Below are 70749 nucleotides of genomic sequence, written 5' to 3' on the forward strand. Positions count from 1 at the left end.
GTGTGGTCACTGTCGGGTGCCAGAGACTGTCGAGCATGTGCTGATTTGCTGTGAGGCTTATGATAGGGAAAGGGCCGGGTTGGCCTTGTGGTTTCGGAATAATGGGCGGGAGTTCAATCTGCGGAACGTTCTGGCGATCCAGTCACAGGGTTTGTGTCAGGCTGTGGTTGCTTACTTATGTAGCACAGGGCTGGGTAAACGTTTATAGAGGTGGGGGGTGTTGGAGACTGAGCCGAGGATGAGGAGCAAGAGGATGTTCTAACGCGCTTGGACTTCATGGGCCTAGAAACGCCAAAGTGATGGAAGAAGGACTTCTAAAGGATAAAACGACAAAGACGTCCCATGACCTCATGGGCTTTGTAAAACAACAAAGACGTCCCATGATCTCATGGGCTTTGTACTTCCAAAGCACCGAACGTCAAAGAGGGCGAGGAAGGTGAAGAAGAGTCTCCCTGGAATAAAGCCGGTTGGTCTCTGACACAACAACTATTCTAGTCACAAAAACACATCATGACCTCATGGGCTTTGTAACGCCAAAGCGATGGGAGGAGTACTTTTACGGACTACGACAGTCTGAGGACTACACAACCAAAGCGGTGGAAGGAGTACTTTTACGGACTACGACAGAGTCTGAGGACTACGAAACGTCTGAGGAATAAAGTCTGGCGGTAATGCAACACTCGGATGCCAACCGCCATAAAACAACAACAACAACAACAACAACAACAGCTGGAATAAGGTCTGGGGAAAACAGGGTCTGGCGGTGGTGTGGCATTTGGATGCCAATCGCCATAAAACAGCAACAGCGGCGACGGTGACAACTACAAAAAACAACAACAACAACATCTAAAGAATAAAGTCTGAAGAATAAAGTCTGGTGGTAATGTAACACTTGGATACCATGAAACACCAAAGAAGAAGAAGAAGAAGAAAAATAGTCAAACTGGGGAAGTAAAATGTAAAATGATTGTGTTCACTGAGTTTTAGTGAATGAGTTTCAGTTGTGTGTTTATGTGTCATATTAGGTGTAAATAATAGGGACAAGGAACTCCTGTATTTTCTAGAAATTGTAAAAATGTATCTAAAGGTTCTTGACTGTCAGACGATAGTTATGTAGAACCTCAACCGATCCACAGAGGGCAGCACCGAGACAAATGGTGTCGGTCACAACATCACAGAGCATCGAAGAAGATTTTCGACGGCGACGCTCCGGTTCAAACACACTTCTCTTGGTAAACATCACCATTTATACAACACATTGCACTTTCTCTCTTTATCATACAGCCTATACTATCCATGTGTATGTGGACAAATGGAAAGTGTAACAACATAGTTGCGGAATAACCTGTAAAATGTGTGGGAAGCTAAATGCTAAGTAGTCAGCTAACGGTTCAAGCTAATGTTGTGGAGATAACGTTAGCTTCATAGCACAGAGTGTGTGGATGTTATTACATGAGTTTTAATAGAGGTTTTTAGTCTTCTGTCGTTGTATTCAGGGCCGTTCACTGAGAGAATACAGAGGCTCATCTTGTTATTAAAGTCCTGATATAGTATTATTAGTTCAATCTCTGTTTAGACCTGGTTCAGTCTGGTTATTGCATGGGTAAAGTCCTGTTTTTTTCCTGGACCCAGTTTGGTTCTGGTTAAGTCCTAGTTTAGACTTGATTCAGCCCCGATTTAGACATGGTTTAATACTGCTTTAGTCCTGGTGTAGTTCAGGTTCTGTCCAGTTTCAGCCCTGTTTCAGCTCTGTTTGTCCTGTTTCAGCCCTGTTTCAGCCCTGTTTCAGCCCTGTTTCAGCCCTGTTTCAGCCCTGTTTCAGCTCTGTTTCAGCTCTGTTTGTCCTGTTTCAGTCCCTTTTCAGCCCTGTTTCAGTCCTGTTTGTCATAGCTCTGTTTCAGCCCTGTTTCAGCCCCGTTTGTCATAGCTCTGTTTCAGCCCTGTTTCAGCCCCGTTTGTCATAGCTCTGTTTCAGCCCCGTTTCAGCCCTGTTTGTCATAGCTCTGTTTCAGCCCCGTTTCAGCCCTGTTTGTCATAGCTCTGTTTCAGCCCCGTTTCAGCCCTGTTTGTCATAGCTCTGTTTCAGCCCCGTTTCAGCCCTGTTTGTCATAGCTCTGTTTCAGCCCCGTTTCAGCCCTGTTTGTCATAGCTCTGTTTCAGCCCCGTTTCAGCCCTGTTTGTCATAGCTCTGTTTCAGCCCCGTTTCAGCCCTGTTTGTCATAGCTCTGTTTCAGTCCCGTTTTAGCCCCGTTTCAGCCCTGTTATGTTAAGTCCTCCCTGTAGATTAGTCCAGGTTTTGTCCAGTACGTTGTACATAATGATGTTTTTTTTCTTTTCTTTCAGTGGCTGATTTTTAGACAAGATTCTGAGAAAGAGAAGTTACGGCAAAATTAACCAGCCATGACATCACTCGTAAGTTCAGCCTGAAGTGTGCTGTAAAGGTCTAAAAAGTGAAACAGTCTAAATGTACACTTAGCCACAACGTGTAGAATTACTCGATTCATGCCCTAGCTTGAAAGAACACAGAATAATGATAATAATAATTTCAATGTTCCCGTGTAGACAGTGTTTGTCCTGCCTCTACATGTGATGCTTCTTTCTCACAGGGAAGCAGCAGTTCTTCTGGCACAGAGTACACAGTGCGAGTGCCCAAGTGAGTAGCACACTATTCAAACATTTTTATATCTGTATTGCCTCATTTTTTTTCTTGTTTAATCGTTTTAATGTGTCTTTTTATTTTCAGAAATACCACAAAAAAATACAATATTATGGCGTTCAATGTAGGAGACAAAGTGGCCTGTTCATCATGGACACAGGTAGGTTTCATCATTTGTTTGATATTAGCACAGTTTAATTTATTTAACTTAAAACGATGGGGCTCAGAGATTAGTATTAGTATTTTTTTGGCTCATAGGCTTTATTAGATGATATTTAACGCCAATATTTTTTTAATTTTTATTTCAGACCAATGAGTAGAAATGTAATGGAAGCAGTTAAGATTAGAAAACACATTATTTAAAATCCCAGATAAACAGGTTCTGTTAACATTTTTGTTGTTATTTATTTAGAAGTGAAAAGTTAATTTGTGAACTTTATTTCAGCTGAAAATAGATAAAATGGCACCAGCAACAAGCCAAATATCGGTAATCAGTATTGGCTTTAAAAAATCCATATCGGGCCCTCTCTAAACAAAATATTATGTTTTAAGACCTTTTGATGTCTTAACTCACATTTGAAAGCGTCTGACAATCTTTAAAATTGACATTCTGAATTAGAAAAGAAAAAAGAAATCGCTATATTTGCCCATAAAGTTGTAGTTGTATATTTTTCCAATCCACCTCTTCCCAGGCTCGTATGGAACGAGACACGAGTGCCCGGCGCATTTACGGAGAAGAGGAGGCGGCCGACGGCGCCGCCGGCAGCGAGTTTGGCAAAAAGCAGAGGGAGGAGGCGCGGAGGAAGAAGTTTGGCATCGTGACCAAAGAGTTTAAAGTAGACGACCAGCCCTGGATTCTCAAAGTCAATGGGAAAGCGGGCAAGAGGTGGGCTGAAGTAAAAAACTGCATGAGGTTATTTTTTTATTTAATAAGACCTTTAATGACTAAGTCTGATTTCCAGTTACAGTGTGTGGGTTTTCTGTGTTGAGTTTGCATGTTTCTCCCTCTGTCTGGGTGGGTTTCCTTCGGTTACTCCAGTTTCCCCTCATCACCCCAAAAACACAATAGGTTCATCTTCCAGCTAAGTAGCCCACAGGTGCTCCACTGTGGTCACTGTTCCTGTAGTTCATGGGTACTTGACATTTTGGGAGGTAACGCCCGTTTTCTGTCCTGCACTTTTATAGGAAAATACAAAAACATTACAAAAACGAAAAATCAGTTCTATAATAAGCGTAAAAAAGGTTTATCTAAAGTATCTCATTATTTTTTGTGTAACTCTTTAACATTTTTAGATATTTTAACATGTGCTGCGGATTGACATCTCTCACACTGCAGCACATTGATATTTTATATAGACACTTTCAGATTTGGTAAATTGATAAGATAAGATAAGATAAGATATTCCTTTATATCTTATGCGTTCCATTCCCCTAGTACTGTTACTGGAATTGGCTCCAATGTATTTTCAATGGTAGAGTTAGCGTTAGCATTAGCCTCCAAACATCACAAACTATGAGAAGCCTGGGCTGTTTTGGTGAACATCAAACTGGTGCGTGTTGTGTGAGTTGTCATGTCAGACGCCCTTTGGATTACAGCAATAAACTTTTTTTTTTTAGATTTAAAATGCCGATAAAAGTGTCAACACTATATACGTTTTGGCCCGGCCCAGATCTCTAAACTAAAATATTGGCCTAAAACAGCTTAGTAATAGAAATGGACAATTAACATGTCATTGAAACAAGCAGCAGACTTTTATTAAGCCGTTTTTATTGTTGAATAATGGATAGGTTACATTTTTAAACCTTAGGTCTCTTGAAGGTTTTCTTGAAGGATTTGACAGAATTTGCTGATTCTCCAGGTTCAAGGGAATAAAGAAGGGCGGCGTGACGGAGAACGCCTCGTACTACATCTTCACCCAGTGCCCAGACGGTGCGTTCGAGGCCTTCCCAGTGAATGGCTGGTACGACTTCATGCCCGTGGCCAAGCACCGCACCCTCACAGCGGAGGAGGCTGAGGAGGAGTGGGGCAGGTGAGAGACTGGTCCCTAGCACTCTTTAATCAGTCACTCAAATGCAACTGATTCATGTTTTTAGAATATCACTTGTATTGTGTTTATTGTGCTTTTTTGAGCAATAGCAAATTAAAAACAAGTTTGACTGCGTAAGTTCAGATCAGAATTTTGATAAAACATGACTTCACCGTTGAAACCTTTTCTCAGCGGTTGTAACATTTTCAATACTTTCTTGATATAATTCTATTGCCGTTGTCCATATTACAGGTTAATGCACTAATTTTAGAAAAAAAATAATATTTATTTATGTATCAAATTCTCTGCTGATTGAGAATTTTGATGTTTATCATTTTGTTTTACTTAGTGGTTGGACATTGTTAGCGGATATAAATAGTTGTCAGTACAATCAAAAATCAGAAACTAGTTTTAATATCCAAACTAGATACTCATTTGAAGTATCAGTTAAAAAAAAAAAACACTTTAAAAAGACAATTGGACTTTTCTACAACAGTTTTTAAATGATCTTGAGCTCTTTTAGAAATGTCATACAATCACATGGTGAAATAAATAAATTATTTTGAGTTAAAAATTACAGAAATCGGTATTGAGTATCGAGCCTAAGCATTGGTATCGAAATCGAGTTTTAAAAGGTTTGCATCGTGACAACACTTGATCTTAAACTGTTAAAATGTAAAACTGCCCAGTAAACATGGAGCAATGTTTCAAAACACGTCGAAACTGAATTTTCAACAAACACGTCCACTTGACTGATGTAAAACTATGATAAATGATAAACACAGGTACAATCCCAACACGCCACATGAACGTTAGCCCATTGTATGCGCAGTAAAACCCTGTGTTTAAGATCTTTTGAAGGAGATATTTTTGTCGTGGAAGGAGCTTAGCCTTTCTCATTTGCTGTGTTCAACTCCCACTTCCCCCCTTCGAATGACCTCGCAGCATAAATAACATCGACACGCACGTTCTTCTGTTTCATTTGAGGAGGAACAAGGTGGTGAACCACTTCACCATCATGTTCCAGAGGCGTCTGAGGGAGCAGGAGCGCGGCGGCAACGACGACGACGACGACGAGGGGGAGAAGTCGGGCAAGAAGAAGAAGAAAGGGGGCGGGCGAGGGGGCGATCTGCGCATTCACGACCTGGAGGAAGACCTGGAAATGAGCAGCGACGACAGCCAAAGCAGCGGAGGAGAAGGCAAGGACACAACGCACCTACACAACCACAGAGACCAGAGACCGTATCTGTTTTAGGTCATTGTGTGGTTTGTATGAGGTGAACTGCTTCGATGCTTATCATATTCCACGTGTGAGCTTCTTAAACACGAGTTCCTGCGTCTTTACAACAGTCTGCTGAAAGGTTTTTCCATTGGATTTGCTGGAAATGCACACCGTTTACCACCGTCTACTTTATGGGTGCAGGCGCTCTGTCCCGGGGCAGCTCTCCGTGCCTCTGTGTGTGTGTGTGTTTGGCTGTTTCTGGATTGGGGATTACCGTTCGAACCAGTTTTTTTTTGTCTAAAAGAGTTATTATTTTTATTTTATATCATTTCATCCAGCTGTAGTTGAAGCAGAACTAAACTCAAACAGCACTAAACTAGTAATGTAATAGAAAAGCTTACAGTAGTTTGAATTCAACACGTTCTTTACAGGGATTCTACTGTTATTATACTGTTTGGCAAAAACTGTACCACTGCCAAGACTTCCAACATGCAAAGTGCCAATCATATGCCTTTTTGTTATCCAAATCTTGAATCTCAGGTTGGTGTGGTTTGGCTTAAACCTTTGGTCATAACCATCTTAAGATTTGAATCTGATTTGATTAGCTTCTCTATCATACGGCTACTTTTGGGCTAGCGCTACGGCCACGAATTGTTCAAATATTGATACTGGCAACACAGCAGCCATGGACGGAGAAGTTGGTGAATATTTGAATTCTATCCCGATGTCAAATCAAGATCGTTTCTTTCCATTTGGCAAAATGACCCCACACAGAGGCCGGAGGTGTCGGATCCTGACATCTACAACTATCTAATTCAATCTCCACGTCATTTGTTTGACACTGTACACCTCCATCCCTCCGGATTGAATTAAGATTTGATTTTTTGTTTTTATTTATTTATTTGACAAGGACAATGCAATCATACATACATTCCCCCACAGATATAAAACACATTAAAACACATTTCAAGATATTCACCAGGTGATCTAAACATATATTTCAGTAGGATTTCACCGCAGCCCGACAGAGCAGTCAGGACTATGTGGGCATCCAAAAAACAGAAGAAAAGAAAGTGCAGATATATATTTAATGCATGTCAGAAATAAATGTCCAGAGTCTTTTGTGGCAGTTTAAGTTGCCTTAAGTCTTTGAAAACCACGGGTGTTTGGCCAACTCCTCCAGGCTCATTCTGTTGGCGGGATTATTTTCCAGACACACCTGGACGAAATGTTTCCCCTCTTCAGTCGCCGTACTTGTTTTCATGCTCAGCTTATTGAGGACCCACTCAGAGGTGTCAAAACAGCAGCCGTCTCCGTTGAGCAGGTTGAATGCCATTGCCCCGATCTGCCACACAGAAGTAGGACCGTCCCTGTATTGCCTTACCAGGAACATCTCCAGCGGGGCGCAGCTTAGACAGCCCAGGATGGAAGTGTGAGGCGCCGCGCTCGCAACACATCCATGTCCAAAGTCAATGATCCGAACTCGAATGCCGTCCTCGGTCTTCTGGATCAGGACGTTGTTGGGCTTCAAGTCTCTGTGGAACACCCCCTTTTTGTGGAGGTCGATCACCGCCAGGACCAGCTGTTTCATGATGTCCCTGACGGTGTCTTCTGGAAGAGGGTAGTGGAGGGTGCTGTAGGCCAGGAGGTCCATGGAAGGGAAGGGTCTCTCCATCACAATAATGAGCTCTGTGTCCAACATAAACCAGTCGAGTAGCGAGACAGCGGCGCTTTGGCCCAGTTTGTCAGGTCCACCAGCAGCTCTGGACATGAGGTGGACCTCCATTGGGACTTGGAGCAGCTCTTTTCTGTCCACAGAGTGGAAGTCCACATTATTCTTCGGGACGTGCTTGATGGCAACCTGCAAGTAAAATCATAAATGTCTTGGTGTTTATTATTACCTTGAGCAGATGTGAATGAATAATACTGAGATGGGGTAGTTAAAGCATTTACCCCTGAACTTAAGGAACAAAATTATGATTCATTATTTGTAGCGTTATTGTCTTTTAAATGTGCTCTAGTACCTCTGCTTTGGCATCTCATGTTTTAGAACTAAAAATAATGTCTTAAAAGCACAAACGACTCTTTCTTGATCAGGTGTATGCCCATGTTAGGAATTGAGTTAGAGCATCATCTACTGGACTAACAGGACTTATCTAAGTGTGAATGAAGCTAAATACAACCCCAGGTATGTTGTTGATAAGGAAACAATGTTACATGATTAAAGGCTCAAATGTCTTGAATAATACTTGACAATACTGTGTATATAATTCACAGTATGTTGTAGTAGTACCTTGAGACCGTCAGACTTGCGCACGCCATTGTAGACTGAGCCGAAGCCTCCGCTCCCCAGCTCATGACCTTGCTCGTATGTGGCATTAAAGACATCTAGAATCCCAGCAGCGGCCAGCTGGGTCAGGACGTGGCGCTGTTTTGACAGATTCGTCTTTACAGGCTTGGTTTTTTTCAGTGTGGGGCTCCAACCTGCAAAAGATCAACAAATGTCAAATAACTGACCCGTATTTTAGCATCATCCATCGTCATCGTCAAGGCAACTGCTCAGGATATAGCCGTGTCAGTCACTCGTAATGGCTTCTTGCAACTCATAAAACTAGAAAAGAATAAAGTCTAAAGTAGATGATGGTAAATGCACCTTTGCAGTTGGCTTCCAGTCGCCATTAAAAACAACAGCTTCTTGCATTGCACAGAATCTAGTTTTTCTTGTCATTTGTAGCACCTCTAAAGTCTGTTCATTTGCTTTGACTAATTTTACAATAAGACTGTTTAATAAACCGTTTCTGATGGTGACATGGTGGATTTAGTTAGATCCTCAACAGCTCCCTACATTTTTGGCCAACTTCAACATCTCGCCATCCTTAAAATATTGTCACATTTTTGTTGACAATTTTATAGAATAACAATTAGTTTTGGGTTAAACCTGCTCCACCAACCCAAACCGTTAAGGATGGGTCAAATGCAAAGGACACATTTCCCTACTGGGACAACACCAGTTAATCTAATCTGAAAGCTGTATTGATGAACTTCGTGTGTGTGTGTCTCCACTTTGTGTCCAGTGTGTGTGTGTCCAGTGTGTGTGTGTGTCCAGTGTGTGTGTGTGTCCAGTGTGTGTGTGTGTCCAGTGTGTGTGTGTCCAGTGTGTGTGTCTCCAGTTTGTGTCCAGTGTGTGTGTGTCCAGTGTGTGTGTCTCCAGTTTGTGTCCAGTGTGTGTGTGTCCAGTGTGTGTGTCCAGTGTGTGTGTGTGTGTCCAGTGTGTGTGTCCAGTGTGTGTGTGTGTGTCCAGTGTGTGTGTCCAGTGTGTGTGTGTGTGTGTCCAGTGTGTGTCCAGTGTGTGTGTGTGTCCAGTGTGTGTCCAGTGTGTGTGTGTGTCCAGTGTGTGTGTGTGTCCAGTGTGTGTGTGTGTCCAGTGTGTGTGTGTCCAGTGTGTGTGTCTCCAGTTTGTGTCCAGTGTGTGTGTGTCCAGTGTGTGTGTCTCCAGTTTGTGTCCAGTGTGTGTGTGTCCAGTGTGTGTGTCCAGTGTGTGTGTGTGTGTCCAGTGTGTGTGTCCAGTGTGTGTGTGTGTGTCCAGTGTGTGTGTCCAGTGTGTGTGTGTGTCTCTCCAGTTTGTGTCCAATGTGTGTGTGTGTCCAGTGTGTGTGTGTGTCCAGTGTGTGTGTGTGTCCAGTGTGTGTGTGTGTCCAGTGTGTGTGTGTCCAGTGTGTGTGTCCAGTGTGTGTGTGTGTGTGTCCAGCGTGTGTGTCCAGTGTGTGTGTGTGTCCAGCGTGTGTGTCCAGCGTGTGTGTGTGTCCAGCGTGTGTGTCCAGCGTGTGTGTCCAGCGTGTGTGTGTGTCCAGCGTGTGTGTGTGTCCAGCGTGTGTGTGTGTCCAGCGTGTGTGTCCAGTGTGTGTGTGTGTCCAGTGTGTGTGTGTGTCCAGTGTGTGTGTGTCTCCAGTTTGTGTCCAGCGTGTGTGTGTCCAGTGTGTGTGTGTGTCCAGTGTGTCCAGTGTGTGTGTGTGTCCAGTGTGTCCAGTGTGTGTGTGTGTCCAGTGTGTGTGTGTGTGTCCAGTGTGTGTGTGTGTCCAGTGTGTCTCCAGTGTGTCCAGTGTGTGTGTGTGTCCAGTGTGTGTCCAGTGTGTCTCCAGTGTGTCCAGTGTGTGTGTGTGTGTCCAGTGTGTCCAGTGTGTGTGTGTGTCCAGTGTGTCCAGTGTGTGTGTGTGTCCAGTGTGTCCAGTGTGTGTGTGTGTCCAGTGTGTGTGTGTGTCCAGTGTGTCCAGTGTGTCTCCAGTGTGTCCAGTGTGTGTGTGTCTCCAGTGTGTCCAGTGTGTGTGTGTGTCCAGTGTGTCCAGTGTGTCTCCAGTGTGTCCAGTGTGTCTCCAGTGTGTCCAGTGTGTCTCCAGTGTGTCCAGTGTGTGTGTGTCTCCAGTGTGTCCAGTGTGTCTCCAGTGTGTGTGTGTGTCCAGTGTGTCCAGTGTGTGTGTGTGTCCAGTGTGTCCAGTGTGTGTGTGTGTCCAGTGTGTGTGTGTGTCCAGTGTGTGTGTGTGTCCAGTGTGTCCAGTGTGTCTCCAGTGTGTCCAGTGTGTGTGTGTCTCCAGTGTGTCCAGTGTGTGTGTGTGTCCAGTGTGTCCAGTGTGTCTCCAGTGTGTCCAGTGTGTGTGTGTGTCCAGTGTGTGTCCAGTGTGTCCAGTGTGTCCAGTGTGTCTCCAGTGTGTCCAGTGTGTCCAGTGTGTCTCCAGTGTGTCCAGTGTGTGTGTGTCTCCAGTGTGTCCAGTGTGTGTGTGTGTCCAGTGTGTCCAGTGTGTGTGTGTGTCCAGTGTGTCCAGTGTGTGTGTGTGTCCAGTGTGTCCAGTGTGTCCAGTGTGTGTGTGTGTCCAGTGTGTGTGTGTGTCCAGTGTGTCCAGTGTGTCTCCAGTGTGTCCAGTGTGTGTGTGTCTCCAGTGTGTCCAGTGTGTGTGTGTCTCCAGTGTGTCCAGTGTGTCTCCAGTGTGTCCAGTGTGTGTGTGTGTCCAGTGTGTCTCCAGTGTGTCCAGTGTGTGTGTGTGTCCAGTGTGTCTCCAGTGTGTGTCCAGTGTGTCCAGTGTGTCTCCAGTGTGTCCAGTGTGTGTGTGTGTCCAGTGTGTCTCCAGTGTGTCCAGTGTGTGTGTGTGTCCAGTGTGTCTCCAGTGTGTGTCCAGTGTGTCCAGTGTGTCTCCAGTGTGTCCAGTGTGTGTGTGTGTCCAGTGTGTCCAGTGTGTGGTCCCACTGCTGCTGAGGTGACTGTACTCACCTGCCTTACAGTTGACTCTCTGGCGGATGCAGCTGCGTCTGCCGTTAGACATGTTTGAGACAATGTTAAACTCACAAAGACAGTAGTTTGGACTGAACTCTGATAAAACGTGTGGCTCTTTTGGAGACAGAAGACACTGAGCTGCTCGCGACAGAAGTGTAACGACAGTTTACAACTCGCAGCTGATTGGTCACCGCGCAGCGACGATCACATCATAAAGAAACATTTCTGTTTAAGTTTGATTGGGCCAATCACGGCCGAATCACGTGATCGTCTCCTGTAAAATCTGATGCTCCGATCACACTGTACATTCACACATTAGCAGCAGACGAGTTTCAGCACACATTAGCAGCAGAAGAGTTTCAGCACACATTAGCAGCAGAAGAGTTTCAGCACACATTAGCAGCAGAAGAGTTTCAGCACACATTAGCAGCAGAAGAGTTTCAGCACACATTAGCAGCAGAAGAGTTTCAGCACACATTAGCAGCAGAAGAGTTTCAGCACACATTAGCGACAGAGTCTGAGGAATAAAGTCTGGCGGTAATGCAACACTTGGATGCCAACCGCCATAAAACAACAACAACAACAACAACAACAACAACAACACTGTACATTTGGCGCGTCCCCCGCCGGCTCCCGGAGCCTCGCGCGTCCGTAAACACGCACTGAACCACGAGCCCGCCCGCTGCTGGTCTTTAGTTCAAAACACAATGTGCCGTGTTTCGGGAGTGAAGCTTGACTGCTGATTTACTCATGAAAAAGCGATTATTTATTGCGTGCCTTAAATGTATAAAGAGCCACGAGCCTGTGTTTTATTTTGCGGATAAAATGTGCTCTTTGAAGCTGTTCTGTTCCAAATGTGCGCGTATGGAACGGCGAAGTGCAAAGCACGTCTTTGTTTTGTCTAAGTTTAAATCACCTTTTGAAAGTGGCACAACACATACATCTTTCTGCACGTTTGCATTCCCTCTGCGTGTCCACTGCACCGTGACAAGTGTTCACGAGCTGAAGCTCAGCAGGGCCTAAAACGACCAGGGAAAGAAACTGCGTTGATCCTATAAACTAGAAGGGTTTGGTCGAACTTCATATTATCAAAAGCCTTTGAATAATAATGTATGTATATTTGAAATATATACATTAGTATTAGAAAAAAATAATGTTTTTGACACAAAGTCAATGTGATCATCCTCAAATAGTATAAGACCACATGGTGACCTTAAGGAAGTACTATTTGTGTTGAAAATGACTATTGTCTAAAAAAAGAGCTGTTTGTCATAATTGTAATAAAATCAGGAGTGCGTATCGTGCCTTGTTTGAGAATCAATCAAAATACAACAGTGATCAAATGCTCTTGGGTCAAATCAAAGAGCTTCTGTACCTGCACGTGTATTTACAGGACTTGTTCTGAAGCTAAACAGCCGCTCGTGTCTCGTTTCATAGATGGCGAGGGCAAATCGAAGGCTAAAAAAGCCACCGGGAAAAGCAAAGGGAAGAAAAAGAAGAGAAAGGGCAGCGAGCACGAGGCTCTGGAGGACAGCGATGACGGCGACTATGAAGGACTGGAAGTAGACTACATGTCCGACGAAAGCAGGTATGACTCTGATGAACACGCCCTTTAAATGTTTGTTTCCAGGGCAACTGGAGGGTAAAGTCAAGTGGAACATAATGTGACCGCAATGGAGAAACTGGGATTAGCTGGAGAATACGTAAAGGTCTACTAGTCTTAGTCTGCGAGGTCCTAGTCTGCGAGGTCCTAGTCTGCGAGGTCCTAGTCTGCGAGGTCTTAGTCTGCGAGGTCTTAGTCTGCGAGGTCTTAGTCTGCGAGGTCTTAGTCTGCAAAGTCTTAGTCTGCGAGGTCCTAGTCTGCGAGGTCCTAGTCTGCGAGGTCCTAGTCTGCGAGGTCCTAGTCTGCGAGGTCCTAGTCTGCGAGGTCCTAGTCTGCGAGGTCTTAGTCTGCGAGGTCCTAGTCTGCGAGGTCCTAGTCTGCGAGGTCCTAGTCTGCGAGGTCCTAGTCTGCGAGGTCTTAGTCTGCGAGGTCCTAGTCTGCGAGGTCCTAGTCTGCGAGGTCCTAGTCTGCGAGGTCCTAGTCTGCGAGGTCCTAGTCTGCGAGGTCCTAGTCTGCGAGGTCCTAGTCTGCGAGGTCCTAGTCTGCGAGGTCTTAGTCTGCGAGGTCTTAGTCTGCGAGGTCTTAGTCTGCAAAGTCTTAGTCTGCAAAGTCTTAGTCTGCGAAGTCTTAGTCTGCGAGGTCCTAGTCTGCGAGGTCCTAGTCTGCGAGGTCCTAGTCTGCGAGGTCCTAGTCTGCGAGGTCCTAGTCTGCGAGGTCTTAGTCTGCAAAGTCTTAGTCTGCGAGGTCCTAGTCTGCGAGGTCCTAGTCTGCGAGGTCCTAGTCTGCGAGGTCCTAGTCTGCGAGGTCCTAGTCTGCGAGGTCTTAGTCTGCGAGGTCCTAGTCTGCGAGGTCCTAGTCTGCGAGGTCCTAGTCTGCGAGGTCCTAGTCTGCGAGGTCCTAGTCTGCGAGGTCTTAGTCTGCGAGGTCTTAGTCTGCGAGGTCCTAGTCTGCGAGGTCTTAGTCTGCGAGGTCTTAGTCTGCGAGGTCTTAGTCTGCGAGGTCTTAGTCTGCGAGGTCCTAGTCTGCGAGGTCTTAGTCTGCAAAGTCTTAGTCTGCGAGGTCCTAGTCTGCGAGGTCCTAGTCTGCGAGGTCCTAGTCTGCGAGGTCCTAGTCTGCGAGGTCCTAGTCTCCTCCTCTCACCCTCCACAGGGCAGAGGAGGGTGAGAGGAGAAGGAGGAGGAGGTGCAGTAAGTAAGACTCCACAGGGCAGAGGAGGCTCCAAACATTGCATTTTAAAGGGTCCATGTATCTTTCAAACCTGTTTTTCTTGGGATTGAATGTGTTTGTTTGAATTGCAGTTCGGAGGAGGAGCCAGAGAAGGCGAAGCAGAGCAAACCCGAGGAGCACCCCAAAGGTCGGCCCTGTTCTACACAGATCTGAGACTGAAATAACCTGTTCGGAGTAGTCTAAAGTACAGTTAGCAGGGTTTTGTCATAGATTAAGACCTCACACGACTCCATAGAGACCTCACACGACTACAATCATCCAAACCGTTCGTCATGTCCAATTTCGTTTCTGGTTCAAAGGTATCGATGAGGCGTCTGAAAGTGAAGAAGAGAGCGAAGAGGAGAAACCGAACGAAGAAGAAACCAAAGAAGAGGAGGAAGAGGACGACGGGAAGAAGACCCCGGTCCAACCAGAGAAAAAGAAGAAGAAAGGTTCAGATCTGACTCACTGTAGAGCATGTGATGGAGGAAAAGTGTGTTCATCATGTGTGTTTCCTCCATCAGCAGACAGCAGCGGTGAGTCCGAAAGCTCAGAAGACAGCGACATCGAAGGAGAGACGGCCTCGGCTTTGTTCATGGTAAGACTGAAAGTGTGAAATGAGAAGTGTATTGTCTATAATCAAGACAAAATGAGGACAAAAAGAGACAGAAACGTGTAGTAGAATCTTCAAAACTGTAAACACTTCCAAAAGAGTGACATTTTTTGCACGTTGGTGGTTCATTTTATGGTTATTCCTAATATGCAGCAATATCTCGTCATAACCGTTACTGAAATTGTAAATGCTGTGAATGTTGTGTAAAAAGGCACCATGTGATTTTTGTGGCTATTATTTCTGACGCTTGGCTAGAAATACTCTGTAATCTTCCGTCTCCATTTGTGGCGGTAGAAAAAGCGCACTCCCCCAAAGCGAGGAGGCCGTGGCTCCGCCGGCAGCTCCAGGACGGGGAGTCGTCCCGGGACTCCGTCTATCGACTCTGGCTCCACGTCGAGCACACTGAGGGCCGCAGCCAGCAAACTGGAGCAAGGTGAGTGTTTTGAGTCGTGCAGAATGTTTGAACACGGTTTCAGAACTGAAGTGTACGGTGCTGCCCACAGGAAAGAGACAGACGAGCCCCGCCACAGACACTCCGGCTGCCAAGAGGCTCAAGATGGAGCCCAACAGTCAGAGCCCGGCTCCATCTGGGAAGAGCACCCCGCAGCCTGCGTCCGGCAAATCTACCCCGAGCTCAAGGTACTCTACAGTTCAACGCAGCTCTGCTACTTTTATACTCATGGCTCTGGTGCGACTACAGATTTAGGCTGAAGTGTGCAAGTTAAAACAATCACAATCGCACAATCAAAGGGTTTTCAAATACCGGTACTTAGTTTCTTGACTTTATATAAACACTGTCATTTATCCCTGAAACTTTCAATGACTGAACTATGATATCAAAGAACCTGGACTGTGACTTGCAGCTTGGGGATGGAAGTAAAAAGCATTGGCTGATGCTATATAACTGATGTAAATAGAGTTTGTTTTACCACTATTATTAGTATTATTTTGTCTTACACTAGCTGTTTTTATTTTATTTTATTTTATCTTTATTTTTCCCCTCCATTCCTTATTAGGAAATGAGAGGGTTCGTCTATAGGAGTTTTTCTTCTAAGAGTGTTTTTAAACTTCCTATAAGTTATCTGTCCTTTTCCTCTGTATCTACCTGCAATTAAATGAAATTTCCCCATGTGTGGACAATAAAGGAATATCTTATCTTATCTTATCGTACCGTCTTCATCAAACTTGTGATGGACTCTAAAAGTAGCTTGTGTTGCTCCGGTCTGCAGGAGCCATCAGTGTTCAGCTTTTCCTCTGACACACACCTTTTCACTCAGACTCAACTGACTGAAAATCAATTTCTTGTCATACCGTAGTGCCCTGTTCAACTACAACAATTATGTAGGAGTATGAGTGAGAACAAGAACTTCTTCCCTTTTTGACATTCCGCGTGTGCTTTCCTCCAGTGACGTTCAGCTGACAGAAGAGGCCGTGCGGCGGTACCTGATCCGAAAGCCCATGACGACCAAAGACCTGCTGAAGAAGTTCCAGACCAAACGCACCGGCCTGAGCAACGAGCAGACGGTCAACGTGCTGGCTCAGATCCTCAAGAGGCTCAACCCAGAACGCAAAAATGTCAACGACAAGATGCATTTTTACCTCACAGAGTAACGATGGACCGAAGGAGCGGTCACAAGCGTCACACGTGAATATAGTTTTGTGTCAGACTTTGTAGAAGAGATGGACAATTGCACAAATAGTTTTGAGTTTAAGTAAAAGCTTTTCAAATAAAATAATAAAGAATATGTTTCTGTGAGAATTTATGTTCAGAGTCACATAAGCCACAATATAAGAGGGAAATGTGTGTCCAACCTCTTCATAATATTACATTTTATCTTCAAATCAGAACAGGAAAATGAACATAATGCAACATAACATTTTATTCATTCAAGAACAGTTCAAAACATCTGTAAAATATGAAGGGGAAAAAGATGGACCACAACCATTTAGTAGAACACAGGACTCTTAACATATTAATATATATATTTTTAATGGAATAATATATCTTAAGTGTTAATCGATTACAACATGGGAGTAAATGAGAAAGCGCCACCTCTGCTCCAGCGTGAGGGTCACTGGACCTTTAACCTTTATTATTTATCACTATCCAGGTCCTCAGTGTTGCGAACCCCGTCCTAAACAATAAAAAGTTACTGAGTGTTGACAATTATATCTTATACATACTTTTCTCTACTTACCGTTTTGTCTTTTTTCCTGCTGCGTCCACACGAGAGGTATTTAAGACACTCTTCTCGGATCTGCACAGAATAAATCCGTTATGCTTATGTGCACATAATGCCCCGTGTCTCCCTGTGGTCATGTGGTCTTACCTCCTGGTTGAGCCAGACGTGGACGATGAAGAGCAAAGTGCCCTGCTGCGAGTTCAGGATGATGAAGAGCACTTGGAAGAAAAGGTTTGACTGGAACAAGCCCAGGATCCAGGTACAGCCCAGAATGACAAACTGGGCCACGATCTTGAACAGCACGAGCCTGGAATGTGTTCACAGGAATATTATAAAAAAGAAATGTAAATAATGTACTGTGCAGTGTTTTGATGAATGTAACATGGACACAGACCTGGCGTCTTTGGAATTGGAGGCTCCCGTCCTCATGTTGGCCAGGGTGGTTCTCAGGATCCATAAAGTGGCACAGAACAAAATCAAGTTCAGCTGAAAAACATTTTTAAAAAAACACTGAAAAAGGTATTGTGAAGTGATCATATTCAACTTTCAAAAAAGATTCTTATTTTTTTAATTATGTTTTTATTGAAAGAATAAACACAGACCAATCCAAACTTGTGTGTAAATAAAGATACAGTCCAGTAACATTGTCAAAAGAGAAAAGAAGAGAAAGAAGAAGAGAACAAATAAATAAAAAGTGCGGAGTGGGCGGAACCAGAGAAAATACAAAGTGTGTATCGTTTGAGATGACCGTTTTTAGACTAATGCATCCAAATGAAAATAAAAGACAAGGTTAGGACACCTGATCCCTAATGTGAGTCCCATTTAGTCCAGTTTATGTCGAATTTGTCCATTTCCAAGTTCAGTCTATATGTGATTTTTTTCCATTTTCCGTATGTCCAGTATGATGTTGGTCCAGTCCTTTATTGTTGGTGCAGTTTGTATAATAAATGTTTTTTTGTGATGGCCTTAAGCATTTTCTTACACAAAAATAATTGTAAAACATTTTCCCCATCCCAAAATATATGTGAGATTTGTTGTTACGATCAAACTCAGAAAGAGCTTTTACAATAGCACAAATCATGCATTTTATAATCATAATATTGCAAATAAGAAAAAAAATGTTTTATTTCAATAACTAAACCCTTTTAAACTTACTGCGAGAACTGTGACCACTGGTCCTGTTAAAGCCCAGTTGAAGTTGCGTGTTGTAGACAACCAGCAGCTGAAATGAAATGAAGAGTCATATTTAATGTAGATTCTGATTCTGAATAAAAGCTCTACATGTGGCACTTACACCTTTGCATCAATGGCTCCATATCCAGGGTTATAGACCAGTGCAGAAACACCTACGACCACCAAAGGGACCCCGTAACCGATGAAGAACAGAGCGAGCTTTGGGAGGCCGTCTCTCTGGATCACCTGCACCTTATTGAGCCGGTAGACCAGGATGTAGAGCTGCCCCGCCTCCAGCAGCATCCACACGAAGCTGGACACCACCAGGAAGTGGAGGACCCCAGCGATCGCCTTACAAGCCAGCTGTGAAGACAACCGCCGTGTCTTTCATGTTTTTGTTTCCCTTGCCCAAGCGTACAAGTGCACACCATCAGAACATGACAACAAGTCGTCTGGACAATGTTTATAATACAATACAAGCCATATTCAATGCTAAAAGTACAGATTTGAGGAGCAATTTTCTTAGTCTTTGCAGTTTTGGGTCGTTTTGGTTTTGCTCTATTGATCTCTGCCAGCCTTCAAAGTGTTGTTTTGACTAGGGTTTGAGGAGGACGTTGTAAGCTGAAGGCAGATTGTAACATAACCCACCATTTCTGTTTAAGGGAGGATTTTCTTTTTTTCTTTTCTTTCTTTTTCAAGCAGCTTCCTCAACACAACTCGCTCTGATTGAAATCACGAACTTGCTTGTGTCAAATGAATGATCAGTGTCTTTAAGCTGAAGGTAAAGCACAGATTGTGGGTCAGAGCTGGTTTGGCAGTGGTGAACAATAGAGTATAGCGACACCAGAGTTACTATTTTTGATGACTTGAAATTAAGACTCAGGACTTGACTTTGACTTGAAGGCCAATAACTCGGGACATGACTTGAACCCTCTGACTTTTTACAATGGCTTGAAAGGACTTGAAAAGACCCAGGACATGACTTGGACTTGTGGGCCACTGACTTTAGACTTGACTTGGCTTGATCTTGGTCCCACCTCTGTTGTACTCTACTGCAAACTCTAGAGCAACACTGTAAAGGCTAAGGCACATTTGTCCCCTTATAGTCAGATAACTGCTCCTCAGACCAGTACTTTTAGAGAAGAGAATGGAACGGGTTGATGCCAGAACATCTTTGATACCAATGACCACTGGATCGACAAGTGTTAATATTAAGGGATTACAGTACCTTGTCAGCATAGAAATTCTCATTAAACAACAGAAGCAGATGGGATAAGCCCAGATTGAGACACAGGTGGAGGCGGGCAGTGTTGTTGATTTTGGGGTTCCAGCTGCACAAGAGGAAGGTCAGAACGGCCAGAGCGAAGAAGAAGAGCCCGACTATGACACAGATCCTGTTGAGCCAGTCCAGGAAGTCACTTTGTGGCGGAGGCTGAAAGGAATATGGGGTTAGTGCCCATTCTAGCAAAACGTCTATAAATGACTTTCAGGTTGAGTTTCATACGTCTCCTATTTGCATGATCAAGGCGAACGTGGACAGATGAGAGCAGCTGCACACGGTGTAGTTTTCACTGGTAAATGAGACCCAGCAGCCCTCCTCTGACCAAAAACCTGAGGCACTGAGCCCTTTATCGTCCTCACTTTCCTCCCATACCGCTTTATTCATCGCCCAATAAATGCATGACATCTGACCATCATCAGGCAGCATCTACAAAAGACATAAAGCGAGTTTTTATAAGTTTAAAGTGTAAATATCATACAGAATCGACCAGTGTGATCATTTCGAGCATGGCATTTGTTGACCGACCTCTTCGTGTAGAATGGTGAAGTTGACCGGCTCCGTCAGGTTGGTGTTGTTCATCGTGGGGAGAAATGCACTGAAAACATCCGCAGCGAATTGTGTGGCGTTTTCCGTTTTGAAGTACTGATGGCTGAGGAGACTCTGCAAGCCACTGAGCTTCATTAAAGAGACGGCTGCGAAATCTGTTGGTGGACATGTGGTCACAGAGGCGATCAGTATTTATGAGCTTCAGAACATTATACAGGTTACGCAGGTGGAATTGCAGCATTGTGAATATTAGCAGTGAAAATATGGGTAATAATGATATTTTCTACTGCAGAACACGACTAAAATGTGAAAGAGCTGCTAGAATGAATCTAAAAACACATGAAGAGGTCTGTGCCTGACAGGTAAAAGAAGAAAACCAAGTAAAAAGATAAGAATATCAGAATTTCATGAATGGCATTTAAGACCGAAATAATCATTTTTATGCTGCTTTGCCCTGGAAATGAAATCTCTTTGGCTGTAAATGTTACCGTTGTTGTTGTTAGCCACATCTTCTACGTTGATCTCCATGCTGATTCCACCGACTGTGAGAGAGAAGTTCTTTGGTTTGTAGTCTTCAGGGCTGAACATCGCCGCCTCGAAATCTAGAGCAAAACCATTTTTTTTTACCAAAAATCATTTTACTTCTACTTGAACAGGATTAATGGGAGTGCCCAGAATCAATCAAATCAATCAAATCAATCAATCAATCAATCAATCAACCTTTATTTATAGAGCCCTTTACAACACTCAAAGTGACCAAAGTGTTTCACAATAAAAATCAAGGCAATACAAAATACAGAACTAAATAAAAACAAACCGTACAAAATAAAGTGTCATTAAATTACATAGTGTTAAAAGCCAGTCTGAATAAATATGTTTTTAGCCTAGATTTAAAAAGGTTAAAATCTGTGATGGTGCGCATGTCAGGGGGAGGGGCATGTCAGGGGGAGGGGCATGTCAGGGGGAGGGGCATGTCAGGGGGAGGGGCATGTCAGGGGGAGGGGCATGTCAGGGGAGGGGCATGTCAGGGGGAGGGGCATGTCAGGGGGAGGGGCATGTCAAGGGGCAGTTTGTCTGGGACCAGCGACAGAAAGCTCGATCCCTCCAGTGCTTGAGTCTGGCTTGAATAGTTGTCGAGACAGATTTATGAGTTAGAGTTTACTTTCTGGAGTTTTGGTTAATCTTTTTGAAGGAGAATTAATCACATAAAATACTCTAACTCTCTTTTTGGGTTCCAGGGGTAACCAGGTAATAGCTATATAATGCTAAAGTGAATTTAAACAACTACAAGTACAAAAAAACAAGGATGGCCAATGTTTTTTTTATTACTATTGATTTTATCTGTATTTTCTCAATAGTTTTTAGTAATTACTAGGTTTTTAAATGTGTTTTTATGCCTTCAAATACATGTTTCCAGTACAAGTAGTCAATATATTACACATGACACTGAATATGCCATGATCAGAGTGTTTTCCATGATCTAGTTTCTCCCTCAGACCAGTGGGTGATACGGCACTATAACAGTAGTATATGTAATAGTACATATACTAGTACAGGTACTAAAGAACCTGTTGCTGCGGAGACTTACCGAGAGTGGAACTTTTCATCTTCACTTTCGATGACCCTTTGTTGTTCTGCAGAAGTCCTCCAATCAAACGTTCTGAAAGGTCCAGGATGATACTTCCCGTCTCTCCATCTCCTGCACTGCTGACCTTTGGTGGATCGACAAAAGGCCCGACACCTGCCACTTCCTGTTTAGGTGAGCATTTGTTATTATGTGAAGGCGTTTTAGTCAGTTGCTAGATGGACAAATAGTTAGAGAATAAACCGTACCATAGAAGCAGAGAAGCAGTTTGTAACAATCTGCAAGAAAACACGGAAAAAAAACATTTAAAACATACAATAATTCTATATTTTCACCAAACTATAGTTGAAGTATTTACACTGACCGCCTCCTGTAAGGACTCTCCCTCAGTCTCCTTCAACTGTTTGTCCATCTTTGCAAAGAAAGCTTTCTCTTTAGTCTTTTCCTGCAAAATGCAATATCCGTGTTACAGATATGAAAAGATAAGCCTTTATTTGTCCCACGATGGGGAAATTCCAGTGTTGCAACACAGGGTAGGTACAGAAGTAGATAATAAAAAGCAGATAACTTATGAAAAACAATCTTGTAGAAAATCTCTAAAATAATAACAATAGTAACACTTTTATTTACAGCTGTTATATGGACAGAGAATATTGAGAGGGAGCATTGTTCTAGTACAATGTTCTAGTGTAGATTATTTTTATTATCAGCTTTACACAGCTTGAGCGTGTATTTATTAGGGCGCTCAAACTGTGTGAAGGGGAGACGTGTTGGGGAAACCCAGGCTGACCTTTAACCTTTTACTGAGTCCGACCGGGACACAGCAGATTACAGCCGAGTGGAGGCAGAATTTGAAGCAAGATAACAGAAAAGTGACCGAAATAAAAACGAGGCATTATTTTAACTATTGTACATTTGGGACCCTTTCACATGAGGCTAAATCACTCATGATGCATCAATAGTTCTAGAAACTGAGACTGTCTAAGTTAAAGGCCGATAGTGACGTCACAGCCATGGTATTTGCATTGGGACAACCTAGAATCATTTTGGTGTGGAAAGAATATCTCTGTACACTTCCCATGATGATTCACTGGGGTATTTTGAGCAAAGGAATGGTCCGAACTACTTGGATAATGATCCCTGGACTGTAAAATGACAAGCATGACAAAGAGTTTGTGTTGCTGAGTGGTGGCAGAATTTGAAGCAACAAACAAAGACAAACAAAAACAAAGCATTATTTTAACTTTCACTTCAGGCTATACCCCTTATGCACCATAAGAGCTACAAACTGAGGCTGTCTATGAGGCTTTTCCTACACTTTTAGTACCTCCTAAGCATTTAGCAAACGAACAAATACTAAATATACTTGGCCCACAATTGAAACTGATTCAGTGAAAGAAAAAAATACCATAGAAGAGAGAAGGGACTGTGCCTGAAGGATTAAAGGAAAGAGTAACCCCCAATTTACCCAGTATGTGAGAGAGAGAGGGGGGGTGAGAGAGAGAGAGAGAGAGAGAGGGAGAGAGAGAGAGAGAGAGAGAGAGAGAATGGGGTGAGAGGTGCATGGAGGAGGGGCGGGGCCTGGATGTATACAGAACAGAATGAGTGCATATTGACCTAGTTTGCAATTAAATAAACTTAAATGACAAGGAACTGTAAACATCCATCCATCTTCTGCCGCTTTATACGGGGCCGGGTCGCGGGGGCAGCAGTCTGAGCAGGGACTCCCAGACTTCCTTCTCCCCAGACACTTCCTCTAACTCCTCCGGGGGGATCCCGAGGCGTTCCCAGGCCAGCCGAGAGACATAGTCTCTCCAGCGTGTCCTGGGTCTTCCCCGGGGCCTCTTCCCGGTGGGACATGCCTGAAACACCTCCCGAGGGAGGCGCCCAGGAGGCTTCCGGAACAGATGCCCGAGCCACCTCAGCTGGCTCCTCTCGACGTGGAGGAGCAGCGGCTCTACTCCGAGCTCCCCCCGTGTGGCCGAGCTCCTCACCTTATCTCTAAGGGAGCGTCCAGCCACACGGCGGAGGAAACTCATTTCGACCGCTTGTATCCGCGATCTTGTTCTTTCGGTCACTACCCAAAGCTCATGACCATAGGTGAGGGTAGGAACGTAGACCGACCGGTAAATAGAGAGCTTTGCCTTTCGGCTCAGCTCCCTCTTCACCACAACGGTCCGATGCAGCGACTGCATCACTGCAGCCGCTGCACCGATCCGCCTGTCGATCTCACGCTCCATCCTTCCCTCACTCGTGAACAAGACCCCGAGATACTTGAACTCGTCCACTTGGGGCAAGGACACCCCACCCACCTGGAGAGGGCAAGCCACCTTTTTCCGGTCGAGAACCATGGCCTCGGATTTGGAGGTGCTGATTCTCATCCCAGCCGCTTCACACTCGGCTGTAAACCGTCCCAGTGCAGCTGCAGGTCCGGGTTTGATGGAGCCATCAGGACAACATCGTCTGCAAACAGCAGAGATGAGATCCTGTGGTCCCCAAACCGGACACCCTCCGACCCCTGACTGCGCCTAGAAATTCTGTCCATAAAAACAATGAACAGAACCGGTGACAAAGGGCAGCCCTGGCGGAGTCCAACATGCACTGAGAGCAGGTCTGACTTACTGCCGGCAATGCGAACACAGCTCCTGCTCCGGTCATACAGGGACCGGACAGCCCTGAGCAAAGGGCCCCGGACCCCGTACTCCCGGAGCACCCCCCAAAGGACACCCCGAGGGACACGGTCGAAAGCCTTCTCCAGATCCACAAAGCACATGTGGACTGGTTGGGCAAACTCCCATGAACCCTCGAGCACCCGATGGAGGGTATAGAGCTGGTCCAGTGTTCCACGACCGGGACGAAAACCACTCTGCTCCTCCTGAATCCGAGGTTCGACTATCGGTCGGATTCTCCTCTCCAGTACCTTGGAATAGACCTTACCGAACTGTAAACAACGCTATTAAAACTCCATGTAGTGGTTGCAAAAAAGTAGAATGAATGTTCATTTATACACGTACGTAAACGGCTCTGTGCGTTTGAAGCGTGGTCACAGTAGCTTCATTAAGAAAGTTAGAGAATTGACCGAAACGGAAAAAAAAATGCTACAAACTGAGGCTTCCACGCCAGTTTTTAGATCACATTTGCAGCGAAAACAAAGTGAGAAAAGAACCTATTTGTTTCTCAGCTTGTTCTAGTGAAAACTGTTGCTCTGCCTTCACTTCTGCCCCCGGAGGTCAGCAGATGTTCAGTTCCAGTGTTACAAAACAACGTCGAGGATGGACAGAAGCCTCTATGCATATCCATAGTAGCACATAAAGTGATCTAAAATAATATGTATTGTTGGTGTGCATGCAATACATGCGTTCGCGGTGACGTCATACAGCCGGGACTTCCACATAGCGGCCATTTTAAAAGGGGCACGCGATATATATAAAAAACAACACGACTGCATACTTTTCTACGGCATAATGAGCTACGAATACTTTGATTCTTTAGACGATAACGGCAAACAAAGGTACACGATTTCGTATGTAGTAGATGTGCTGTTGTGCCCCTTTCAAAATGGCGGACTCGGTGGCCACTGCACAAGTTCCCGGATGTGCGAACGCATGTATTAATCAAGCCAAAAAATTTAAACAACAGCTACAATGTCAGTGGTTACCTTAGAGTTTTCGTTCTTCTTCAAGATATCCGGAATGCCTGTTGAAAGGAAGTATAAATACAAGTAAGCACACACATACTGTACTCTGAAAGTAATAAATGATATCTTGCAAATTTAAAGAAATGTTGTACTTTCACAAACAGTCTCTGCGGTCCATTCGATTCCGGTTGAAGAGTAAAATCTATCAGAGCACGCACACGTAAAAGTCCCGGGTTTATTGACACAAAAAGACTTAGGGCCACATATATCTGGTGTTTCACTGCACTCATCAATGTCTGAAAAGAACAAATATAATACAGTACATCCACATTTCGAACGTGTAATAAATGATTTGTCAAATGAGATATTGACCTAAGCACGGGGCGGAGCTGCCAATCAGATTAGTATTCATGCGATATCCAGAGATACATGTGCAGAAGAAAGAGCCGTCAGTGTTGGTGCAGTCTTGGTTGGATCCACAGATTGTGATGTTCTCCACACACTCATTGATATCTATGAAAAAATAACAATGTAAATGGATTTATATTATGTATATTACCATCCAACTTAAAAGAATATATGTGTGACGAATAGTAACGGACTAATACACAGGTGTCAAACTCTGGCCCGCGGGCCAAATACGGCCCGTCAGACGTTTTAATCCGGCCCACTGAACATTTCAAATTTATATTTAAAAAAAATATATATATATATATATATTTTTTAATCGATTCATAGAACCGTAATTACATCCGTACCGTTTTTATTGCTAAAACTACATGTCCCACAATGCCGCCGGTGGCCACCCCTCCCCCACGGGGCTCTGCTGCACTGCTGTGTGAGCTGCAGAGGGAGAAGTGCACTTTAAGGACTTTTGAGCAGAAGTTTAGTGGTGTGTCAGTTCAGGTACTACAACTACACAGACGTGGAAATGTTAGTTAGTACATTTAAAAGTTTTTTTAGATCTTGAGAAGTTTATTTTGTTATAAAGTCAAATGTTTATCTCTGTGTAGAACTGTAGATCAACTCTGAAGTTGTAATGCACATTTCGGCCCGCGGCCCAAATAAGTCAGGAAAAAAGAAAGTATTAACCGTTATTACTGTTACAAGTGGATTAAAATAGATAACTTGAATCAGTCTGGCAGAAGAAGAACTAGAGGAACGTTTTCTCCTAATCTTGGGCTGGATTTATACCACTGTGCAACAAAATCCACCAATTCAAGTAAATGACATTCTTCTTGTTGTGGATGCCATTTTGTTTGTTTATTGCTATGGAAAAATGACATACACTGAGGGAAATAGGGAAGATTTTGCGATCATATTTGGCCTGTTCATCTTTCCACTTTGACTGGATTTTTCGGACACGGCTCTTCCATTGTTTTGACGTTGTTGGGTTAAGCAGGAATTCCGTTTATTTAAATATGATATGAAGTAGGTTAATTTGTGTCAAATGTTTAATGGTCCGGTGCACCCACAAGTCAACACTGCATTGTTTCTCTCGGTGGCTTGAAAACAGCTTCGTGTCTGTGTAGAGCTTATTTTCCGTGGAGAGCAGCAGCTTTACGCAAAACCGCATGAGCAAAAAGGAAGCAGAAGAAATAATTGCACCGCTTGTGGCAACTTCTGGAAGGTGAATAGCCTGTTACTAGACAGATACAAACACAATCTAAATGTAAATAAAGTGAGCAATCCTGTATTATTTAAGTCATAAATAATGTTATCTCACTAAATCTTAAGCCGAACTGTTTTGTACACTTAGTTTAAAGGGCTATAGTCGTTTTTTTAGCCTCTGTGTTTGCTTTGGTACAAGCTTGAATCATTTTCTCTAGCTACGACAGCTATTTTGAGCAAAGAAATAGTCCGAACAAGTTTGGTCAAAATCTCATGGAATATAGAGCTCTCTGCATGTACCAATAAACTCCACACTGGCAGGGAAATTGCTTTTTAAAATAACCACGTTGGCCGCAATTATTAGAGAGAGAAACTGTTTGAATAATTGACTGTTGAATAAAATAACAACGTAAAGTTAAAGAAATGATTTGTGGGTGTGTACATTGACGTAATTATAATCAAATGAAAATGCAAACAGGGGTCCAATCACGTGATACTAATAATGTGTTGTACTTTACCAATGCAGATGTTGGTCGGGCTGGGCTGGTGGGCGGGGTCAGTCCCTCTGTAGCCCCCCTCACATGCACAGGTGTACAGACCAATGGTGTTGCTGCAAGTAGCATCAGGACCACACACCGCCTCATCTAAACACTCATCAATGTCTGAAAAGCACAATGGGTCACAAATGACTCATGATCAATATCGACAATTTCATAAACTAAACAGACATTAAGAGCCGACCTTTGCATGCTGGATGGTCGGCGTAAAAGCCTGGGTTGCACACACAGGTAAAACTCCCCTCAGTGTTGACACAGGCGCTGTTTTCATCACAAGCTGTCGCGTTCAAGCACTCGTCAATGTCTTTACAGAGAAAAAGAGCATAATCAAAAATCGTTGCGTAAAAGGTTTTGAAATAGTACTTTTTGTATAGTAAGTGGAGGCGTCTTTAATCAACATGTTCACTCAAAAAATAATAAGTCTAAAATCTTTATGACATTTTAGACAAAGTAGTTAATCAGGTTTGAATGTGCTGTTGAGTGGCTGGGAGGAGCTAACATTTGAAAACAGAAAAAAGGCTAAATCATTGTTTTCAGGCGTGGGAAAGAAAAGTCAGCAGTTATATAAAGGCTTTTTAAACTTCTCCTGGTGCTTTGCTGGTGGTGCGGTGGTTGAGAGCGTTGCACATGTGTTATTGCTGCCACTGCTGCATCGTGAGTTTGAGTCCAGCCCTCGACATTTGCTGACTGTCCAACCTCCTCTCTCCGCTACCATGCTACGACAAATAAAGCCTTCAGGCCAAAAAATATTAAAAAAAAATTAAATAAAACTTTCATTTAAAAAAATATATAAAACCAACACTTTTCCTTGAACCGACACTTAACGTGGTGAAGAGGTTTGAGGGCCCAAATAATCCCAGGAGCTATGTTGTCGGGGGCTTTAAGCCCCCGGTAGGGTCTCCCAAGGCAAACGGGTCCTAGGTGACGGGCCAGACAAGGAGCGGTTCAGCAGCGCCTTATGAATAGAGAAAAATCAAGGCTAGGTACCCCGCCTGGATTGGCGTCACCGGGGCCTCATCCTGGAGCCAGGCCTGGGGTGGGTGCTCGATGACGAGCGTCTGGTGGCCGGGCACAGCCGAACGAGTGACGTGGGACCGTCCTCCCGTGGACCCACCACCTGCAGGAGGATCCGTAAGGAGCTGGTGCAGAGCGATTTGGGCGGTGGTCGATGGCAGGGGCCTTGACGACCAGATCTCTGGACACAGAAACTAACTCTGGGGACATGGAACGTCACCATTGACAAGGGCAATAAACCCTTTCTGATTCGGATTCTGACCTCGCTGGAGGGGAAAGAGCCTGAGCCTCCCTCACCTCCACGCACAGTTTGGGGCTCTGGAACCCATCTCCTCGAGAGGGGCTGGACGCTCCACTTCTCTGGTGTTGCCCGCGGGGAGAGGCGACGGGCTGGTGTGGGCTTATAGCTCAGCCGCCACGTGTTGGAGTTCACCCCGGTGGACGAGAGGGTTGCGTCCCTTCGCCTTCGAGTGGGGGACAGGTCTCTCACTGTTGTGGCGGCCTACGGGCCGAACAGCAGTGCAGAGTACCCGGCCTTCTTGCAGTCCTTGGGAGGGGTACTGGACAGTGCACCGACCGGGGACTCCGTTGTTCTACTGGGGGACTTCAACGCCCACAAGGGCAATGACAGTGACACCTGGAGAGGGGTGATCGGGAAGAACGGCTTCCCCGATCTGAACCTGAGTGGTGTTCAGTTATTGGACTTCTGTGCTAGCCACGGATTGTCCATAACGAACACCATGTTCAGGCACAAGGGTCAATCGATCCCTAAGCCTAACTCTCACTAAATGGACTGTAATTGAGCCATCCCCACAGTAATGAAGCTGTCTGCATTGACCCTTTAAATCACATGTAAAAAAAAACAGGGGTCCAATCACGTGATACTAATAATGTGTTGTACTTTACCAATGCAGATGTTGGTCGGGCTGGGCTGGTGGGCGGGGTCAGTCCCTCTGTAGCCCCCCTCACATGCACAGGTGTACAGACCAATGGTGTTGCTGCAAGTAGCATCAGGACCACACACCGCCTCATCTAAACACTCATCAATGTCTGAAAAGCACAATGGGTTACAAATGACTAATGATCAATTTCGACAATTTCATAAACTAAACCAACATTAGGAGCCGACCTTTGCATGCTGGATGGTCGGCGTAAAAGCCTGGGTTGCACACACAGGTAAAACTCCCCTCAGTGTTGACACAGGCGCTGTTTTCATCACAAGGTGGTTCAAGGTTCAAGCACTCGTCAATGTCTTTACATAGAAAAAGAGCATAATCAAAATCATACATAAAAGGGTTTGAAATCCTACTTCTTTAATCCCGAGTCCTCGATAAGCACTGATTTCGATTGGATCTGATGTCTTGTTTTTTCTTTTTTCAAAGATCATGCGTTGGCTGTAGCGCTCACACTGGTACATTTACAGTGGGACCCATCTCCAGATCTTTGTGGTAGGCCAGGTCAGGACGCTGGAGGATTTCTCATGCTTAATAGGGGAAATTTGTGATGCAAAAGTGCTAGCCACTTTATTTGTCAAATCAGGTTTTCTGCTAAGGTTTTACTGGGATTTTACTCATTCTGATGCCCTTCAACACACTTCAGAGCCTCTGTTTTGGTCATAAAGGCTCTGTTCATTTGATTCAGGCTAATCAAGGTGCAGTTATTACAAAGTGGTACCAACAGTGTGGATTAAGAAAACATATTGATATCATTTTCGAAACGTTTTTGTTCTACCAATAAGTTCACTTCATTCGTGGAGAAGGGGTTCATAGTATTCAACACTGATGATTACCAGTGCATTGGTTACTTGCAGACCAGGGTCGAGTCGGATATTTGGGTTCAAATCCAGTTAAACAGCTGCAGTTGAATCCTCCGTCAGTATTTGTACAGTTCCCATTTTTGCACAGGTTTTTGTTCTCGCATTCATCAACATCTGGAAAAGAGAAAAGTTCAGAGGTTTCTATTGACTTTTGCAACACTCCTATGTTAACGAGTTTGTGCTGGATTACCTATGCATAGAACATCGTCTGGGGGGCGGAGTTTGCTTTCCATAGCATATCCAGGCAGACACTTGCAAAAGCCAACTTCAAAAAGTCTAAAACACTCTGCATGTGGCCCACAGGAATCCGCCCGACAGACGGAATGACCTGGGGGCAAAAGGTGACGCTTGAAGATTAATTTTACACTGATTAAAAGTAAATCAACTACAAAAATGGGTGGGAACATGACATCTCTTTGTAACTTTTCATTAAGTAAGAACGCTATAGAATCTATAATCTATAAAAAAAAGTTTTTGTTTTTTTCTTTTCTGCCCTCAGGCATCTGTCTGCCCTTGTATCCTTAATAAATATGACGTGAAATGAATTAAATAATAGATTCAATAGCCTATATTTGACAGAAAAGTGATATTTTATTTGATATTTTATTGTATTTATTTATTTTTTCACACCAATGATCACGGGCCGGCCCTCCGCTACTTGCCTGGATTCGAATATGGCCCTCGGAGGAAAATAATTGCCCACCCCTGTTATAGATTATACTTTTTGAAAGAACGTAGGGCGATAAGACAAGGTCCCTATGAAGTGTAAAGGAATAACCACACATAGAATCATTTAAAATACTACTAAAACAGGTTATATAAATATATTTCATACTCACATGTAGAGTAACCTGAAGATGCAGGATGAGAAAGTGGTTTATAGATGTAAAAATCTCCAGGACACAGCACGACGTCCACAGAAAAGCTAGTGGGAACACACATGCTTCCTTTGTATGTGTTTGCTGTCACTGTGGTTGTAACTGATTGGCTCGAGGGCATTTGATTTGGATCTATGCCAATGCTGTACAAGTCCCCCGTACTCACTGTCTTACACACCGGTATCACCATGTCTCCACCCACCCCCACAAAGCGCCACCACTTTGAAACCATAAAGGAATCATCATGTGGGGTTTCCAGAAAATAGTGAGAACTGGAAAGGCCGTGTCTCCATGCTTGACTCAGGTTGGCGTATACGTCACAGGGAGCTGTAAAACCAGAGGAAAGAGACGTGATTGGCTTGAAATCTTCAATCTTTACATCATTTGTCGAATTGAATTTTTTCAAACTTCCACTATTGTCTATATAGCATCACTATCATGTTATGTTGATATTTTTATTTGTGGATTTACGTCAATTATTTTGTGAATCAAGAAAAAATATCACAAAACCTTCATAATATCTTTGGTTGGATTTGAGAATATCAATAGGGCCTTATATATGTTTCAAAATAGATTCATACCTGCAGACAATGAATTACTATCTTGAGCATGTACCACAACAAGTATACCTAATAAAAAAGACAAATACAGTAGTTAAATCAGTGCAGTATTAAAATGTTCTAACAAGCAATAATAATAATCAAGAAGAGAGAAATGAAGGTTCTTTATATGCAATGACAGACACATTGTATATTAACTGCGGGTGGAAAGACAATAGACTACATGCTGATTCAAATGACCAAAGCATCAATATATCTACGTTTGAAAAAAAACTATATAATGACAAAATATGTATGTAACTTACCCCACAAGAGCAAAACGAGGCAGCGCTTCATCCTGACACCTTCTGTGGACTAAAACCTGAGGGTCGCACTTGAGGCTCTGAATTGATTTTCATTTGCATTATTGTTTATCCTGAATGAGATGCAAAAGCCTGATTCAAACTAGAGAACAACCTTAAGGGTTTAAAGAAAACAAGGAATTAGGACTGTTCTCTTTGTGATTTAATTTATGCATTTCTTAACCAAAACATGTGCCCCTAGTTCCCAGGACTGGTCACGCGTGTGTTCACATGCACTGGCTTATTTGCATCTGCAAAGGTTTGTTCCACATTTTGTGCTAGTTTGTTTACTAAATGATATAACTTTCACCTGGAAAAAGGTAGACAATATAAGTATTATTATCTAATCTTATTTCATCTAAAACAAACATACATACATAATAAACAGAAGGGACATTTGGAACTGTATTCCAATTGTGCAGCGTCTTTATTGAATTCTTTATTGAATTCTTAGTGTCAGTATTCACATGAGGCTCATGTGAATACTGCCGTTGTGTCCTTGGGCAAGACACTTAACCCAACTCGCCCCCCAGTGTCTGCGAACATCTGGGGTGTGAATGTGTGAGTGAATGGGTGACTGGTTCCTTGACGTAAAAGCGCTTTGAGTACCTTGACGGTAGAAAAGCGCTATATAAATGTGACCATTTACCATTTATATTAGTAAATATATATAAATATAACTTAGTGAAAATTAAATAATGCAACAATGTGTGCTGCGAAGTGAACATTGTGAACACACCAGCTCCTCATTTGTCTTGAAAGTACATGTTTTCTTAGGACTTAAGCTGGTGCATTTACATGACCATAATAAGGAGTTGGATGTTTTGTTTACTAGTCTGTCACATGATGTTTTACTTCGGAAGGATTACATCTTATTTTAATACAAAAGTGATTATTGTCAAATGTTTTCTAGTGGGTAGTTCTACTTTATGATCAGCTTATTCAGTCATTCAATCAGAAAATTGTAAAATGCAGCAATTACAAGAACACAGTAACAATGTAAGGATTTTATATATTATAAATACACATTCAATTCATTCAAAAAATATCTAACTTATAGTTTAAGGTTTTGACAGAACTTTTGAATGTGTTTGATTTGTCCGTTTAATCCCTCAGTCAAACAGTTTGGCGTTATCCTTCCAAATATGTCGTTGCCAATGTAAAATATGCTTTATCTTGTCATTTCAGTTCTCATCAGCTGGGCAGGTTGCGACATATGATTGAGATCCTCCGTTGCCGTGGCACCCTCTGTCCATTAAAAAACGACTCTTCATCCTTCAAAATCTCGTGGGTGAACTTGTATCTCGCTTCATCTCTGGAAAAGGAAAGAAAAGGAAAAGGTTCTGCAAACGATTCCCTTGCTTTAGTGAATCCTGAATCAGATCGTACCTCATGATATAAATTGAATATCGAGGTAAGAGAAGGTCTAGGCGTTCAGCGGGAGAATCCTGCTCCACTAAACGCATGACACTGGCCGACAGCAGGTTCAGACCGGCGATGGTGCTGCCACAGAACTATGAGGGACATTTAAATATGAATGTAGACAAAGAGTAATGCAAATATAAGTAAAAATATGCATCAAATAATCAAAAACGTGTGGTAATTATTCCTGTAACTTATTCCCATGTGGAACAAATACAATTAAATCTACCTCTGTTTTAATTATTAACTTTTCAGACACAGTAAGAAAGCTTCCTGTAATTCACAAATAAGCATTTTTATCTTTTAGTTTTTAAGATACTGTCTCGGTGGTACAGTGGTACATACAGTGCTATTTCATCTTCCAAGTCGTTAAACAAATCCAGGTTCATGCTGAAATCCAAGGCTGAAGCGTCAGTCAAATAGTGTTGTTGTCTGTGTGAAAGCAGCAGAACGGCTCCATGCTTTTACCCCTCACACCAGTGGACACAGCAGAAAGTAAACTGTAGGCTTATGTGCATCGTGTATTAATTAGTGTTTTAACATTTGAATTGAATCGCAGAGCAGTAGAATGTTTTATTTGAAAAAGGTGGGCCTATATGGGAAAAATGTAAGTGTACACGCAAGATCACTTTAATACAGGCTAAAGGATTGTATAGCTTATTATACTTGATGTGTGTCTGTGAGTGCTTGGGACTGCACTGAAACTTCTGATTAAAGTTATGTTCTTTCACACTGTTTGCGGCAAAAACTACTAAAATCTTGACTGACCTGAGAGCTAGCTCCTAAAACAACTCTGGTTAGCCACATTGGTGAAATGGACTGAGGATTTGATGAGTCTGGAGACCAAATAATACAAGTTTTTGCTTATTAATGTGTTTGGAAACTCTTCTTTCCCCTACCACTAAAAACATGTTGAATTGGGTTCATTATGAGGCCAGAACTTGCCTGAAAAAGCACCTCACTGGAACTTTCCTGGTTCAATACAGTTGAGTACTTGATTTTCAATGTGTGAAAGGAAGAAGTAGCGATATACATTAAATATGTCTGATTAATTCAAGTCAAAATGAAGCAGTGAAGGACTGCCAATGCAATCTGCTCTCGTTCAAAAGCATTGTAAGTCTTTCTTCTGCGCTTTTATCGATAAAGAGCTTTATAATTAGATGCAGACAGTGCACAGAGGTCTGATTTTGTCTCAAAGTGCTTATTCCACAATATAAACTAAAATGTACTCAGAGAAAATTCAGGTATTGAAAGTGCTGACAAGTCCTGAGAATATATTGGAAATTCTTGGTTGCATTAAAGTTCAATCAAATGTAGGTGTTGTTTCCGGATCCTTCTTTAAGCTGAGACTCTAAACGTAACATTTCCCTGAAGTACCTTGACGCTGTCTATGTGCGGCTTGATGTATCCTTTCTGGTCCAGATCCAGGACATGGACAGGTCCCAGGAGCGGACTGCCCGGAGGGAAGGCCACAGACCGGACCCTGTTCAGGACCTCGGCACACGACGGCCCCCACGTGGCACGCTCAGTCTCTTTGTAACCGTGGATAGCCTGTGGGCAAAGCTCATTTAGTCAACAGGTTTAATGTTGAACTTTTCAGAGCTTTTAACCATGTTTGATTGAACATATTTCCATCATCAAAACCATTTCCTGGAGTTGTATTTAGCTTCATTCACACTTGTTTTCTGTTACAAGTCACTGTTTTTTGTTTTTTACTCCATAGATCATCACCAGGTTCGTTCTATGCTTAAAAACTATCTCACATATTTAAAAGTGAGCCCAGAATGTCATTTAAGCCCAAAAAGAGACATTTAAGCTCAATACAGAAATAATTAAACAGAAAATGCAGCATGCAAAACTTACATAAACCTTACAATATTTAAATACAGATTGTAAATAAAACATCCACAAAAACCTTTTGACTGTTGTGACAATTCCACGTATTGAATTGTAATATTGGTTGTTTTCAAATTCTAGAATGTAATTAAAGAAAGAGTGTAGGAGCCAGTAATTCTGTATTGAAATCTGGGAATTGAAAAGTGCTACTGGCAGTATACATATACTGTATACATGTTTCAGCATCAGAAAAATCAGAAAAACTAGGTACAGGAAACGGTTATATTATTGTAAAATCATATACAATACAGTTTATGTACTGTAACGAATCAAATCAAATAACAAAAACACAGTTAAGTGCTCAATCAGCCAAAAAAGACAATATAGAGAAAGCCCTACAAATACTTTAACTGTTGGATCAGACTTGAGCATTTAGCGTAGGTTTTCCCGAGATGTGAGGCTGTACCACTGTAATTTACGTGTCGCAACTCGGAAAAAACTGATCTCCAAAGACGGAGGTGATGAATAGACTCTTTCTGAACCCTTACGTTGTCCCAGTGATCAAACTCGTAGCGTTTCCTCTTCAGTCCTGGCTCGAGCTCCTTCAGCAGAGCGGCCTCCTCTTCCTCCGTGATGAAGCCGGCTCTCACCTCCACCTGTGGAAAGTAGATATTTAACACTGTCTTCTGACCAGAACACAAACGTCAAGATCTAGACAACATTAGTCTTCATGCTCGTCTCCATGGGCACAAATGTTACAAATTACCTTTATTTACCACAAACTGTAGGGTGGACGCAGAGGGACATATGCTCTAGTTACTATTTCATTTTAATTTTGTATCAACAGTAAAACAAAGATAGAGACTGGAATAACAAAAGATGCCAAAAAATGACAGCCCTGAAAGCCAGTACACACAAAAATGTAGGATTTATTTGCATGTTTTGTATGTTTTGAATGTAAATCTGACTTTACATTGAGACAATGGGACGAGGGACAGGGGCCTTGGACAGGTGGTCACTCTACCTGAGAGGCGAGCCGCTGCAGCAGTCCCGGGTTCGAGCCCACCACCAGCACAGGCTCGTCTCCGAGAGCTAGCTGGCTGTTAGCAATGCACAGCTTCCGACAAGAATAACCCGACGACCTTTTGACTAAACATCTCGAAACAGCGGATAAATGCTGCATTCTCGTCGTGCAAACCTCAGAAACCAATGTCGCCGTGTACATTTGTTTACTCCAGGTAATTGTTGACAAGTTTACCTGCTGACAGTATTTATGCTGCTACGCGAGACGCCATAGTGGAGCGCGCTGCATTGTGGGGGGTGTAGTTCGATAGCGCGTGAGCGTCGGAAGCGAGAAGAAATTAAGCAAAAATTAAAAAGTATTTTTTTTAAACTCATTTTATCAGTATTTAAATGATTAAATACGCGTTTGACGTTTTTAATCACTGTCCCGTCAATGGCCGTGACTTTTGGGGCACACGTTTAGCTGAGCCTGTTGTAGTGCTCCAAACTGTCCACCAAGGAGGAGCAAACATTTACTTTATGTCGACGCCACGCGGGTCGCAGAATGTAAACGTATGTTCTGGAAAGGTAAATTGTTTCACTTTTTAAAATGTAAAATAGACAATGTAAGAATTAGCCTGCTTCTAGTCTTACAATGCTTCAACTAAATAGCCTAGCATCAACTTTTTTCTTCATTTACAGCCCTATTTATTGAACATTTTCAGACTAACTCGATTAACTTCTAACTTATACTACATTTAAATGTTCACAAAAGTCATGAAATAGGTTATAGAAAAGTTTTTTGATTGTTGTTGTTTTTTAAGTTAAGATAGACCTACCTCGAGTGGTTAATTCTAATAAGGAAGTTTATGCAAATGAGCTAATATGTGCATATTTTAGCCTAAACGTAAATTTGACATTATTCATGCAGTATTTAACTTTCTAGGTCTGCCATGTAATGTTTTCACCTGAAATGTTCAACAGCATGGCATTAAACCGATAACATAATAGATCCATGATTAAACCGTCATAATTTAACTCACAAGATTTTATAAACATTGTTATTGTACACTTTATCTTTCATTGTAGCACTACTTTTTGCACCTTAAACTTCTTCTTACGGGCATGAGATGTTGTCCCATATACATGCGTTTTCTGCCATACTGTGGAACATTCCTGACAAAACCATAAACACATCTAAACGGTGAAAGTTTTGTGCTTCTTTTCTTAGTACATTGTTTTTCAGTGGCCTTCGACAGACAACTCGGACCTGATACTTCCACTGCTACCGCCATCATCATCATCATCATCATCATCATCATCAGGTATTTCAGACTCAATTAGTTTAATTATACTAGCTCCTAAAACACAAAATACTGCAAACAAACTGCAGTCACCAGAGTACTACAACTACACTGGGATTCATGCAAAAAACAATATAGAAAATGATGTAATTATATGTAAAAGGCACATTAAAGGAGACGTGTGTGTGTTTCCCCCCCAGTTACTAAATATTGAACTATAACATAAATAGATCATCATTTTACATTTTGTTCATTGTAAATCGTAATATTGATCTAAAACAGCTTGATTATAGAAACGGGTCCATTAACTTCCTGTTCAAAACTGCAGAACTGATAAGCCCCGCCTCCTCCCAGTGACGTTTCACCGTAACAAGCAGCAGATTGTCATTTATATGTTTTTATTTTTGAAAAGTGGCTATATTTTAGAGTTTACAACATGTATCTTGAGTCTTAATTCATCCAATAATAGCAACTAAGTACGGAGCAGTGGGCGGGGATAGGGGGCAGGTGAAAACAGGAAGTTATTTTTAGCACTGGAGCTTCAGTTGCAGAACAATACAGGATTAACTCAAACACACATGAATCAATCATAATACAACTTTGAGTAAACTAATGATGAGGAAATAAAAAATGTTGTAACAAGTTTATAAGTTCATTAAATAAAAAACATTAGACAAAACTGACATTTGGACTTTATTTGGAAATGGACTGTGGACCAACTGGGACTTTTATTTTAATTCATATCTTTCATGATTATTTTGTTAGTAGATGTAGATCTTCGTTTAGTATAAATCTATAATTTGTTATTCTTAATTTTGCTCTCTGTTCTGTCTGTTATGTGTTTTATGTTTTAAAGTTTTAAAAATAGAAACAAAATGCACAATATGTCCCTTTAAAACGCCAAAATCCTCAAAGATAACTTTACGCTTTTGTCCCATAAAAATTTTGTTAATCTAAAAAAATATATATATATGATTGGTCAACTTATACAAATGATTGATGGGCCGATGAATGAAATGGACGACTTACAAAGCTGCAGTTATTGACGAGCGCTGATGCCGATGACCTCAAGTGTCCACAAAGCATTAGCACAGTGTCCATAACATGCAGAGGACTGTTAGTGCTCCTTCTGTGAGTCCTGCTGCGGTCACTGAGCAGCCACAAAGCAGCCGGACTCACTCTCTCTCTCTCTCTCTCTCTCTGTCTCTCTCTCTCTCTCTCCTGCGTTCTGTCTCCCTCTCAGTATTTATCCCTCTCATTTTCTCCCTCTCTCTCTTTCTATCTCTTTATTTCCTTCGCTCCCTCTATTTGTCTCCTTCTCCCGTTCTTTTCCCACCTCTCTCTGTTCACTCTCTCTCCCTGTTTCTCTGCCCTCTCTTTTTCTCTCTCTTTCTTTCTCTCCCTCTGCCCTGTTCTCTCTCTCTCCCTGTCCCTTCTCTCTTCCTCTCCCTCTCTCATGCCTCCCTCTCCCCCAGCCTCTTTCTCTCTTTCTCCCCCCCTCTCTCTATTTATTTTTCTTTCTGCCTCTCTCACCCCATCTGTCTCTCTCTCTCTCTCTCTCTCTCTCTCTCTCTCTCTCTCACTCTATTTATTTTTCTCTTTACCTCCCTCACCCCCCATTTCTCTCTCTCTCTCTATTTATTTTTCTCTCTGTCTCTCTCGCCCCCCGTCTTTCTCTTTATATATCGCTCTCTCCCTCTATTGATCTTTCTCTCTGCCTCTCTCACCCCCGTCATTCTCTCTCTCCCTCTCTCTTTCTATTTATTTTTCTCTCTCCCTCTCTCGCCCACGTATCTCTCTCTCTCTCTCTCTCTCTCTCTCTCTCTTCCTCTCACACACAAACAAACCCGTCGCCCCGGGCCCTGTCGACAGTCGCACAAGTATATTTCAGGGCCTTTAGTCCCCCTATAGTCCTCCTGTAGTCCCCCTGTAGTCCCCCTGTAGTCCTCCTGTAGTCCTCCTGTAGTCCCCCTGTAGTCCTCCTGTCGTCCCCCTGTAGTCCCCCTATAGTCCTCCTGTAGTCCCCCTGTAGTCCCCCTGTAGTCCTCCTGTAGTCCTCCTGTAGTCCCCCTGTAGTCCTCCTGTCGTCCCCCTGTAGTCCTCCTGTAGTCCCCCTGTAGTCCCCCTGTAGTCCTCCTGTAGTCCCCCTGTAGTCCCCCTGTAGTCCTCCTGTCGTCCCCCTGTAGTCCTCCTGTAGTCCCCCTGTAGTCCCCCTGTAGTCCTCCTGTCGTCCCCCTGTCGTCCCCCTGTCGTCCTCCGGGCTCGGCGCACTGGTTCCAGGCGTTCCCTATTGGCTGTCGGATCACGAGCCCCTGCGTCCTGCGATCACCGTGTCTTCTGCTAAATCGAGCGGCACATGTGCTCCTCAGTCTGCAGAGGGAAGGTGGGAATCTGACGTCAACATGAACGTCAGTGAGGAATCATCTTAAACCGTTACAGAATACTTTAGTCTCTTTACCCACTGCCCTGCCTTGGCCCCTCCTCAAGCTTTACATCTCGTCCTTAGCTCCGCTCTGCTCCTATAAATACTGGGCCGGCTCACCTGTTGCCCCGGTGATCCTGGGGCTGGGCATGACTGTTTGTCTTGATTTATTGTCCATTTTAGTATATTATTTTTTTCATCTATAGATTAAACCAAATTTGACATAATTTCACTGCCATTCACCCTAATTCTTTTCTTCTTTGAGTGCGTCCCAGACAAACTACTGCTTTACTACTGCGACATGACTTCAATCCATCAGTAAAATGTTTAAACTGGACTTGGTTTTTGTTGCTTCATCATTATTCATTGCGTTGAAATGTAGATCATTATTTTTGATCTAAAACAGTTTAAATAATAGAAACAGGTCCAGTGACTTTCAGTTACTCTCCATAGTGGCAATCCCCCGGAGAATGCAGCAATTATTTACTTGTTTTTATTGATGAAAAATGTGTTTGACACTTTTAAACCTCTAATCTGTATAAATACTGACTGATAAGTACAGAGCCGTGGGTCCTACACTCTCTGAGCATTCACACATTAACAGCAGAAAAACACAGGATTACTCAAACATACTCTGCAGGAACACAGTCATAAAATGCGTAAAAGCTTGTTAAAAGTCTCATTTAATGCAACATATTCCTGTAAAATAACAGTGTTTTCAGTCATTTATTGTTGTAAATTCTGAAGTCCATCAATTTGATTAAGCAGCCCTTGTTAAAGCATTGTTTATTCCAGATTTTGACTCTTATTTAGACTTCCTAGCTTGGTCCTGGTCCTGGTTTAACCTGTTTAATACTGGACAGAAAGGCAATGAAACTCAAATCGTTTTTTATTTTTTCTTGACACCACCATCCCACTCAATTTGAATTAAGTACTTGGGCCTCAAAACACTCACCATGGACACAAAGGATGGATATCTTTGGAATATGTATAACTTAAACCCCTCCGACGATATAGAACTGGACTAATATCATAACAGACATGCGCACAATGGAACAAATCACCTCAGGACTCAACTTAAAAATAGACACATTTTAAAAATTGACAAAATGGGACAATTATTCAGAATCCCCCCTTATTTCCTACCTTTACTCCATTACTTACCTTATGTTCTCCCTGGTATTGCTCGTTCTTTGTGTGTTTTTTTGTGTTCTCTATGTGTGTTTTGCGTTTCTTTTGTTGTTGTGCTGTTGCTTTGCTTTTGTTGTTCTATGTTCTAACAAAAACCTAATTAAATAACAGATTTTGTCCCAATTGTTTTCCTGAATCCGACAAAAACTGACTCCAGATCCTCTACCTCTACCTGTGCGCAGTATCTTTTATGACCGCATTGCCGCTCCTGTCCAGCAGAGGGCGTGTGCAGGAGGCTGGAGGCCGCGGTTCAGCAGGGGCACGACGCTCCACATGCATCAGGCCAGTGAATTATGAATGTCTTATGAATCATTGACTCCAAACACTCCTTTTTAGGTGCTTGCCTCCAACTCCCAGCCACACACACACTCTCACAGCCATTTCAACACTGCATGAAACAAACAGACACAGTACACTAACTCCGGATATCCATCTTGATTTAAGTTGTCCTGGTCTAATTTTATACTGTCAAAGATCATTATTAATTGTCTTATTTGTTATACTTGCTGATTGATTTATTGCGCTCATGTGATATCTGAACATTCTTTATTCTTTCTTTTTTTGGCGAATGTTCATGGTTTATGAAAAAAAAACTGGCACAATGTTCAACCGCTTTCCTGTCAGCAGACAATAAGTGGTGTCTAGGGATGTCAAAATGATTTGGTTAATCAATAATCATGATTATTCAGGTCACAATATAATTGTAAGAAGCAGAAAATAATAATTGCGACAGTTTTAGGAGCAAAATTCAACTTTTACCTCTCAAACTGAGATATATTTGAGAAAAACTGAAGCCAGAGTATAATGTGTCCTAGGAAGCTTCAACTTTGAGTAAAACTTTGATATTTTTAGTTCGTATAGCATTGGATTACAATCGGCTTCCCACTGATTATACTGTTATAAACACTGCAGCAATTACCTTTATTTCCAATCCCTCTGTAACTATGGAAATGCAATCACATTTTAAGGTACATTTTGTATCATTTCTGAGAAAACAAGTTAAATTTGTCACTTTTAGTATTCATCACTGAATTCACCCATTGTCCCTGTATACAGTGCACTTTTCCCACATTTTGTAGTGTTACAGTCTCATTCCAAAATACATTTAATTCATTATTTGCCTCAAAATTCTCCAAATAATACCCCATAACAACTGCTTGAAAGAAAGTTGTTTGAATTCTTTGTCGATTTAGCAAAAATAATAATGATAAAGCACCTGTACATAAGTATTCCCAGCCTTTCACATCTCATTACTTTGTTGAAGCACTTTTGGCACTAATTACAGCCTCAAGTCTTTTGAGTTTGATGCTACAAGCTCAACACACCTATTTATGGGCAGCCCCAACCCCAATAAGGCATTTCAGATCTCTCTAAAGATGTTTGGGTTCAAGTCTGGGCTCTGTTGTGTAGCTACTCCTTTGTTCTCCTGGTTATGTGCTTAGGGTCATTGTCTTGTTGGAACATGAACCTTCAGTTTTCATCATAGATGTCCTTGTCACTGCTGCATTCATCTTTCTGTTGATCTTGACTAGTCTCCCAGTTCCTGCCTCTGAAAAACATCTCCACAGCCTGATGCCTCCACCTCCATGCTTCACTGTAGATGGTCCTGACCAGGGGATGAGTGGAGCCTGGGTTCCTCCAAACAAGACGCTTGCTATTCAAGACACAGAGTTCAATCTTTATTTCATTAGACCAGAGATTATTGTTTCTCATGGTCTGAGAGTCCTTTTTACAAACTCCAGACGGCCGTCATGTGCCTTATCACTGAGGAGAGGCTTCAGTCTGGCCACTACCACACAGGCCTGATTGGTGGAGTGCTGCAGAGATGATTCTTCTGGAAGGTTCTCCTCTCTCCACAGAGACATGCTGTAGATCTGTCAGAGTGACCATCAGGTTCTTGGTCACCTCCCTGACTGAGGCCCTTCTCCCCCGATTGCTCAGTTTGGCCGGGCCCAGCTCTAGAAGAGTCTTGGTTCCAAACATTTTTCATTTCCAGAAGATGGAGGCCACTGTGCTCAGAGGAACCTTCACTGCTGCAGAACTGTTTCTGTCCCTTCCCCTGATCTGTGCTTGATACAATCCTGTCTCAGAGGTCTGGAGACAGTTCCTTGGACTTCATGTCTTTAAAGAGAGAAGGCAGAGACCAAACCTCCACCAGGGGCCCATGAGCCAGGGCCAGCAGCCACAGCCGACCACCGCTCCTGGTGCTGACTTTGGGAGTGACTAGGAGCCCACTGAAGGAGGAGTGCAGGGGCCACGAGGGTTTATATGGTAAAAGCAATTCTGAAAGATAAGAAGGCCCAAGATCGAAACCTAAAACACACTGGGCAAATGCAGCGATTTTAAAACCGGTGTAGTGTGGTCCCGCCCCCTGGTCTTAGTTAGTCTTTATTGGTTTGCGTGCAGTATTTTTAAAGTCTTATTGTACAATGGAAATAATCATTTGAATAGTCGACTAATTGAAAAGTGAATCATCGTTAGTGGCAGCCCTAATTAACAATACAAGTTACTATATATACATTTAAACATTTGCAAATATCAGAAATTGGCTTTAATTCTAATAATTCTGCATCTTCAACTAAACACTACTCTATATTCCAAATTAATTGAGGAATATAATATGCTGTGATGTCACCTGATTGGGAAATTGCTTGTGCAGTACCTGGAGATGCATAATTTGTCGCATGTTTTACACCTACGCGGACGTAACCTACTTCTGCTACTGTATGTATATGTTTTTTCCCAGAACCTGTCCATGGTGCTGAAATGCTTCTTGCACATTAGGGGGGAAAACCTTCAAACCTTCAGATTCAGAATCCATCCATTTGGAGTGGTTTGTTTATATTCATATAAGGGGAAATACACATCTGCATCTGTATTGGCTGTTTTCAGAATAAAAAAACAAAACAAAAATATTTAATACATTTAAGACAGTCCTATTCAGTCTCAATTGGCCTTGGCCTCTGTTGAGTTTTTATTACAACTATTAAATTAAGCTACTTTAATACAACTAGAATTATTGTGTCAAAATTATAAACAGTCATATAGCATGTCACAATCAATTCAAATATGTGCAGCCCTATTTACAAAATAAACATAAAAACATGAGGCATTTTTGCATGGATGTTTTAAGCCGTCTAAAAGTGAACAATTGTACATTAGGTTTATAGTTTTTCAAGCTTGAGATGCAGTCTCAAGTGGTTTAGTACCAACTTGTTATTCATATCCCTGCTGGTATTGCATACATGTGGGTTTTTAATACATGCGCTGTCCAGTGCTGAAATGACGCTCACACGTCGAGGACAACATGTTCCTTATAATTCAAAGGTGAAAGGTGACGATATGACTTTTTCCACTGCTTGTCTCCATAGAGACTTAAGTGCTTTGATTGAAGTGTTTAAGTATGGCATTTGACAAGCAAGTGACGCAACCAAGCCAACCTTTGCTTTGGAAAATTGGTCTACAAAACACAACAATTACTTCATAGCAGTCAGGCATTTCACACATAGTTCCCAACAGTTAGCATTATAATTAGGCCTATACAAAAACAAAATATAAGAGACATTAAGAATAATACAATAAAAGAAATCGAGAGATAAGATCATTACTGATGGCAGAAATGCTCAGAACGAGCTTGGCGATGATTTATGGATTTAAAAAACAGCAAAGTCTCTGAGCTCTACCTATGACATCACATAATTAGAAAATTCAGTGTTTCAAAGGCTCAGAGGAAGAAGGCCTTGCAAACAAGTTTCATCAAACAATTGAGAATGAATCTAAACACAACTCCGGGTATGTTTTTGATGAAGGAACTAGTCATAGCATGGATAAAAGCTCAAGAAATCTTTTTTGCACAATATGTGTCCTTAAAAGTGTTTTATGAAGCTACAATGTTCCATAAATGAAATATTGAAATTCTAGGTGAAAGCGTGTGTGTTGAGAGAGCAAACGGACAAACAAAACTGTAGTGTAGTGTTGTGTCGTCTAGTCTAGTCTAGTCTAGTGTAGTCTAGTCTAGTCTAGTGTCATGTAGTGTCGTATCGTGTAGTGTGTAGTGCCGTGTCGTGTCTCGGCTTAACAAAAAAACACAAACATTCAAAAACGTCATGGGTGCGTGCCCTTGATTCGGGGTCAGTCTCTTTCTTACAGCAGGAAAGTCTTGCCTAAGTGGACAGCGAGCCAAACAATCCCTTTTCTCACTTACCGGAGAGACGTTTAAGGTCGCGCCGCTTATCGATCGAGCTCGGACGCGCGGGGAAGCTTCCCTCGCTCGCTTTTACGTGTATTATTAATTCTCCGGGTCACCCTTAAAAGTGTACGTGCGCTGTGATCATTTCCCATTCACATATACGGGTTATTTGTGTAGTAGAGTCCAATCAATTAGGTCACTGTAACAGACGAGGGAACGTGTCTGTGGGCATCTTCGGGGCTCCTCTGGGAAGAAGAAGGACTGACCAGTGCTTGTGACTCATGGTGTTCCTTTTAGCGGTGCGTGAAGTGCTTTAAAGGAGACGTATCACGCTAAAACGGCTTTTAATGAACTTTTGACAACGGCGTTATTTTTGATTGATTTGTGTATGTTTGAGTCGTCCTGTATTGTCCTGTAACTGAGGCTCAAGCGCTCGGGAAATTCCTGTTTTCACCTGCCGTCTATCCCCGCCCACATCTCTGTACTTGGATGTGATTACTTGGAAAATGAAGATTGCGACTGATACAAGTGTTTTCCCCGAGTTGGAAACACATGAACGCTTGAGCAAGTCAGGACGAGTGCCCTGGAACTCAGGTCAAAAGCTGCTGCCGTAGTATTAAATGTGACAGAGACAGTTTTCAAGAAAATTCAAAAACAACATGTAAATAGCCATATGCTCCTGCTTGTAAGTGACATGCCACTGTAAGGAGGCGGAGCTTATCACTATTGCAGTTCTGAACAGGAAGTGAATTCACCTGTTTCTATTAGTTTGCCGTTTTAGGTCAATATTGTGGTTTACAATGTACAAAATGTAAAGTGAGGATCTGCTTATGCTGCTCCATGCCATTGAAAAACACTCTGTCTCCTCATTATAATAATGTGTGCGTGACAAACAAACGTGTCTGTGTTGTTGTTGTCTCGACCGTAGCGCAGTCACACCTTGAGTAGTGAGCAGTGTGGAGGAGGAGGAGGAGGAGGAGGTGGAGGAGGAGGTGGAGGAGGAGGGAGAGAGGGGAGAGAGGAGGGAGAGAGCCAGTGCTTCTGTGCGGGAGGGGCGGAGGAGAAGGAGCGTTCTCTTCGTCCATTAATTTCCAAATGTCTGTTGCTAAGAATAGCATCCCTCTCTCCCTCCACCTTCCGTCACAAACACGCGCACGTATACGAAAGCATTGTCGGCTCGGGCTGCACCGCACTTACGTACGCACGCACGCACGCACGCGCCACTTCTCTCCACTTACCTCCTTCTCCTCTCTCATATGGAGAGAATGTACTGGTGGTAGATCTGGTTTTGGTGCAGGAGAAGGTGGCAGCCGCGTCCTGTGCCATGCGTGTCACCGTGGACATGACGCGCGGGGCAGGGCAGGGAGGCGCGGGGCAGGGAGGCGCGGGGCAGGGAGGCGCGGGGCAGGGAGGCGCGGGGCAGGGAGGCGCGGGGCAGGGAGGCGCGGGGCAGGGAGGCGCGGGGCAGGGAGGCGCGGGGCAGGGCTGAGCACAAACACACGCTGATGTGATACACGGGGCCAGCGTCCGTGACGGCTACGTCTGGAGCTGGACGGAGCGCGTGCGTCATGTGCTGCGGGTGCAGAGGCAGAGGACCCCCCGCCCCCCCCACACACACTTTCTCCCCCCCTTCCTCTTTTTCTGTATTATTTAATTTCATGCATATTGATTTAAACAAAAAAGCACACATATTACCAAATGCAAATCCTCATATGAGAACTGCAGTCCCGTGTTTTAATTTAGCTCGCTTTTATCCATTACTGAGTCCGCGCGCCCCCCTCCCTCCTCCTGCTTTCCCCGGGGCCGAGCACAGAGGCGCACAGAGGATACAGAGGATACAGAGGATACAGAGGATACAGAGGAGTGGAGGCCCACAGTGAGACCGTGAGAGAGCGGACGAGCTGCCAGGACATAGGGGCTCAACAGTGCGGACCGAGGGAGGAGAGCTGTTTTTGGGCGGGAATGCTGAGGGAGCGCGGGGGCACTTTTCCGCACCTTCGACGATCCACGGCGACACGATGACAGGCTGCGCGGCGGGCGACAGGCGGCAGCCGTACCCTTGCCTTTGACGACACCGTGGATGTCCCCCGCTCGGCCCCTGGATGCAGGCGCAGGTGACGAGCTCAGCAGCGAGGAGGAAGTCTGAGAGGCGCGCACAGGAGAATATGACAGCGACGCATCAGTGGAGTGCGGTATTTTCTATTTTCTCTTTGAAATCAGACTAGCGACTGTCACCTCGCTCGTTTTTCATTTTCCTGAGCGCATCGGTGAAACCTCCAATGCCACACTCCACCAAACATTGCGGATGTTTCGGAAATAAATAAATAATAGCAGTTTTTCCGCCTCTGAGTGCCATATTTTGTTGAAAATGACAAGAGTAACATCCCCGAGCCTTGTCTAGACACGCTGTCAATGCTTTTCTATGTGCTTTTGGACAATCTGTTTTATTGACGCCCGTGTTCCAGGCGTTCTTCCTGAGATTTCCTTTTGACTGGAGCGAAAGCATGAGCCATGGACAATATGAAACATTCATGTCAGCGGGCTACAGCCTTTACTTGCTCTTATGTTGGGGCCGAATCCTGCGTTTGACGGACACCCAGGGGGAGACAGCCCACAGCCCACTCGGGGAACACACGTCTAATTCCCACAGCAGCCACAGCTCCACCGCTGGCTGCCGCGCGGAGACGCGCTGAGACGCGCTGAGACGCGCAGAGCTCGGTACATGGGCGGCCTCCTTCACTGAAGCACAGCGCGGCACAGCAGAGCGCGCGCCCCGGTGCAGGTGCTCAGCCTTCTACAACACAACCCGCTGAGCATATGAGCCGTCCGGACCCAGATGGGATGTAATGTTGTGTGGCTGCTCAGCTGAGGATTGCTCTTCTCCGCTGCTTCTTACGGACTGGCTCTTGGTGAGAGAATGGCGCGCTTTGGAGACGAGGTGCCGGCCAGGTATGGCGGTGGTGGCGCGGGAGGCCGCGGCGGCAGCAGGCAGGGAGGACCCCACGGACATGGTCACGGACACGGACATGGACACGGCATGCATGGCCACGGCCACGGGCCCCCCGGAGGTCCCGGGGGCCAGAGAGTGTACAAACAGTCCATGGCCCAAAGAGCGCGGACTATGGCCCTCTATAATCCCATCCCCGTGCGCCAGAACTGTTTCACTGTCAACCGCTCCCTCTTCATCTTTAGTGAAGACAACTTTGTGAGAAAATACGCCAAAAAGATCACCGAATGGCCATATCCTTTATGCACTGTGTGCAGTGTAATGCCGCTGTGCCAGGCCCCTGGGAGCAGGTAGGCCTGTAGTGTAACTGTGATGTGACACGTAGACGTGTGTACATGTATCAGCATGTGTTGACACGGGAATACTGGACTGGGAATTTATAGTTAATTAAAGCGGGGGCCGTGAACTAACAGCACTTTTTACGAGGCTGTTGATCTCCATCAATCACATTTCTTATGTTCCGCTTCACAGTGGAGATGGGACCTGCTTGATATACGCGCCTTGTGCATGTGCTCGTGCGCGCGTATGTGACTGTGTGAGTGAGTTGGGTGTATGTGAGGGGGGGTGCTGATGTCAGCATACACAGAGTACAGAGGAATGGAGAGCAGTGTGAGGGGGATGGGAGGAGGAAAGGTGAGAAGGAAGATGAAAATAAGCGACAGTAATTGTGCAAGTGCAGGCTGCTATCAGTGAGATGCAGGTGCCACCGGGAATGTGCAGCGTATACACAGCAGTACAGTCTGTGTGGAGCAGAGCTGTCTGGAGCAGAGCTGTGTGTGGAGCAAGGCTGTGTGTGGAGCAGAGCTGTGTGTGGAGCAAGGCTGTGTGTGGAGCAGAGCTGTGTGGAGCAGAGCTGTGTGTGGAGCAGAGCTGTGTGTGGAGCAAGGCTGTGTGTGGAGCAAGGCTGTGTGTGGAGCAGAGCTGTGTGTGGAGCAGAGCTGTGTGTGGAGCAGAGCTGTGTGGAGCAGAGCTGTGTGTGGAGCAGAGCTGTGTGGAGCAGAGCTGTGTGTGGAGCAGAGCTGTGTGGAGCAGAGCTGTGTGTGGAGCAGAGCTGTGTGGAGCAGAGCTGTGTGTGGAGCAGAGCTGTGTGGAGCAGAGCTGTGTGTGGAGCAGAGCTGTGTGGAGCAGAGCCTTGTGTGGAGCAGAGCCTTGTGTGGAGCAGAGCTGTGTGTGGAGCAGAGCCTTGTGTGGAGCAGAGCCTTGTGTGGAGCAGAGCTGTGTGTGGAGCAGAGCCTTGTGTGGAGCAGAGCCTTGTGTGGAGCAGAGCTGTGTGTGGAGCAGAGCCTTGTGTGGAGCAGAGCTGTGTGTGGAGCAGAGCCTTGTGTGGAGCAGAGCCTTGTGTGGAGCAGAGCTGTGTGTGGAGCAGAGCTGTGTGTGGAGCAGAGCCTTGTGTGGAGCAGAGCAGAGCTGTGTGTGGAGCAAGGCTGTGTGTGGAGCAGAGCTGTGTGTGGAGCAAGGCTGTGTGTGGAGCAGAGCTGTGTGGAGCAGAGCTGTGTGTGGAGCAGAGCTGTGTGTGGAGCAAGGCTGTGTGTGGAGCAGAGCTGTGTGTGGAGCAGAGCTGTGTGGAGCAGAGCTGTGTGTGGAGCAGAGCTGTGTGTGGAGCAGAGCTGTGTGGAGCAGAGCTGTGTGGAGCAGAGCTGTGTGTGGAGCAGAGCTGTGTGGAGCAGAGCTGTGTGTGGAGCAGAGCTGTGTGGAGCAGAGCTGTGTGTGGAGCAGAGCTGTGTGGAGCAGAGCTGTGTGTGGAGCAGAGCTGTGTGGAGCAGAGCCTTGTGTGGAGCAGAGCCTTGTGTGGAGCAGAGCTGTGTGTGGAGCAGAGTCTTGTGTGGAGCAGAGCCTTGTGTGGAGCAGAGCTGTGTGTGGAGCAGAGCCTTGTGTGGAGCAGAGCTGTGTGTGGAGCAGAGCTGTGTGTGGAGCAGAGCTGTGTGGAGCAGAGCTGTGTGTGGAGCAGAGCTGTGTGGAGCAGAGCTGTGTGGAGCAGAGCTGTGTGGAGCAGAGCCTTGTGTGGAGCAGAGCCTTGTGTGGAGCAGAGCCTTGTGTGGAGCAGAGTCTTGTGTGGAGCAGAGCCTTGTGTGGAGCAGAGCCTTGTGTGGAGCAGAGCTGTGTGTGGAGCAGAGTCTTGTGTGGAGCAGAGCCTTGTGTGGAGCAGAGCCTTGTGTGGAGCAGAGCCTTGTGTGGAGCAGAGCCTTGTGTGGAGCAGAGCTGTGTGTGGAGCAGAGCTGTGTGTGGAGCAGAGCCTTGTGTGGAGCAGAGCTGTGTGTGGAGCAGAGCTGTGTGTGGAGCAGAGCTGTGTGTGGAGCAGATCTGTGTGGAGCAGAGCAGAGCTGTGTGTGGAGCAGAGCTGTGTGTGGAGCAGAGCTGTGTGTGGAGCAGAGCTGTGTGTGGAGCAGAGCTGTGTGTGGAGCAGCAGAGCTGTGTGTGGAGCAGAGCTGTGTGTGGAGCAGCAGAGCTGTGTGTGGAGCAGCAGAGCTGTGTGTGGAGCAGAGCAGAGCTGTGTGTGGAGCAGAGCTGTGTGTGGAGCAGCAGAGCTGTGTGTGGAGCAGCAGAGCTGTGTGTGGAGCAGCAGAGCTGTGTGTGGAGCAGAGCAGAGCTGTGTGTGGAGCAGAGCTGTGTGTGGAGCAGCAGAGCTGTGTGTGGAGCAGCAGAGCTGTGTGTGGAGCAGCAGAGCTGTGTGTGGAGCAGAGCAGAGCTGTGTGTGGAGCAGAGCAGAGCTGTGTGTGGAGCAGGACACTGTCACTTTCTCTCTAAAATAAGATTACTAGAGAAGAAACACTGAACATTCGGTTTAATCTTAAGCAGACTTAATGTATTTGATGAAGTCTAGAACATTCTAAGGACATCAATACTGCTCTAACTGATGAAGGTGAGATATGTGGTGGAGCTTTCAGGATTTGGTGATATGCTCGTGTGAAAGCTGTTACTGCAATATGATCCGTTTCTTGGACTGGATCATGTTGTTAGCTGATTATGCAATAAGTCAAATCTTCCTTTGACACACTGCAAACAGTAGATTGCTGCCTCTCAGTTGTCTCCGTGGTGATACTCTATTGTCGTTTTGTGTTTATTCATCTCATTATGAATACATAGTAGCTGTTAAATATTTTTTGCAGACTTTAAATGGTCATGGCAGTTGTAGTTAATTATCCGTTTCCATTTGATGAAGTCAGAATTGTGCTTTTCAAGTCCTTGAGAAGTCGCTGTCTGGTTAGCCATGTCATACAGTGCTCACTCTTACTCACTCACTCGCTAAACTGCTAACGTGCTAAGCGTGCGTTGCTGCGTGGGATGGGTTTAACGGCTCAGTGATGTGTTCTTCGCCAAAATTAATCAAGTTGTTTTGATGATGACAAAAGCATGTGCACTGGACAATTAGTCTAAATTTGTAATAGAAAATGGCTTGAAATGTGCCTTTTCTGCTCGTCTTCATAGAGATGTCATTGCTTTGGTTGGGATGTTGCACCGTATGGCACCAGGCCCAGTTACAAGTCAGATCTGTGGAAAGGCAGCAATAAAAACACCTGTAAAAGAATGAATTATAACAGTTTAATGACATATTCTGGAACGTTCAAGGCAAAGCAAATAGAAACAAGCACCAAACTAATGCAATTAAGCGACTAATTGTGATGTTGATAAAAGTGTACACTACAATCATTTGACTCCTTTATTAAAAAAATAAATAGAAAATCCTCACTAATTGACTACTAAAATAATCAGCAGTACTTTAAACATATTACTTTAAACATGGCTTATTTAACAATATTCGTTAAATACACATATAAAATTGTGGATACAAAAAGTTTATGGTGGTGATGAAGATGAGCAGATACCGAGGAGGCTGATGGTTCTGCTGCTGCGGTGGAGATGAGGTGTATAGCTGAAATGAAGGAGGGGAGAGAGAGTGGTTTTATATCGGATCAAGGTTGCGTTTTGGCTCAACTCTATGGGAGATTGCACAAAATATACAGTCCGAAAATCCAGATACGGCAAAGCTCACCATAGTTTGTTTGGTCCAGAAATGTTTGAATTTTTGTCACAAAGCTGGGAAACTTGAAACAAAGGTTTTCTGAGGCTCAGAGGGAGAAGACTTACTAAACAGGATTAATTAAACAATCATAAATGCTTGAGGTGAACATTATATTAACATTTAGCGAATATTGTGATGTTGTTTTGAAGATGTGCACATTTTGAATAGCGAGTTTATCGTTTATGGTAAAAATGCTGCAAAAAGAGTTGATTAAACATAAAAAAAAGTTGTGATGTAAACTTTTAAATTCCTGCACTTCACATTTGTCTGATAATTAAACCTCAACCAATGCGTTTGAAGACACGTTTTAACACATTTCTGCTGACTATTGTTATCAATATCACCCACACTTAATGTAGCATAATATGGGCCCTTTTAAAACGTTATAATGTCACACAAAAAAACAAATAACAGGTGACAAGAGGTGGCTGGAAAAGTTACATAGCACCCGTTTATGTAAAAGTAATATCTACTCTTCCTGTTTTCATTTCTGACATTTTTATTTATTGAATTAATTGTAATATCTTCAATTATACGTCATTGTGTCCATGACTCTATTGCTCAGCCTTATGAACATGTCTGGCTTGCGTTGAATGGATTTCTCCTCAGTAAATCTTGTAACCACTTTGTGCAGTTACATCATATATAAGCTCATAAATAACACACCACGTGACCCAGGTCTCCTCTGGGCCCAGAAATACAATCTCCACCTATCGACTTCTCCGGTGAACTTTGATCCGGAATGCCTGGTTTGACCTTGTCCTATATGTCCTTACTTCTCCTTTAAGACATTACGACTAGTGTGATGTCATTAAGCCCATTATTAAACTGTTTGAAACATTTATAAGCTCACATATTTGGTCTGTCCTCTTCTTCATAGCTCAAAACGCTCGCTCGTCACTGGTGTACGTCATCAACTTGGAATCCATGAAGCTCCTCCGTGTTTTTAAAGTCTATACTTCTTTACTAAACTTGTATTGTCTGTATATTAACGTCAGTGGTCAAATAGCCGTTTCTTAGCAACGTTTCGGTTGCTTTTAGCGTGACACAAACGCCTTTCTTCTTCTGTGTGCCAGATGTACAGATGTAGTCCCAGCGCCATCCTCTGGTATTTGCGTAAATGTTTTTAGAAGATCTGGAGGTATTTTTCAGACTAGGTATGATCGATTTTAGAGGAATGTTGAATTTTGGTTTTCCTGACATACATTGCGGTTCGATTATATTTGCATTTTATGTTTCTGTGTAGGAGTTAAACACGTTACTTTGAGAGGAGAATACAACAATTCCCTGCATTTCAGAATGTTTGTAGCTTATTATTGTGCAGATTTATACATTTAAAAAAAAAAAAAAACAGGATCTTGTGTTGTTAATCATGTTACTTAAATAACGGCAGTCTTTGCGAGTTGATAATTGCGATTTATATTCCAATTTCTACTTCATTGCAGTAGAACATGCAGCCCTATTTCAGACTCATACATTTTTTTTATGTTATATTGCAGGAAACACTATGTCAAAAGGTTAACACGCTTCAATTTGTACGAAATGTTGCAATCGAATCAAAGCAAAGTGCCAAGACCACATTTATTTAAGGAAACCATTTTTTTTCTTATTTTGTGTTGTGAAAAGTATCAATACCCCAATAATAATCAATACTAAAAATAGTATTGGAACTAGATACTCAATTGAAGAAGATTTGATGCTGAAGAAAACCACAAACAGGGCAAATTCAACCTTTAAATGATCTTATTCTGTATAAAACCTGATAAATGTGATACTTGTATTAGTTTTCAGTTCATATTTAAAATGTGAAATACACACACAAAAATCAATACAAAAAAAATCACAATTAGCTCTCCAAATGAGTAGTTTGAATATGAAGAGAGCTAAAACATACATTTTTACCTGAAGCGGTCACATAAACAGATTACATGTTGGCTGTATGCGGTGGTGGCATGTAATACGGACGCTCTTTAAAATGTGCTTCCCCCGGTGTAAGTGGAGAGGAAGTCGATACATGCTGCAAGTATTGACTGTAACATGCAGCCCAGCCAGAAATATAACACAACATAACTACATTAATATGTTCATCAGCATAATACAGTTTTACTTTGAGAGAAAATAAAATATATATACTTTTTTATTACTTTTCAGCCACTGTTTAACCAGAATAGTGTCAAAAATGTACTTCTTTTCCGTTTACACTTTCATAAGACTAGTTATAGTAACCCTAACCCTATGAAAAAAGGTGCGACTTATAGTCCGAAAAATACGTACTTTAAAGAACAATCGCTAACTTGTTGACTATTAAAATAATAGTTAGTTTTTAGTACCCATCTTAGTTCCTTTTTCTTCCCTTTCTGGTCCGGAGACAGCAGACGTGTGAACTGGGGGAGAGAGAAGGACGAGACATTCGGCTTATACCAGACTTTTTCAATTTGCTTTCTTAAATCATTGCAATCCTTCTAGAAAGCTTTGTTAAAAGGACCAAATGTGGCGTGGCTGGTTTCCGCTGCTGCCTTGTGCCTTGTGCCTTGTACCTTGTGCCCTGTGCCCTGTGCCCTCTGCCCTCTGCCCTGTGCCCTCTGCCCTGTGCCCTCTGCCCTCTGCCCTGTGCCCTCTGCCCTGTGCCCTGTGCCCTCTGCCCTCTGCCCTGTGCCCTCTGCCCTCTGCCCTCTGCCCTGTGCCCTCTGCCCTCTGCCCTCTGCCCTCTGCCCTCTGCCCTCTGCCCTCTGCCCTGTGCCCTGTGCCCTGTGCCCTGTGCCTTGTGCCTTGTGCCTTGTGTATCTGTGCCTTTAATACCTGATCCACATGAACCAAAATCAATGAGATCAAATGCCTCTCCAGATCTGCTCCAGCTCCTCGTGTCTCTCAGGAGCTCCAAAGGGACGGGATTATGCTTTCCAACTTTTTCAACGCACTAATATATATATATATATATATTATATATATATATATATATATATATATATATATATATATAATTAGGGCTGCAACGATTATTCGAGTTAATCGAATAATTCAATTATTACAAAAAAGCAGCGATTATTATTTTATTGATTCGATGCTTCGTTTAATTTACATATTTTATTAAAAACACGTGAATCTGTGGCGCGCGGAGCACACGGAACGACTTGTTCCCCACGGAGCTTCTTCCTGAAGCAGCTGAAGCACAACAGAGAGAGCGGCGTGTTTTAAACTATTATGGGTGCGACCGGGAAGAGTTTTGTTGTGTAAAAGAGCAGGTGCCGCGAGCTGCCGCGAGCAACCACCACAACTAGCTCCGCGTCCCGCCCGCCCCAGCTTCCGCGTCCTCACCGCGCCACCGCGGACCCCGCTCCACACTCGCTCCATCCACACTCTGCTTCCCTGTCACACTCGTACGTTTCAAACATGCCACACGCTCCTCTGCGGCGCCTTGAAACAGCCAACACATCTATGGAAACAGCAGGAAGAGCACGACCGTGTTATAATAATCTGATGTGAAACAGAAAGTCCGCGATGACGCGGAGACAAAATGCAGAGCCACCGCTCAAAACACCAGCATCACTGTCCCACACACAATGTTTTACAAACTAATGTCTTATTTGAAGTTAAGTGACAGAAACTCAAATGAATTCATACTGTAACTGTTACAAACATTCTGGTGACAAGTTAATTAGCCCTTTATATATTTTCTTTATATATTCTCTATGTTCAAACAGAACACTTGGACTGGTGAAGTTGGGGACAAACTTATGTGAAATTAAGAATAAAATGTGTTTTTTTTTAGGCAGAAACTCAATTTGTTATTTGTTTATTACAATGAACTATAACGTTTATTTAAAAAACGATTTAATATGCTTTTAAATGGTTTACGGATTGTACAAAAAAATTCACCGATTCATCGAAGAAAAAATCGATAGATTAATCGATTTCTAAAATAATCGATAGCTGCAGCCCTAATATATATATATATATATATATATATATATATATATATATATATATATATATATATATATATATATATATATATATAATCTCTGTCTTCCTCTTAAGAGCTATAAATAGACAATTCCACTGGTTGACATTTTGTGATGTATTCCACAAGTGTTCCTCTATGTTTCTAAAGTCAATTCACTTTGTTTCTTAAACAATCTAGGAAAATATCATATATATCAAACATTTTTTGTTGAAGATTGCAATTGCATTTGCAATTTATTGATTGAAAAGGACTTGTGCAGATGTGTCCAGATGACTAGCTTTGGCTGGTTTGTGATTTATGTCTTAATAGTAGGACTCTGTTTGTTCAACATTCACATATTAATTGTGGCAAGTGGACGTCACATTTGAGAGAAGATAGAAATATGGATAAACTAATACATGAATCACATGCGTTTCAGAACATGTTTGTAGAGTTCTGAACAAAAATGTACAAATACATTTAACACATGCTTGGAAATAACATTTCAACTGTGAAATGACCAGAAATAAACTGATGAAAATGTATAAACTTAAATGTATACTGGAGGACTAAACAAAACAGAATACACATAAAAATGAGTGCAAATCTACTAAACTAAACATGAGTACAAACAAAATCACAGCACAGCTAAATTGAATTATTTAAAAAAAAAATTAAAGTCCAAATGTTCTTTCTGATGGCCTTTATTCCAGCCACAGTCTAAAGGTCCATGTATTGTGTTGAGGCCTAAGTTCATAATTCTAAAATTGAGAGGGAGGATACATTTTTTCAGTTTCAATGGAACACGCTTAAATGAAACAAAACTTCAGCATATGTTTTGAAAGTGAGAATAAAAACATTTTAACCACTGCTAAAAACTCAAAATTAAAGGACCCAAATGATGATTTTTTTAAAGGCTTTCAACATGCACAACATGCTCTTGAGTACCTTTACTATAGTATCTCATATTTTACAACTAATATATGTATTATAAACCACACTGTATAAATAATGACTTTATTTTAGTAAGTCGATTCCTCATCAGGATTGGAATTACCATGTGTAAATAAACTAAATCTAGCTTGTATCGACATGCTAATGCTATCCCGCCGTTGAAACAAAATCGATTTGACGGCAGAAATGCTCAGAACAAGTGACGATGTATTGAATTAAAAACAGTACAGGAGACCAGCGAACGTCTACCTATGACATCACAAATCCAAGAAATTTGAAACCAAGTGTTTTTATGAGGCTCAGAGAAGGAACATAGTAGACAACCTCCTAAACCTTCTTAAACAAGCATGAATGAAGCTAAATACAACTCCAGGAACAAAAACTGGCTTTGAACTTGTTTTTTCTTGTGTATTTCCGAGTGCATTTTGGGAATATAGGGCAGGCGTTCCTCGATAACCCTGGACACAGAAGTGCAGGAGCAGTAGTGTGAGGAAGAAGCCTGATGTGGAGAGTTAGCGATGCACGTACTGCAGAATCTAAATTATTTATTGGCCACTCTCCAGTTCACTTCTGTCAGATGCTAACTATTGGCTTAACATCCTCTGAGTTTTGTGTGGTTTTAATTAGCTATTTCATAATTACTGTCAGTTATTTAGGTTTTTTTTTATTCCGTGGTACTCATTTCAAGTACAGTAGAGCTGAATAAATTAGCTAATTGAAATTGTAGTATTTAGGTAACATAATGTAATATAATGTACAGTATACAAAATATCAAACGTTGTCATTCTAATCCATTTATTACGATCTAAATGTCCAATTAGATTAATGGATGGATGGATATACAAAAGGCCCTGTAAGTCCTTTATTTCCATGTACTTGTAGTTCGTGGGGGCGTCCAGTAGGGGGTGCTCCAGCCTTTGCATGATAGTGTGCTTTATGATGTCACTGCATTCCTTTCCTTTCCGGATGCTTTATGACATCACAGGTGCTTTATTATATGCATAAGCTTTATGACATCACATAAGCGTTGAGGATAAAGTATATAAGCGGTGGTACGAGTTTGCCAGGTTTACTATTCCGGATCAGAAAGCAGTCTGTGTGTACCTGTGAGGATTATTCGCAGTCTAATCGCTCTTCTACTGATATTGTAAATGCCAAGAAAAGCGCAACTCGGACTCAAATGCGCAAAGACTGCTGGACACATCGACCTGCCTTCGGAACAAATGAAAATGAATGAAATGAAACCAGAGATTACCGCTGCCGTCGGACTTCTCTCCAGATTTCTACAGTCGAAAGGACTTGTCAATTACCAACAGGTCCAAACATTCAGCCATAGCCTACAAGACATTTTGGCAGAGCGTTACATGCACCACTGGTTTCCAGACCGGCCCTGCAAGGGTTCAGGCTACCGCTGCATCCACATGAACCACAAGATGGACCCCCTGGTGGGCCAGGCTGGCCAGCGCATCGGCCTAACCATCCAACAGCTGCTGCTGCCCCATGAGCTCACGCTCTGGGTGGATCCCTTCGAGGTCTCCTATCGCATCGGTGAGAATGGCTCCACCTGTGTCCTGTATGAGTCTACCCCCACACCTTTTGGACTGCCCCCCCTCTGCCACCATCAGCTCACCTACAGGAAGCCCCTTGGTGAACATAATGGTGAAATGATGGTGTTGAGCAGAACCTGCTTCTACATGGCCTACAATATGATGATTGTGTCTTGATAAAATAGCTGCTATAACTCAGTCATTTTTGATCAGGGTCATGCCATGTCTGGTCAGGTATTTGATCAGTGCAGGGTGAGTCTTTTTAAGAATATGAAATGAAATAGTGAAAGAAGAAAGAAGAAGAAAAAAGGATGTGCCCTACCTTCCAGGTGATTGAAACTTTGTAGTTTTTTTTTTTTTTTAACTTAACCGAATATCCATCCTGTCCTTAAAGTAGTGCTCCGGCTGGCACTCCAGAGCAGTGACAGCTATACACCTGAACCAGCACCTTACAGTCTACACAGTCCGGAGTTATCTCTACAACAAGGCAAACTTCTGTCCTACAAGATAGATGATACTCGGAACTTTCGCCCTCGGAGTCATGGACTTTGACCCTGTGATGAGGATTACGCTGCGACGTTGCAGGCGGAGCGAGAAAAGAACTACAGTGGGAAATGTGCCGGTTGCAGCAGTCTCCCAGGAACACGTGAGTGCAAGATGGGCTGACTGGGACGCTGCAACTGCTCCATCACCAGGAGAGCCTGCTGCTCACCCCCCACCCAGATCCTACGACAGAGGAAGAGAACCGGTCACCACCCCCTCCAGGGTTAGTTGAGATAAAGGCCCTCCCGGATGAAGACTGTCACCTTGTATAGTTTATTGTGTTGTAGATTTTTGTTTGAAGAAACTGTACTTTTTTTTTACAATTTTTACGTTTACGATTACAAATCAGAAAACAGTCTGTGTGTACCTGTGATTTTTAATAAAGCTCCTGAACCCGTACTCATTTCTCCTCATCATTTCCACCGACTATCCATCCTGGCCTTAAAGTAGTGCTCGAGCAGTGACAGCGACACACCTGCACCAGCACCTTACAGTCCACATAGTCCAGGTGTTACCTCTCCAACGGTCTAAATAGTTCAGATTTCTTGCTCTATTATATATATGACCTGTTTGCTGGATGTTCAATTCTTAGAATTCTCTATACCAACTATCACAAAAAAATAATCTATTTTGGAACAGTTTAGACTGACAATGACTCTATATTCTTCTGTACATTTGAATAGCTGTATTTATGATAACATTTCATGACATTGTGTGGAGAATTGGAACTTCTTCACCTCTGAGTCAAGCCTCGCTAATAAGCTTAATGTTGATGTTAGTTTCTGCCCATCTTTCCAACGGTGCGAGGACAAAGCCTGCCGCTGACCCCTCTCCAGATGCACAGCTGACCACTGTTCTACCGGACTGTAGCATAGTAGCTTCATTGTATTAGCTGGACTGATATTTCATAATGAAGCTTTTAAATGATCTTTTTACCAACGCAAGTAGCTTTGTGGGTCATTTGGACAAGCTTGATTGCATTTGATCACAATTACGTTCACAATCTTTTAAAATAGGTACGTGTGATATGACAAATCACAACTTCTTTATGCTTAGTTCTTTCAAAACAAAACACAAAAAGAATAGTCCAATTTTCTCCCTCCGCAGACTGAACTCGGCTCCAGATTGCACGCTTTTACCGACAGGAGATTGGTTTTGGACAGCTCAATTGAAAAGACCCGCGCTTATCACTGATTTGAAATGATTGGATTCTGATTAAAATTCGATTAACAGAACAGCCCCATTTTTAAACACCTTTCGGTACATGTTTATGGAGCTCTTTCATGGCGCAGTCCGACACGACCGAGGCGGCATCAGTTGGGCATTATCCCGATCTGGGCCTGGGAGCGGCTGAGTGAAGTGGACAGGCTGAAGGAGAGAGAGACAATATCCAACTGTCTGTCTACGTATAAATCATTTAACACAGAGTGCACTTTAGGCTGCCAGGGTGGTGGCGGAAACGTGGCATGCCAACTTATTTTCGTCATGTTTAAAAAGCTGCATCGATTAGGGGCTCAGACAGGGTTAACGTATTTGATATGATCGATCAAATAGAAAAAAAAAAAAAAATGCATTCATCATAAATTTAGATGATATTACCCCAGTTTGGCTGGCTGCTTTTCAACGTCTTTGAACACTGGGGTTCTACAGGGCTCCGTACTAGGGCCAATCATATTCAGCTTGTATATAAAACAGAATATTAGGCCAAATTGACTTTTCTGAGCTTTTAACCATGACCATAAATCATTATCATTATCATCCTCATTCACAGCTGTACTTTGGCTAATTTTTATGTTTGAGTAATTTTTCGGCATTTGAGGCATGGTTGCTCTGAAAACAAATACTCTCAGTGTAACTTTGCTATTACATGTATTATTATTTTTTGTTATTATTAGCTTGAGCTATGAAATAGCCTCAATTTCCTGTTTTTCTGATGACATGTCACAACCAATGGTATTGATCTACGGAGCTCAAATTTCCCTCACTAATGCGTCTGATTGGAAATAATTAATAACCATGTAACAAATTTACTCTATAGCGCCCCCTATCTATTATGTGAAAACTCAACATTGTTTGATTTGTTTGAAATTCAGGGGTTATAATAATTATTCTCAAGACGCCATGAAAAAAGTGCATTACAGATATTGTGTATTTTTCACTATTGGCCAGCAGGGGCGCAATTATTGTTTGTGTAACCTGCACTTCCTGGCCCTCTTTTATTTTGATGGGACATTTCCGCGGTCTTGATTCCTGTAAGCATAGAGGTCACACTCTCTTCTCTTCTCCCCTCCTCGCTCTAGCTGCGTGCACAGTCCACAATGGCCTGACAGTGACAGACAGAACATTCTAATGGCGTTAGCATTAGCATTAGCATCACAAGTCTCCGTTGCTAGGTGACGGAGGAACAGGAAGGAGGCAGCCTCCAACAATGGTCTGACAGTGACAGACTGAATATTCTCGTAGTATTAGCATTAGCATTAGCATCGCAAGTCTTCATTGCTTGGTGACGGAGGAACAGGAAGGAAGGGGCTTCCCACAATGCACTGCATGGTGCTAGCATTAGCATTAGCATCGTGACTCTTGGTTGCTAGGTGATGGAGGAACATGAAGGAGGCAGCCTCCAACAATGGCCTAACATTGACAGACTGAAAATTCTCAGTGTTGGCATTAGCATTAGCATCAGCATCGCAAGTCTTTGTTGCTAGGTGACGGAGGAACAGGAAGGAAGGGGCTTCCCACAATGCACTGCGTGGTGCTAGCATTAGCATTAGCATCATGACTCTTGGTTGCTAGGTGACGGAGGAGCAGAAAGGAGGGGGCCTCCAACAATGGCCTGACAGTGACAGATTAAAAATTCTCGTGGCGTTAGCATTAGCATTAGCGTCACAACTCTTGGTTGCTAGGTGACGGAGAGCAGGAAGGAGGGGGGCTTCCACAATGGCCTGACAGTGACTGAAATTCCTCTGCTATTTATGAAAGTTCCGCTAACAGCAACTAAACACTTCCTGTGACACTTACAAAATGAAGGCTTCTGTGTTTTACAGATATAGAAGCAGTTTTATTTTGACATGGCCTGAAAGTGACATGATTTAACACCGTCTAAATAACAAATGCAGACAAACAGAGCTATAGCCACAAATATAAGATAAGATATTCCTTTATTGTCCCACATGGGGAAATTTCATTGATGCAACGCAGGTAGATACAGAAGAAAAGAACAGATCACTTATAGGAAGTTTGAAAAACACTCTCAGTAGAAGATCTCCTATAAACAAAAACTCCCATAGACAAAACCTCCCATTACCCAACAAGGGATGGAGGGGAAAAATAATAAAGATAAAAATAAATACATAAATAAATAAATACATAAATACCATTGCATGTGATCATGACAGTAATTGAACATGAATGTGTCACGACAGCACATAGATTGCACATGAATTTCACAGTAATTGCACATGAATCACGACAGTAATTGCACAAATGACGGAATTGCACATGGTTAGGTCAGTATTGCGAGTGTTCAGGACTAACAGTGTTTGTTATAAAGTCTGACAGCAGCAGGAAGGAAAGAGCTGTGAAACCTTTCCTTCACACAGCGAGGGTGGATCAGTCTCTCACTGAAGCTGCTCTCCAGAGTGGACAGAGTGTCCTGCAGGGGGCGACACTCATGGTCAAGCATAGATGTGAGTTTAGCCAGGACCCTTCTGTCCCCCACCTCCTGCACCGAGTCCAGAGCGCAGCCCAGGACGGAGCTGGACTTCTTGATGACTTTGTCCAGTCTCTTCCTCTCCCTCTCTGTGATGCTGCTGCTCCAGCAGGCCACACCTACAGGAGGGCTGATGCCACCACAGAGTCGTAGAAGGTCTTCAGGAGTGGCCCTGTCACTCCAAAAGACCTGAGTCTCCTCAGGAGGTAGAGCCGACTCTGGCTCTTCCTGTACAGTGCGTCTGTGTTATGAGTCCAGTCCAGTTTGTGGTTCAGATGAACACCCAGGTACTTGTATGAGTCCACTCTCTCAATGTCCCGTCCCTGGATGTTCACTGGTGAGGGGGCAGTGGGGTGGCGTCTGCGGAAATCCACCACCATCTCCTTGGTCCTCCCCGCGTTGATGAGGAGGTGGTTCCGCTGACACCAGTCCATCCACAAAGTCCTGTGCCAGTCCCCTGTACTCCGCATCATCGTCGTCCGTGATGAGTCCGATGATGGCAGAGTCATCAGAGAACTTCTGCAGGACACAGCTGTCCGTGTCGTGTCTGAAGTCTGCAGTGTAAAGGGTGAAGAGAAAGGGCGCTAGGACAGTGCCCTGGGGCGCCCCCACACTGCAGGTCCGAGTGTCAGACACACAGTCCCGTGCTCTCACAAACTGGGGTCGGTCTGTGAGGTAGTCCAGGATCCACTCTGCCAGGTCATACTCCACACCAGCCGTCTCCAGCTTGTCCCTCAGGAGCAGCGGCTGGATGGTGTTGAAGGCGCTGGAAAGATCGAAGAACAGGATCCTCACAGAGCTGTCAGGCTTTTCCAGGTGAGAGAGAGAGCGGTGCAGCAGGGAGATGATGGCGTCCTCCACTCCGATGCCAGGCCGATATGCAAACTGCAGCGGGTCCATGGCTGAGCTCACGGTGGAGCGGAGGTGGTCCAGGACCAGCCGCTCCAGTGTCTTCATCAGGTGGGACGTGAGAGCCACCGGCCTGAAGCTGTTGAGGTCTTTGGCGCGCGGTGTCTTGGGCACAGGTACCAGACAGGAGGTCTTCCAGACCTGTGGTACCACCCTCAGCTTCAGGCTCATGTTGAAGACATGCTCCATAACTCCACACAGTTCATCTGCGCAGGACTTAAGGAGCCTGGGGCTCCTGAAGTCCAAAGTTTACACATCATATCAAAGTTTGCTTACAAACTTTGATATGATGTATGCGTAAAACAAATTTATAACACAACTCCTTTGAATAATTTACTCTAGTCAACTAATGATACGATAAGATAAGATAACCTTTGTTTGTACCACAATGGGGAAATTCCAGTGTTGCAACACATATTAGGTACAGATATAGATTAGGCACAGAAGTATAATAATAAAAAAACATTTAACTAATTAAAAAAAAAACTGATAATAACACAACATTTACAGCTGTTATATGGACAGAAAATATTTCACCAGGATGATTGACATTATGTCACAGTATTGCACATGATTATGAAAGCTGGGAATCTATTCCATCCTACTTAATTTATATAGCACATTTTACCAACACAGTCTCCAAAATGCTGCACAGAGTACAAAACAAGCGCAGAAAAATAAGATAAAAAAGAGACTAAAATAAAAATAAACAATATAAAATATACAAAATAATAAAAGACGGTCAGAGGACCACTCAATTCTCATGCCAGGTTAAATGTTAGTGAATAAAAGTGCATTTTTAAACAAGACTTAAAAGCATCAACTGAAGGTGCAGTCTTTATGTGTGGAGGAAGAGCATAAATAGATATGTTCTCTACGACGTTGCCCAGTTATAAGACATGCTGCAGATTATTTTACTAACTGTAAGCGTGACAGGTTAGCTTGGCTGATCCCAGTGTACAGTGCATTACAGAAGTCAGGATGTGTAGAGATAGAAGCGCAGATCATCCTCTCCAGGTCGCTAAAAGATAAAACCGATTTGAGTCTAGATAAAAGAGGTGATAAAAACTAGATTTAACCACGGCATTTATCTGCTTGGCAAACTTAAAATCTACATCAATGATGGTGCGCTCGGCTCCTGGACGGTGGTCAGGCGGGGAAAAAAGGCGTGTCGGGGCTGTCAGCTTTCGATGGAGGACATAAGCGAGGAGGCGGCGGGTGGCCAGAGATATTATCGCTGATTGCGGCTTTCATTTTTATTATTATTTCTTTTTTTAATTTTTATTTTCACATAGGGTTGGATAGCACATTAAATATAGCTACGGTGAACAATAGTCATTTTATAAGCTTGAATGACGCATATCATTCAGATTTCAGGTGTTTTAAAGGTGCACGATCTAACTTTTATGATGGAGGGTACGCTACCTGCTTGTTTTGATGAAGATGTATTGGAATAAGATAAGATAAAATATTCCTTTATTGTCCACACATGGGGAAATTTCATTGTTGCAACGCACGTTGATACAGAGGAAAAGGACAGATGACTTATAGGAAGTTTAAAAAACACTCTTAATAGAAGAACTCTTATAAACAAAACTCATATAAACAAAAACTCCTCTAGACAAAACCTCTCATTTCCTAATAAGGAATGGAGGGGGAAAATAAAGATAAAATAAAATAAAAACAGCTAGCATGTTCTAAAATGTTAGCAGCTAGAATGTACCACAGTATGTCTTTAAACTTGTCTAGCTTGCATTTATTCAGTTACATGTGTTTTTATGGCTCAGAAAGGAGCTTAAAAAAACATGCATTCTTAGTGTGACCTGTAACCTGAGCCTGGTGGAATCATAGGGTAAAGTCTTCTGCTTTGTTTTCAACGTGTCCCCATTTTTCTATTTCATTATTATCATTACTCCACTTGCCATCCGCTTGTATCTGACCGCTTGATACACATTTGAAGTCATTGTTGGAATTTTGTGGAGGTTTTGCTGAGCGTGTTGACAGCAGGCGAACTAATGTTGTGTCATGGAGGGGTGTTTAGCGGCCCCAAGTTGCACTATAGCTGTGTGTGTTTGTGTGTGTGTGTTTATGCCTTCCCTCCAGCCTCAATCTGCCCACCTCATACCTTTGACTGTCGGCTAATAAATGTGTGAATTGATCCATGTCCTCAGGCCCCGCGGGCTCACACGGGCGCTGCTTCACATGAGCAGGATTGCGCACGGGGAAATGTACGGAATAATGACGTTTGGGAAGAAAGACTATTGCGTTTTGAATTGATTTATTTTTTTCATACTAGCTTGGAAAGTGCAGAATATCTGGTTGATAATATAGTATGTGCAGTGAGTCGTGAGCACCCGGTTCCACAGTGGAGCAGCAGTGGCTCTAGTGCAAACTGTTGTTGTGCTCTTAGGCAAGACACTTCACCCACATTGCTCACTGTGAATGTGGTGTGTGAGTGAACAATTGGTGGTGGTCGGAGGGGCCGATAGTGCAAATTGGCCTCACTTCCTCAGCCTGCCTCAGGGCAACTGTGGCTAGCTTACTACCACCAGATGTGTAGTGAATTAATAATGTAATGTGACGCATCAAAAAGAGCTATACATTATTCATATTAGTATTCTTTAGACCTCTTTTTGTCCTGGTTTAGTCATTCTTTAAACCTTGCTCCTGGTTTAGTCATCCTTTATACCTGGTTTACTCATCTTTTATACCTGGTTTAGTCCTTCTTTAGACCTTGCTCCGGGTTTAGTTGTCTTTTATACCTGAATTTGTCCTTCTTTAGACCTGGTTTAGTCCTTCCTTAGACCTTGCTCCTGGTTTAGTTGTCTTTTATACCTGGTTTAGTCCTTCTTTAGACCTGGTTTAGTCCTTCCTTAGACCTTGCTCCTGGTTTAGTCATCTTTTATACCTGGTTTAGTCCTTCCTTAGACCTTTCTCCTGGTTTAGTCATCTTTTATACCTGGTTTAGTCCTTCTTTAGACCTGGTTTAGTCCTTTTTTAGACCTTGCTCCTGGTTTAGTTGTCTTTTATACCTGGTTTAGTCCTTCTTTAGACCTGGTTTAGTCCTTCCTTAGACCTTGCTCTTGGTTTAGTCGTCTTTTATAACTGGTTTAGTCCTTCTTTAGACCTGGTTTAGTCCTTCCTTAGACCTTGCTCCTGGTTTAGTTGTCTTTTATACCTGGTTTAGTCCTTTTTCAGACCTGGTTTAGTCCTTCCTTAGACCTTGCTCCTGGTTTAGTCGTCTTTTATAACTGGTTTAGTCCTTCTTTAGACCTGGTTTAGTCCTTCCTTAGACCTTGCTCCTGGTTTAGTCGTCTTTTATACCTGGTTTAGTCCTTCTTTAGACCTGTTTTAGTCCTTCCTTAGGCCTTGCTCCTGGTTTAGTCATCTTTTATACCTGGTTTAGTCCTTCTTTAGACCTGTTTTAGTCCTTCCTTAGGCCTTGCTCCTGGTTTAGTCATCTTTTATACCTGGTTTAGTCCTTCCTTAGACCTTTCTTCTGGTTTAGTCGTCTTTTATACCTGGTTTAGTCCTTCTTTAGACCTGGTTTAGTCCTTTTTTTAGACCTTGCTCCTGGTTTAGTCGTCTTTTATACCTGGTTTAGTCCTTCTTTAGACCTGGTTTAGTCCTTCCTTAGACCTTGCTCCTGGTTTAGTTGTCTTTTATACCTGGTTTAGTCCTTCTTTAGACCTTGCTCTTGGTTTAGTCGTCTTTTATAACTGGTTTAGTCCTTCTTTAGACCTGGTTTAGTCCTTCCTTAGACCTTGCTCCTGGTTTAGTTGTCTTTTATACCTGGTTTAGTCCTTTTTCAGACCTGGTTTAGTCCTTCCTTAGACCTTGCTCCTGGTTTAGTCGTCTTTTATAACTGGTTTAGTCCTTCTTTAGACCTGGTTTAGTCCTTCCTTAGACCTTGCTCCTGGTTTAGTCGTCTTTTATACCTGGTTTAGTCCTTCTTTAGACCTGTTTTAGTCCTTCCTTAGGCCTTGCTCCTGGTTTAGTCATCTTTTATACCTGGTTTAGTCCTTCTTTAGACCTGTTTAGTCCTTCCTTAGGCCTTGCTCCTGGTTTAGTCATATTTTATACCTGGTTTAGTCCTTCCTTAGACCTTTCTCCTGGTTTAGTCGTCTTTTATACCTGGTTTAGTCCTTCTTTAGACCTGGTTTAGTCCTTTTGTTAGACCTTGCTCCTGGTTTAGTCGTCTTTTATACCTGGTTTAGTCCTTCTTTAGACCTGGTTTAGTCCTTCCTTAGACCTTGCTCCTGGTTTAGTCGTCTTTTATAACTGGTTTAGTCCTTCTTTAGACCTGGTTTAGTCCTTCCTTAGGCCTTGCTCCTGGTTTAGTAATCTTTTATACCTGGTTTAGTCGTCTTTTATACCTGGTTTAGTCCTTCTTTAGACCTGGTTTAGTCCTTCCTTAGACCTTTCTCCTGGTTTAGTCGTCTTTTATACCTGGTTTAGTCCTTCTTTAGACCTGGTTTAGTCCTTTTTTTAGACCTTGCTCCTGGTTTAGTCGTCTTTTATACCTGGTTTAGTCCTTCTTTAGACCTGGTTTAGTCCTTCCTTAGACCTTGCTCCTGGTTTAGTCGTCTTTTATAACTGGTTTAGTCCTTCTTTAGACCTGGTTTAGTCCTTCCTTAGGCCTTGCTCCTGGTTTAGTAATCTTTTATACCTGGTTTAGTCGTCTTTTATACCTGGTTTAGTCCTTCTTTAGACCTGGTTTAGTCCTTCCTTAGACCTTGCTCCTGGTTTAGTCGTCTTTTATAACTGGTTTAGTCCTTCTTTAGACCTGGTTTAGTCCTTCCTTAGGCCTTGCTCCTGGTTTAGTAATCTTTTATACCTGGTTTAGTCGTCTTTTATAACTGGTTTAGTCCTTCTTTAGACCTGGTTTAGTCCTTCCTTAGGCCTTGCTCCTGGTTTAGTAATCTTTTATACCTGGTTTAGTCGTCTTTTATAACTGGTTTAGTCATCCTTAAGACCTGTTTTTTAATCTTGGCTATTCTTGAACATAATACGTAGCTACTTCACCACTGGTGTCTGAATATCCCATTGTTGCATTTTCCCATGATTAGACACATGAAATTCATAAACAAAAATCTTGTATGCAAGTGCTACTAGTAAACAGGGAGAGACAGACAGGCCCGGCCGAGAGCTCCGTTACCAGGGACGCAACAGCTCCACGGAGGTGCTGGCGCTGGTGAGACCCAGGCAATATGGCCCATGGAAGGAACAGCGTTTGAGTGGGCGACGAGCGGCTGGAGCTCCACGCATTTGTGTTTGTTTCCACACTCGGCCACAGTGAGATGAACACACAAGCAGATACACTTTCACTTCAGCCGTGAGTCATGGCCATCCGGGTCTCGTCTCTGTGACTGTGCAATGTATCAAATGGGTTTAAATGCTATTTAGTCTGTAAGAGTCAAATGGGGATCTCACTTTGTCAAATTATAAGGTTAGAATGATTATTTTTTCAGGCAGATAATTGCAAGTGTGATTTATTAGTAATAATAAAGCGTTGCCCAGATAATAACTGAAACTAGATACATGCTGTATAAGACATATAATGCAAAATCTCCTTGCCATGCAAGTAACATTGCGTTTTCATTGTATGTACTGTATGTATTATACAAATAATGATTGTAAAAGAAAGGAAAGAGAAATTACAGTAGACTTTACTTTACAGTAAAAAGAAGAGCTTGCAGGCCTATGTTTGATGCATGGTTTTGATCATAGGCCTGTCTGGTTTGATATATGCGGCCTCGCTAACTTATTGTAATAGACCCAGTTTTATTTTAGGTTTAGTCCTTTAGGTTACATCTTGTTTAACCTTTCTTTAGACATGGGTTAGTCCGTCTCTAGACTTGGTTTAGTCCTTTTTAGTGCTGGTTCAGTCCTTCTTTAGTGCTGGTTTAGTCCTTCTTTACTCCTGGTTTAGTCCTCCTTTAGTCCTTGTTTAGTCCTTCTTTACGCCTGGTTTAGTCCTCCTTTAGTCCTGGTTTAGTCCTTCCTTACTCCTGGTTTAGTCCTTCTTTACTCCTGGTTTAGTCCTCCTTTAGTCCTGGTTTAGTCCTTCTTTACTCCTGGTTTAGTCCTTCTTTAGTCCTGCTTTAGTCCTTTTTTAGACCTTTTTTAGTCCTTCTTTACTCCTGGTTTAGTCCTCCTTTAGTCCTGGTTTAGTCCTGGATTAGTCCCTTTTTAGACCTTATTTCGTCCTTCTTTTGACCTGGTTTAGTCCCTTTTTAGACCTTGTTTTGTCCTTCTTTAGACCTGGTTGAACCCTGCTTTAGACATGTTCAATCCAGGTTTAGTTATTTCCGTTTAGTTCTGGTTTTTGCCCCTCTTTAAGCCCATTATATTTGGCAAAAATACTACCTATCTGTATGCAATTTCTTGCTAAATGTGTATTCCATATACATGTTTAAAACAACCACGCCCCCAGTAGGTTTCAAAGCCCCACTGTTCTCTGCATATGCGCCAACATAATCTGGCATAACAACCTTTTCTAACTGATATTTCTATTATAAATCATATGTTTAGCCTAGCTGAATGATGTACCTGCTTTACATCTTACATAGCTCTTCCACTCTGACCCCTCCCTCCCCCTGCAACACCAGCTCTACCTTATGCATGTATGTACGCATTTTCATTCTGCTCATTCTGCTACTCTCTGCTTTTAGTTCCCCCTCGAGTACAACTAAAGCGACTGAATTGAAATATTAGCGCGCAAAGAGCCTGTAAATTACCATCTTCCCGTATCCGTGCATGTTTAAGTTACACACAGACCTGAGTGCGCGTGACAGCATGACATATAGCCTCCATCTTGCTTTTTCCTCCTTCCCCTCTGCCGCGCTGTTGCTGCTAACCTACTTTTTCTCTCAGCCCACTGCAATACTCCACAGGCCCGTGTCATTCTGTCTGTTGCCCCCACCCCTCTCTCTACCTCTCTCTCTTTCTCTTTTTCTCTTTCTCTCTCACCCAAA

At 43.2% G+C, this 70749-nt stretch overlaps 4 protein-coding genes and 2 pseudogenes across 15 annotated transcripts in view; 3 read left to right on the forward strand and 3 right to left on the reverse strand.

The window, feature by feature from the left end:
- Positions 1 to 1109: 1109 nt before the first annotated feature.
- Positions 1110 to 16296, forward strand: gtf2f1 (general transcription factor IIF, polypeptide 1). Its single transcript, XM_072442476.1, has 14 exons — positions 1110 to 1232; positions 2344 to 2412; positions 2607 to 2653; positions 2744 to 2816; positions 3349 to 3542; positions 4516 to 4686; positions 5671 to 5882; positions 12606 to 12756; positions 14070 to 14125; positions 14298 to 14429; positions 14502 to 14575; positions 14885 to 15023; positions 15094 to 15229; positions 15997 to 16296. The coding sequence occupies exons 2-14, from the start codon at positions 2401 to 2403 to the stop codon at positions 16199 to 16201; spliced, it is 1602 nt and encodes a 533-aa protein (XP_072298577.1). The 5' UTR covers positions 1110 to 1232; positions 2344 to 2400; the 3' UTR covers positions 16202 to 16296.
- On the reverse strand, positions 7047 to 11217 carry LOC140357767 (serine/threonine-protein kinase pim-2-like). Its single transcript, XM_072442285.1, has 3 exons — positions 11166 to 11217; positions 8199 to 8389; positions 7047 to 7766 (listed from the first exon to the last, which is right to left on the reverse strand). Exons 1-3 carry the CDS (start codon positions 11215 to 11217, stop codon positions 7047 to 7049), a joined length of 963 nt encoding a protein of 320 aa, XP_072298386.1.
- Positions 16297 to 16488: 192 nt separating the features above from the next.
- Positions 16489 to 30227, reverse strand: LOC140357800 (adhesion G protein-coupled receptor E3-like; annotated as a pseudogene).
- A 2247-nt stretch (positions 30228 to 32474) lies between these two features.
- Positions 32475 to 36319, reverse strand: alkbh7 (alkB homolog 7). Its single transcript, XM_072442101.1, has 5 exons — positions 36056 to 36319; positions 35580 to 35687; positions 34573 to 34746; positions 33163 to 33287; positions 32475 to 33088 (listed from the first exon to the last, which is right to left on the reverse strand). Exons 1-5 carry the CDS (start codon positions 36254 to 36256, stop codon positions 32968 to 32970), a joined length of 729 nt encoding a protein of 242 aa, XP_072298202.1. The 5' UTR covers positions 36257 to 36319; the 3' UTR covers positions 32475 to 32967.
- A 10681-nt stretch (positions 36320 to 47000) lies between these two features.
- The window catches only part of cacna1aa (calcium channel, voltage-dependent, P/Q type, alpha 1A subunit, a), a 130762-nt gene continuing 107013 nt past the window's right edge, over positions 47001 to 70749 (forward strand). For all 12 annotated transcript variants that reach the window (XM_072442477.1, XM_072442485.1, XM_072442487.1 and 9 more), the window contains exon 1: positions 47001 to 48378. In XM_072442477.1, coding sequence (XP_072298578.1) covers positions 48057 to 48378 — 322 coding nt within the window. In that variant the 5' untranslated portion in view covers positions 47001 to 48056. The remainder of the gene's footprint in view (positions 48379 to 70749) is intronic.
- On the forward strand, positions 58216 to 58965 carry LOC140357768 (protein BTG1 pseudogene; annotated as a pseudogene).

Source organism: Eucyclogobius newberryi, unplaced genomic scaffold (assembly GCF_026437365.1).
Source record: "Eucyclogobius newberryi isolate DKJ021-1_F unplaced genomic scaffold, fEucNew1.0.hap1 SCAF_13, whole genome shotgun sequence".
NCBI classification, from domain to species: domain Eukaryota; kingdom Metazoa; phylum Chordata; class Actinopteri; order Gobiiformes; family Gobiidae; genus Eucyclogobius; species Eucyclogobius newberryi.

What these genes read in the sequence shown, in the direction of transcription:
- gtf2f1 (XM_072442476.1), top strand. An exon ending in GCTGAGGAGGAGTGGGGCAG is followed by an intron (nt 4,687 to 5,670) that starts GTGAGAGACTGG and finishes GTTTCATTTGAG; the next exon opens with GAGGAACAAGGTGGTGAACC. An exon ending in ACCCGAGGAGCACCCCAAAG is followed by an intron (nt 14,126 to 14,297) that starts GTCGGCCCTGTT and finishes TCTGGTTCAAAG; the next exon opens with GTATCGATGAGGCGTCTGAA.
- alkbh7 (XM_072442101.1), bottom strand. Translation starts at nt 36,256, where the DNA reads ATGTACACGGCGACATTGGTTTCTGAGGTTTGCACGACGAGAATGCAG. An exon ending in TGCAGCGGCTCGCCTCTCAG is followed by an intron (nt 35,688 to 36,055) that starts GTAGAGTGACCA and finishes TACTTTCCACAG; the next exon opens with GTGGAGGTGAGAGCCGGCTT. An exon ending in CGCACATAGACAGCGTCAAG is followed by an intron (nt 33,288 to 34,572) that starts GTACTTCAGGGA and finishes TGTCCCTCATAG; the next exon opens with TTCTGTGGCAGCACCATCGC.
- LOC140357767 (XM_072442285.1), bottom strand. Translation starts at nt 11,217, where the DNA reads ATGTCTAACGGCAGACGCAGCTGCATCCGCCAGAGAGTCAACTGTAAG. An exon ending in GAGAGTCAACTGTAAGGCAG is followed by an intron (nt 8,390 to 11,165) that starts GTGAGTACAGTC and finishes GATCTTTTGCAG; the next exon opens with GTTGGAGCCCCACACTGAAA. An exon ending in GCAAGTCTGACGGTCTCAAG is followed by an intron (nt 7,767 to 8,198) that starts GTACTACTACAA and finishes TTTTACTTGCAG; the next exon opens with GTTGCCATCAAGCACGTCCC.